The following is a 72,089-nucleotide window of genomic DNA, read 5'->3' on the forward strand; positions in this document are numbered from 1 at the left end:
GCAATACATGAACCGTGAACTTCCAGATGTTCAAGCTGGTTTTAGAAAAGGCAGAGGAACTAGAGACCAAATTGCCAACATCTGCTGGATCATGGAAAAAGCAAGAGAGTTCCAGAAAAACATCTATTTCTGCTTTATTGACTATGCCAAAGCCTTTGACTGTGTGGATCACAATAAACTGTGGAAAATTCTGAAAGAGACGGGAATACCAGACCACCTGACCTGCCTCTTGAGAAATTTGTATGCAGGTCAGGAAGCAACAGTTAGAACTGGACATGGAACAACAGACTGGGTCCAAATAGGAAAAGGAGTACGTCAAGGCTGTATATTGTCACCCTGCTTATTTAACTTCTATGCAGAGTACATCATGAGAAACGCTCGGCTGGAAGAAGCACAAGCTGGAATCAAGATTGCCGGGAGAAATATCAATAACCTCAGATATGCAGATGATACCACTCTTATGGCAGAAAGTGAAGAGGAACTAAAAAGCCTCTTGATGAAAGTGAAAGTGGAGAGTGGAAAAGTTGGCTTAAAACTCAACATTCAGAAAACGAAGATCATGGCATCTGGTCTCATCACCTCATGGGAAATAGATGGGGAAACAGTGGAAACAATGTCAGACTTTATTTTTTTGGGCTCCAAAATCACTGCAGATGGTGACTGCAGCCATGAAATTAAAAGACACTTACTCCTTGGAAGGAAAGTTATGACCAACCTAGATAGCATATTCAAAAGCAGAGACATTACTTTGCCAACAAAGGTTTGTCTAGTCAAGGCTATGGTTTTTCCAGTGGTCATGTATAGATGTGAGAGTTGGACTGTGAAGAAAGCTGAGTGCCAAAGAATTGATGCTTTTGAACTGTGGTGTTGGAGAACACTCTTGAGAGTCCCTTGGACTGCAACAAGATCCAACCAGTCCATTCTGAAGATCAGCCCTGGGATTTCTTTGGAAGGAATGATGCTAAAGCTGAAACTCCAGTACTTTGGCCACCTCATGCGAAGAGTTGACTCATTGGAAAAGACTCTGATGCTGGGAGGGATTGAGGGCAGGAGGAGAAGGGGACGACAGAGGATGAGATGGCTGGATGGCATCACTGACTTGATGGACATGAATCTGAATGAACTCCAGGAGTTGGTGATGGACAGGTATGCCTGGCGTGCTGCAATTCATGGGGTCGCAAAGAGTCGGACACAACTGAGCAACTGAACTGAACTGAACTGAACTGAGGGCTTCCCTGGTGGCTCAGATAGTAAAGAATCTGCCTGCAGTACAGAAGGCCTGGGTTAGATCGCTGGGTTGGGAAGATTTCCTGAAGAAGGGAATTGCTACCCACTCTAGTATTCTTGCCTGGAGAATTCCATGGACAGAGGATCCTGGTGGGCTACTGTCCATGGGGTCACAAAGAGTCGGACATGACTGAGAAACTAACATATTCCAAACTTATATTTGTTTATTAGCTCTGAGTTTGGCAACTTTGAATTATGAGTGAAAGTGTTGAAATATGAAGTAAGAGCCCTCCCCCGCCAAAAAAACAGGTAGATCTCAGAAATCTTCGTGAAAAGCAGGATTTTGAGTGTCATTCAATTATATTTGTTAGTGATGACAGTGGAGGTAGCCTTATTCCTGTTCTAAGCCAGGCCACGTGATACCATTAAGGGTTAACTTACTCAAGAAGGAGAAAAATGTTCTCTGAAATGACTTCTCAAGTTAGAGGTAACCCTATACGAATAATCCTATCATCTGTTTAGCAAGCTAAATCTGTATAGCAAAAATGACTCTTTAAAGTATAGCACTCTAAGCAACTTAAAATGAAGTAACTTAACAAAGAAAACTCATAAAACATGTTTCTCTAGAAGATAATGTGTTAACATGTTACCCCTGTGCTTTAAAGTCTTCATTGTTCCCTACTGTTTTTAGGATTTCAGCCAAAATTCTTAATGTGAACGTCAAGGTCCCGCGTTATTCTGCAACATCATCTCATCCCAGACTCTGTATACTTCCCCATGCTCAGCTACACGAGCCTCCATGCAAGTCTTTGAACATGCCAGAGGGCCTTTGCTCGTGTTTCACTCCATCTGGACTCCTTCCCCCTCCTGCTTTCTTTGCCTCTCCAGCTCTTACTCATCCACCAGATCTTAGCTCAGTAGTCCCAGCTTAAGGAAAGCATCCCAGACTCCTATCTCGATTAGATTCTTTTTCTTACATGAACTCATGTGTATGTGCCTTCTAAGTTGCTTCAGTTCAGTTCAGTTCAGTCTCTCAGTCGTGTCCGACTCTTTGTGACCCCATGAATCGCAGCATGCCAGGCCTCCCTGTCCATCGCCAACTCCTGGAGTTCACTCAGACTCACGTCCATCAAGTCAGTGATGCCATCCAGCCATCTCATCCTCTGTCGTCCCCTTCTCCTCCTGCCCTCAATCCCTCCCAGCATCAGAGTCTTTTCTAATGAGTCAACTCTTCGCATGAGGTGGCCAAAGTACTGGAGTTTCAGTCACGGCCAACTCTTCTGTGACCCCATGGACTGTAGCCTGCCAATTTCCTCTGTCCATGGGATTCTCCAGGCAACAATACTGGAGTGGGTTGCCATGTCTTCCTCCAGGGGATCTTCCCAACCCTGGGATCGAACCCAAGTCTCATGTCTCCTGCTTTGGCAGGCAGGTTCTTTACCACCATCTGTGAAGCCCATATGAACTCATAGACTATATATTTTTTTTCTGGTTGGCACTTACCTCATTTATTTGCTGTAGTTTTTTATCCATTGCTGCATAACATATCACCCTAAGACCCCATGGCTTAAAACAACATTATCATCTCCAAGATCCTGAGATTCAAGAAACAGGAGCAGCTTGGCGGCTGATTCTGGCTCAGAGTCTCTCATGAGGCTGCAGGCAAGAGGTCAGCCAGGCTGCTGCCATTTGCAGTCTCGCCGGGAACTGGAGGACCTACTTCCGTGTGGCCTGCTTTTTATCACGTGTGCCTCACCACGAGCTTCCCAAGTCTCTTCAGAACCAGGCAGCCAGCTTGCCTAGTGCTCCCGATCAAGACAGAGCAGATGAGAAGGAAGCCGTGTGTCTTCATGACCTCGAGTAGAGGACACATACTGCCACTTCTGCTTTATTCTCTTTGTTAGCAACAAGTCATTAAGTCCATCCCACACTCAGTTCAGTCGCTCAGTCATGTCCGACTCTTTGTGACCCCATGGACTGCAGCATGCCAGGCTCCCCTGTCCATCACCAACTCCCGGGGCTTACTCAACCTCATGTCCATTGCGTCGGTGATGCCATCCAACCATCTCATTCTCTGTTGTCCCCTTCTCCTCCTGCCTTCAATCTTTCCCAGCATCAGGGTCTTTTCAAATGAGTCGGTTCTTCGCATCAGGTGTCCGAAGTACTGGAGTTTCAGCTTCATCATCAGTCCTTCCAATGAACACCCAGGACTGATATCCTTTAGGATGGACTGGTTGGATCTCCTTGCAGTCCACATTCAAGGGGAGGACAATTAGGTTCTACCTAATGAGGGAATTTGGGGATAGATTTAAGACTACCCAGGGTAAGTATTTTGGGGGCTTCCTAGGTGGCAGTAGAGGTAAAGAACCCACCTGCCAATGCAGGAGACTCAGATTCAATCCCTGGGTTGGCAGCCCACTCCAGCATTCTTTCCTGGAGAATCCCATGGAATGGATAGAGGAGCCTTGTGGGTGCTACATTCCATGGAGTTACAAAGAGTTGGATGCAACAGAAGTGACTTAGGGCACACACACGCATGAGTAGGTATTTAAGTAAATGGTTACCTCTTTTACTAGACTAAGGGTTCCTTGAGTACTGGACCCACATTTCTGTAGTTCACTGTGTATCTCTGGCACTTTTCAGAATGCCTGGCAAAGTACAAGGATTCAATGAAAGAGAGAAGGAAAGGAGGAAAGAAAGGGAGAGAAAAAGAAACAAAGAAGGAAGGAAAAGGGAAGGGAAGGAGTGAAGGAACGAGTGGCGAGAGGGAGGGAAGAAGTCAGTTTTCATTTGAATCCCAGCCCTGGTGAACACTGAACACTGTACAAATTCTGGGTCCTTATTTCTGGCTTTGGAGAATGGGGATAATTATGGCTACCTCTCAGGCTGTTCTGAGAAATAATATAGCCAATGTGATGAACCTGGATTGTCTGGCATGGAAGGGGCTCATCAAATGTCACTTCTCTTCACCTTCAGCAACACAGGCCTTCCATCCCAAGGCACCTGGATTCCCCTTCTCACCATGTCTGTCCCAATGCTCCTAGTCTGTGCTGCATCCCTGCTGTTGCCGCCACACACCCTTCCTACTGACCTCCTAACAATTCCTTGTGTCTCTAGTTCCACGCAGTCTGTGCCCTGCAACCATATTCATTATCTTCAAATCCAGCCCTGATCATTCACTCCCTTTTGAAAGTGTTTGTTTTGTCGAAACCCTCCCACAAACAGGGCCCAGTGGAACTTCCCAATTTCATTTCTCACTAACGCCCTCGATATACCCTCTGGGAAGACAGCCGCTCCTCAAGGGGTGGAAGGCTGGCATTGAGTCATTCACTTTGGGGTTCCTATTGTGGCTACTCTGCCTTGCACTTGGTAAATAAATAGTAAACTTCTGTGGAACTGAATTTCAGATCCCTCTTAGTTCCTTGTTTGTACCGAGTTAATAACACATCCCAACTCAGGCACCAGAGTGACCGAGATACCAACACCGGTGACTAGAGATTGGACCTTCAGTCACCCGTAACCACATTCTTCTCATGTCTACACAAACTGGATGGCTCACAAACAGCAAAGTCTTTAGCAGAGCAATTACAGAGTATAATGTGGGTTACATTTTTCTTGCATTCAAGTACCTTCATTTTAATACTAACAGAACCTCTGTGCTCATTTTTAATGCGCTATAAACTTTTCATTACTGCTAATCACAAGAACATTGCAAATATATTTGAAGAGAGAAAACTCTTAAATGATTCTGTGTTATATAGATGATAAGCAATGTAAATAAGATTGGGGGGGCGGGAATTGTCAAATGAATGAAAAAACGAAAATGACAAAGAGAAATTTTGCCTTTAGATTTCCCTGGCAATGCTACAAAAATAGATGATGCTTGCATATTTTTTTCCTTAATTTTATCTATTTCCATTTACGGTTGTGCTGGGTCTTCGTTGCTGCATGTGGGCTTTCTCTAGTTGCGGTGAGCAGGGGCCACTCTCTGGTTGTGGTACATGGGCTTCTCACTGAGGTGGCTTCTCTTACTGCCGAGCACAGGGGCCAGAGCGTGTGGCTCGGTAGTGGTGGCTCACAGGCTCTAGGACTCACGCAGGCTCGGGAGTTACGACGCACTGGCCTAGTCGCCCTGTGGCATGTGGAATCTTCTCGGACCAGGGATCAGAGCTGTGTTCCCTGCACTGGCAGGCAGATTCTTAACCACTGGACCACCAGAGAAATCTTGTTTCCATATTTTTAAATAATAAAATCTGCTTAAAACTCATACTCCTATAACGACTCACTGTGTTGTATACCTGAAACTAACATGACACTGTTAAAAATCAACTATACTTCAATTTAAAAAATATTAAAACACATACACGCAAACCTAGAGAGATGCTGGCTTTTGAGTCATGAATAGATACCTTTTGGGAATATAGTAAAATTTCAGGCTGAGACTGATATGAAAACTATTTAGATATGCAGAGATATGAAAATTATTTACTTAGTATCTCCTTAACATAATAACAAGCGTGTTCAAGTACTTTGACCCTGTAAGATTATTTTCATTCTAGTAGAGTGGAGAGATTTTGGAACTTCATTTCCCTGCTCCCCCCCTGCCGTTTTCTATAAGGTGCTATGACTGCTTGAATTCTGTAAATACGTGTAACCTTCTTCAGGTGGGCAGTGAACAAAAACTAATCCTTGTATATAAAGATCAGTAACTTACCATTGATCCATTCCATTAACCTTAGAAACATATAAATTTAGTGAACAAATCCTCCTCTATATTAGTATTCATGTCTTGAGGTTACTGAAAAAAGAAGATTCTAACAGGATAATAGGGACTTTCACCTTTGGTTCAATGTTTGTTTTGTTGCTGGTTTTTTGTTTTGCTTTTGCTATCTTTGGCATTTTATTTTTGCTGTTGTTTTAATTGGGGTATAGCTCCCTTACAACGTGGGTTTCTGCTGTACAACGAAGCAGATCAGCCATATGTATACATACATCCCCTCCTTCTTGGACCTCCCTCCCACTCTGTCCCCATCCCACCCACCTAGGTCATCACAGAGCTCCAAGCTGAGTACTCTGCACTCTACAAAGCAGCCTAAGGGTGAATAGGCTCGCATAACATTTCAAATTTGAGATCCGTCAAAAAGCTTCATCTTACAAATGAGAAGGCTGGGGCTGAGGATGCTAAGGACCTTATGAAAACACAGCACAGGACAAGAAACCCATGGCCCTGCATCATGTTTCCCCTTGGCATTTGCCCGACCGTCCAGTGATTAGTCTAAGGTACATGGACCTCAGCACCATTGGCACATTGAAAGTGAAAGTCGCTCAGTCGTGTCTGACTCTTTGCAACCCCATGGACTATACAGTCCATGGAATTCTCCAGGCCAGAATACTGGAGTGGGTAGCCTTTCCCTTCTCCAGGGGATCTTCCCAACCCAGGGATTGAACCCAGGACTCCCACATTGCAGGCGGCTTCTTTACCAGCTGAGCCACAAGGAAGCCCAAGAATACTGGAGTGGGTAGCCTATCCCTTCTCCAGGAGATCTTCCCAACCCAGGAATTGAACCGGAGTTTCCTGCATTGCAGGCAGATTCTTTACCAACTGAGCTACGAGGGAAGCACAAGTGCAAGTGAAAGTCGCTCAGTCATGTCTGAGTCTTTGTGACTCCATGGAATACAGTCCATGGAATTCTCCAGGCCAGAATACTGGAGTGGGTAGCCTTTCCCTTCTCCAGGGGATCTTCCCAACCCAGGGATCAAACCCAGGTCTCCCACATTGCAGGTGGATTCTTTACCAGTTGAGCCATAAAGGAAGCCTGGGCCAAACAATTCTTCATTGTTGTGATGTCCTGTGCATGGCGGGATGTCCAGCAGCATCCCTGGCCTCTCCTCTCTAAATGCAAGTAGCACTCCCCATTCTAGTCATGACAATAACCAGAATTTGCCAAATGTCCCTTGAGGGCATCAACCCCAGTTAATAACAACTGGTCTACCCCAGGCCATCGTAGTGCTTTAATCAGTTATTCTGTTTTATGTTTTCTGAGCAAATACTTTAAGACATTAATGCATCATTCCAGGATAGAGCTCTAAATTATTTATATAAGAAACCACAATCTTATCAAGAAAAGAGACTTCACTGCTTTTTTGGCACTTGCAAATACAACTAAGAGCAAATTCTGACTAGGGTTAGCTTATGCCAACTTTTAGCATACATTAAGGTTAAAAAAAGGAACAAAATACAGACTGGAGAATTTTGATCCATGTTTAATGAAAAAGAAGTTACAAGAATAGAAATGGACATAAAAGAAAGAGATCAATTTGGGGAAACATTGTGATAGAACAAGGGAAGATCATATTAATCCTGAATTTACTCATGTATTCTTATTAGTCATCATTGACCCAAAACATCTCCTTAAACCCAAAACAGAGGGGTAGTTAGAATTTTACTGATGTTTACATGGGAACTCACCAAAGTAATGTCTGTTTCCCCCAGAACACACACAAGCAAAGGCAGAAATGTTTACCAGGAGGTAACGTGGCATGAAGAAAATGCACCTTTATCAGTTTTTCCTTACAACAGCAAGTTAGCACTGTGAATGTGCACTCACACAAACATGCTTGCTGCTAATATTTTCATGAGAAAGCTTTTATGATATGCAACAATATATTCTTAATGCAATCAATCATTGAGGGATTAAACCTAATGGTGAACATAAATATATGCAGTGAAGTTTCTGACAGTTCACACTGGAGCACAGTTGAAATATTAAAGACATGAAATTTAAAAATACTCCGATGTGAAACTACAGTGAGCATCGTACTAGTCTGTTTCATGGCTGAATTCTGCTCGTGATTCTTAGTAGAAACAGTCAATGTTCTTTATCATTTTCTACCCAGATATATACAGTATGATCATACCTTGCTAAATAAGGAAAAAAAATGTTTTGAAACGAATTATGATCTCTAAAAACATCTGGTAAAGATTTGCTTTCATTATCTTGTTTAAAAGAAAATAGCCCTTCTGTCCAACTAGACTGGCAAGCATGCAATTCATTAGTGTAGACCTTGGCCGTGTGTGTAATAAGGAGAAGCAACAGATTTTACTCGCTATCCCTTTAAAATAAAAAATCTTTTGGCCAGTGCACAGCAGTCACCAACCTCTTATGCTCACACTGAATCATGTCGAGTTAGGACGAGCCCTGTCTCTTCTGATACTGTATTCTCAGTTTCTCCAGTTGTTCTACACACTGGGACTGGGCCAGCTTCAGTGTCCGATTCTCCTCCGTCAGTGCCTCGAATTCCCGAGCCAGCTGAGCGGCATCCAGCTTCTCCTTTTCTGCCTGATCCAGCTTGGCAATGAGCTCCTTTCTGAAGATGCACGGGGCAGGTGAGGCAGAAGCACAAAACGTAATGAAACAAATTAAATTACACAGCAACAGCATACTGGAAGCCGAATATGTCATTCCGCTCTGCTAAATCGGACCCATCTCTGCTTCTCCAGTGACTTAGGGTCATTTTTCTAGGTTCACAAATGTTTGCTGCCTTTATTTTATCCCAGCACCTCTATTAGGTATATCCCAAATACTTAAAATACACTTTTGAAAAGCTCAATAAGTCCATCAACAGTCAGAAAGGTGATCCTTTAAAGAGTTCAACTAACTGTAAATGTTACCACTATTTTGGAGAAAAAAGCAGAAAAATTTGTTTACAACTTAAGATGCTACTGTCTTAAGGGTAGGGGGACTATAGTTTGTCCCTTATCTATTAACAAGTTTTGTCCTCCAAGTTCAGATATTACTTCTTTTGTTTTCTGAGTTTAACAAACCTTGACTAAGTTTTTTCGAACTAAGAAATCTCAGTTGCTTCCTGCAGGTTTTATTTTCCATGTCTTTCTCTAGTCCTTATGTATATCTTGTCACTTTAACTACAAAAACGATGTATCCACATTTGGTGGGAGTCTGACTTGAGAATTCAGGAAGTAGGCTAAGGTTATTGGAGGGAGCCTGTGGTGATAACGCCTTAAACAAAATCAGTTTTCAATAAATATTTGTAAGTAATTCATTGATATAAATACACATAATAAGGAGGAGAAGGCAATGGCACCCCACTCCAGTACTGTTGCCTGGAAAATCCCATGGGCAGTGGAGCCTGGTAGGCTGCAGTCCATGGGGTTGCTAAGAGTTGGACATGGCTGAGCGACTTCACTTTCACTTTTCACTTTGATGCATTGGAGAAGGAAATGGCAACCCACTCCAGTGATCTTGCCTGGAGAATCCCAAGGATGGGGGAGCCTGGTAGGCTTCCATCTATGGGATCGCACAGAGTCAGACACGACTGAAGTGACTTAGCAGCAGCAGCAGCAGCAGTCCATGTTTAGATTTAATAAATTGGGGTGGGGGGCACACGATCCCATGGACTGTAGCCTGCCAGGCTCCTCCCTCCATGGGATTTCCTAGGTAAGAATCCTGGAGTGGGTTGCCATTTTCTATTGCAGGGGATCTTCCCAATCCAGAGACTGAGCCCGAATCTCTTGCATCTCCAGCATTGGCAGGCGGATTCTTTACCACTAGCGCCACCTAGGAATCCATTAATAAACATGACAACCCAAAACAGGTCCACTCCCCTTATATGTGTCGGTTAATCCTAAACTAGATTTAACTGAATTCTCCTTTACCTCCATATAAGGGTATGTCACATTTCTTCCTCCTCTGTAGGAAAAAGTGCAGAGACCTGGAACATCACTTGAACCAAGTGATCAAACTTGACATTTCTAGTAAGGAGATCAGTAGATGTTGCATACATCACAAAAGACCCTACATCTTTTCTGTGGTGTGTGCATGCTGTGCTGAGTCGATTCAGCCGTGACTGACTCTTTGTGACTCTATGGACTGTGGCCGTGCATGCTCCTCTGTCCATGGGATTCTCCAAGCAAGAATACTGGAGTGGGTTATCATGCTCCTCCAGGGGATCTTCCCCACCCAGGGACTGAACCCACATCTCATCTCCTGCATTAGCAAGCAGATTCTTTACCACTAGCACCACCTGGGTATTCCTTCCAAAAAATGCAAATACCAGACAACCTCAAATTGAGGGAAATGCTAAAAAAAATAGCTAGCCTGTACCCTTCAAAATGTTAGAAACAACTCTTTCACATGTTAAAAAACTAAAGAGAGATCAATATGCAATTCTGGACTGGGAAAAAAAAGCTCTGAAGGACATTATAGGGAAAGCGATGCAATTTGTTGTTGCTGTTGCTTAGTCGCTAAGTCATGTACAACTTTTTGTGACCCAAGGACTGTAGCCCACCAGTCTTCTCTGTCCATGGGATTTCCCAGGCAAAAATACCAAAATGGGTAGCCATTTCCTTCTCCAGGGGATCTTCCAGACTCAAGAATCAAACCCATGTCTCCTGCATTTGCAGATGGGTTCTTTACAGTTGAGCCACTAGGGGATGCAATTTAAATACAGGCTATGAATTAGATAACAGTAGTGTGTCAATGCTAAATTTCTTAATTTTAATTATGGTACTGAGGTCAAGTGACAGGATGTCCTTGTCCTTAGAAAACATCACTGAAGTATTTAGGACAAAGGAGCATAATAGAGATACAGATACTGATTGACATACACATATATATCTGTATATATATGGGATTCCTTGGTGGTTCAGACGGTAAAGCGTCTGCTCGCACTGCGGGAGGCCCAGGTTTGATCCCCAGGTCAGGAAGATCCCCTGGAGAAGGAAATGGCAACCCACTCCAATACTCTTGCCTAGAAAATTCCATGGATGGAGGAGCCTGGTGGGCTACAGTCCATGGGGTCGCAAAGAGTCGGACACGACTGATCGACTTCACTTTCACTTTTCACTATTTATCTGTATATATACATGTGATATAGATAGATACATATCCTACCTCTCTAAGAGAGAAAGAACCCCAGCAGTGTGCAGCTTTTGGGAGAGGGAGAATAAAGCACAACTGGGGAAATTTTTAATAACTGCTGCTAAGTCACGTCAGTCGTGTCCGACTCTGTGCGACCCCATAGACTGCAGTTCACCAGGCTCCCCATCCCTGGGATTCTCCAGGCAAGAACACTGGAGTGGGTTGCCATTTCCTTCTCCAATGCATACAAGTGAAAAGTAAAAGTGAAGTTGCTCAGTCATGTCTGACTCCTAGCGACCCCAGGGACTGCAACCCACCAGGCTCCTCCGTCCATGGGATTTTCCAGGCAAGAGTACTGGAGTGGGGTGCCATTGCCTTCTCCTTTAATAACTAGTGAATGCAATAAAGGAAATATGGGGGTTCTTTATATCATTTTTGCAACTTTTCTATAAATTTGAAACTGTCAAAATACAGTTGCCTTAGAAAAAGGGCAAAAAAGCAAATAAGAATAGAAGTTCTAGTATTTTCTTCCTGCATTCAATGGACTACCTTGTGTACCCAATTTGGTGACCACTGAGCAAAACCAGGCATTGGAAAGAAACACCCCAACAGGGACAAAGGGAAGATAACCTGAACACTGATACGCATACACACAAAGTTCCTTTGGGCTCTAATTGGTCTTTGAATCTTTGAATCTTCCATGAACACAAAGGCTCCCAAAGACAAATTAGAAGTTTGGGATTAACATATACACACTACAATATATAAAATAGATAAATACCAAGGACCTACTGTAGAGCACAGGGAACCATACTCAAATCTTATAATAACCTATAATGGAAAAGAACTTGAAAAAGAATTTATATGTGTATATATACATAACTGAATAATTTTGCTGTACACCTGAAACTAACCTAGAATTGTAAATCAACTATACTTAAATGGTTTAAAATGGTTTTTAAAAATGGTTTGAAAAAAGAGTATAGGGAATTCCCCAGCAATCCAGTGATTAGGACTTCACATTTCCACTGCAGGAGGCATGGGTTTGATCCCTGATCAGATTCAGTGAGGCCAAAGAGGGGAAAAAAAATATAAAGTCTGCAAGAAAATACTTGTTGATTAAATATAATTGGAGAATAAGGTACCTCAGGGTCAACAAATGTTTTAAAGATAAATAGAAACTCAAAGTACTTAGTCTAATTGGGAAAAGTCACACACCTATTAAGAAACAGATGTGAATCGAACCTATTCTTCTGATTAAATGTTTGAGGTTCTTGCCTCTAAACTTAACTTAAGCAATAAACGTTAATAATTAAATGTTAGTTAAGTTTCTTATGGGCTTCCCATTGGCTCAGCAGTAAAGAATCCACCTGCAACGCAGGAGATGTGGGTTTGATCCCTGGGTTGGGAAGATATCCTGAAGGAGGGCATGGCAACCCACTCCAGTATTTTTGCCTGGAGAATCTCATGAACAGAGGAGCCTGGAGGGCTACAGTCCATAGCGTCACAGAGTCAGATACAACTGAAGCAACTGAGCATGCACACACAGTTTCTAATGTAACTATCTTAAAGAAAGTGAAGTGAAGTCGCTCAGTCGTGTCCGACTCTTTGCAACCCCATGGACTGCAGCTTACCAGGCTCCCCCGTCCATGGGATTTTCCAGGCAAGAATACTGGAGTGGGTTGCCATTTCCTTCTCCAGGAGATCTTCCCAACCCAGGGATTGAACCCGGGTCTCCTGCATTGTAGGTAGACGCTTTGCCATCTGAGCCACCAGGGAAGTCCTGAAGAAATTTCTTAAAGAAATTGATCGGTAAAACTTATGTAAGTAAAAAGAGACATGCCTTCAAATCCCTCACCCATCAGATCATCTATTCCTGTTCTTTTCATCTCTTCAAATTAACTGTGTCACACAAACAGTGGCTACTGTCCAGGTTCCATATCTGATCTTGTTTAAAACTCCTGAGGACATTCATTACCAGTTTTAACTGGTAGGGAAAATAAATCACAAAATCACAGATTTTACAACTAAAAGGAATGGTCGTGATTGTCTAATCCAATCTTCTTGAGTCGGAGAAAGTCAATAATAATTTATTCCTTACTGGAATCAAGAAGACTCGATTGATAGATTTCTAAATTAGTTTCATGTATTTGATAAGCAGTTATACATCTATTTAATGAATACTGTCAAAACATCTGTTACCTCCTGTCCAAGACCTAGTTATATAGACAAGTTGATGCTCATCCATTGTGCTGTGCTGTGCTTAGTCACTCAGTCATGTCTGACTCTTTGTGACCCCATAGACTGTAGCCCGCCAGGTTCCTCTGAACATGGGGATTCTGCCGGTAAGAATACTGAAGTGGGTTGCCATGCCTTCTGCCAGGGGATCTTCCCAACCCAGGGATCGAACCCAGGTCTCCCATTTATATAGACAAATTGATGTTCATCCATTAGCAATTCATAATTAAATCCTGGCACATCAAGCTACAAAGATAATCATAAATAGATGATCTGAAGAGCAAGTCAATATGTATAATTGACTAGATAGGGTCTTGCTTTGATTTCTTATTTATCATTTCTATCATTCCCTTCAAAAGAGTTTGATAAAGGTGCAGAAGACCATCATCACAGGAATCTTATTTCTGATGTCAAGAACCTGTAACACAGTTTTCCACATGAGGTACCTCAACAGTGAAAAGGTCATAACCTTGGCTGCACCAGAGATCATCTATTGTCTCCATCCTAAGCTGCATGCTTGGCAAAGGTTTTATTTGCTAAAACAAATAGGAAAAGGGGAAATCCTAGTGAGTTGGTAGAAAAAACTTGAAGACTTTCTGTAAAGTAATTCCAAAATGAAGGATATTCTTTATCTTATAGGAGGTTGGAAATAGATTCATCATTAGGACAAATATTTCTCTGCTTCTGTGAAGACCACTACTATGGCTCTTCAAACTTTCAAAGCTGACTAAACATTTTTATTTGGAAAAGAAAATCCTGGCAGGTTAGCCCCTAGGAGCTAAAGTATTAATTTTAGATAATAAAGTAATACAATACTATCTCTATCATGGGGAGACTTTTAGTTTAAATAAAGATTTAGACTGCACTGTTAGTGATTCTCGAAAGATATGTGCACTTTGCTGTTGAGTATCTAAGTCCAGTTGGATTCTTTTCAATCCCATGGACTGTAGCCTGCCAGGTGCCTCTGTCCATGGGATTTCCCAGGCAAGAGGACTGGAGTGGGTTGCCATTTCCTTCTCCAAGGGTGTCTTCCTGACCCAGGGATTGATCCCACATCTCCTGCATCTCCTGCGTTTGTAGGATGATTCTTTAAAGGCCCAAATCTTTATGACTGGGGCACCAGTGGAAAGTGTAACCTCGTAGTCTGATGAAATCTGGGATACTGGGATTTCACATAAAGCTCAGTCCTAAAATGAAAGAATCCCCTTGACCACATCTCTGCCTCTTGGAGCAAAGTGAAGAGTCAAGACACTTCTTTGGCCCTTCTACTCATTCACGCAACACATATTTGTTGAAATCCTATTGCAAACCAAGCCCTGTCCTCCATTCTCGATTGCTTAGTTAGTCTCAGAAGTGTATCTCCCCTGTTGGAAAACGAACACAAATCCTACAACTTACCAAAAACCATCTTATCTGTATTAGACATCTTAGGAAAGAGGGTCAGATTTCGTTCCCTCATTACTACATACCCTGCAAACACTTGTGGAGAAATATCCTCATTCACTGTTTCTTTATAACCCTGAAAACCTACTTTCTGAGGGCTGTGTAAATACTTCAGGAAAATATGCTGGGAATGAAAAAAAGTGAGGTTTGGTTTTCAACGTTTGCTAACTGTGGTACTGTGGGAAGAAAACTTCCCTGAAGGCAAGCAAGTGAAACACATAAAACTGAACTTCCACCATCTGGCCCTTCCCTGCCCCTCACCCTCTTTGTCCCGTCTTTGAGAGTTTCCCCAGAACACAGGTTAAAAACCTCTGAGTTCCAAAATGTAACACAGGAATATCACAAAGAAATGAATGTTTCTGGTGAGATAGAAAAACCTCTTGCTGCTGGAAATTTCAAAACAAATTAAATACCATAACTAAAAACAAATCAAAATAGGGCTGTTTCTAAACTGACTTTACAAATTGCTTACACTCCATTTTCCTCCATCCCAATATATTCTCCTCAAGTGAGATATTGCTCCCTCAAGCATCATTTTAAACACTTTAAAAAGATGTGAAGGGACTTCCTTGGTGATCCAGCAGTTAAGACACTGCACTTCCAATGCAAGGGGTGTGGGTTTGATCTCTGGTTGGGGAACTAAGATCCCACATGCCATGCAGAGCAGCAAAAAAAAAAAAAAGACAAGAACTGCTGATCAGATGTTAATTGTGGTATTCCCCCTATGAAAACCCTTTTCTAAAGTTTTGCCATTAAAATTATATATCCTTTTTTTTAACTCAATAATAAAAAGACAACTCAATTTAAAAGTGGGCAAAGGATCCAAATAGACATTTCTCCAAGACGTCATAGAAATGTCACAAAGCACATGAAAAGATGTTCAACATTTTTAGCTATCAGGGAAGTGTAAATCAAAACCACAAAGAAACATCATTTTATAGCCACTAGTATGACTATACGGAGAAGGCAATGGCACCCCACTCCAGTACTCTTGCCTGGAAAATCCCATGGATGGAGGAGCCTGGTAGGCTGCAGTCCATGGGGTCGCTAGGAGTCGGACACGGCTGAGCAACTTCACTTTCACTTTTCACTCTCATGCATTGGAGAAAGAAATGGCAACCCACTCCAGTGTTCTTGCCTTGAGAATCCCCGGGACAGGGGAGCCTGGTGGGCTGCCGTCTATGGGGTCGCACAGAGTCGGACACGACTGAAGCGACTTAGCAGCAGCAGTAGCACGACTATAACCAAAAAGACATAATAAGCATTGGCAAAGATGTGGAGAAATTGCATCGTTCATACGTTTCTAATGGGAATATAAAATGGTGTAGCCATTTCAGAAACAGTCTGGCAGCCCCTCAGAAGGTTATGGGGCTTCCCTTGTGGCTCAGCTGGTAAAGAATCCTCCTGCAATGCCGGAGACCTGGATTTAACCTCTGAGTTGGGAAGATCCCCTGGGGAAGGGAAAGGCTACCCACTCCAGTATTCTGGCCTGGAGAATTCCACAGACTGTATAGTCCATGGGGCCACGAAGAGTCGGACACGACTAAGTGACTTTCACTTCAGAAGGTTACACGTGGGACTATCACAGGACCCAGCAATTCTCCTCCTAGTAAAAGTGAACGGAAAAGATACATACCCACAAACACTTTTACATGAATGTTTGTAGCAGCATTATTCATAATAGCCAAAACTTCAAAGAATCCAAAGGTCCATCAACTGACCAATGGATAAATGAATGTGGTATAACCATACAGTGGAACATTATTTGACAATAAAAAGAAATAAAACACAGTTGTATCTCATTTTATTGCACTTTGCTTTATTGTGCTTCACAGATACTGTATTTTGCTTTTTTTTTCTAACATTTGCTCATTTTGTGTCTCTCTATTACATTTTGGAAATTCTCAAAATATTTCAAGCTTTTTCATTATTACTGTATTTGTAATGGTAATCTGTGATCCATGATCTTTGATGTTATTATGTAAAAAGACCACTATTTTATGAAGGTTAGCATTTATTAGCAATAAAGTGTTTTTATATTAAGATATGTACTTTTTTGGGTTTCCCTGGGGGCTCAGCAGTAAAGAATTCACCTGTGGTGCATAAGCTGCAAGAGATGCGAGTTCAGTGTCTGGGTCAGGAAGATCCCCTGGTGAAGGGAAAGGCAACCCACTCCAGTATTCTTGCCTGGAGAATCCCACAGACAGACTGGCAGGCTACAGTCCATAGGGTCACGAAGAGTCAGACACGACTGAAGCAACTTAGCGTGCACGCATGTACTTTTTTAGATATAATGCTGCTACACATTTAATAGATTACATAGTATACTTAATAGATTAATAGTATAAACATGAAAGTGAGGTGAAAGTGAAAGTTGCTCAGCCGAGTCGGACTCTTTGAGACCCCATGTACTCTACAGTCCATGGAATTCTCCAGGCAAGATCACTGGAGTAGGTAGCCTTTCCCTCTTCCAGGGGATCTTCCCAACCCAGGGATCTAACCCAGGTCTCCCGCATTGCAGGCAGGTTCTTTCATATTCACTGGGAAACCAAAGAATTTGTGTGACTCTCTGGTGCGATGTTCACTTTACTGCCCATGGTCTAGAACCAAACCTGCAATACCTCCAAGGTCTGCCTGCACTGACACATGCCTCAACACAGATGAACTTCGAAAATATTACACTAAGTGAGAGAAGCCCGTCACAAAAGACCACATACCAAGTCTCTGAATGAGAAATGCATGATTCCATTTCTCTGAAATATCCAGAATAGGCAAACACACAGAGTCAGAAAGTAGATGAGTGGTTGCCAGTGGCTGGCAGGAGGAAGAGGAATGGGGACTGACTACTCAGTGCATCAGATTTGTTTTTGGGGGTGATGAAAATATTCTAAAATTGTGATGATGGTCGCACAGCTCTGAGTCTACCAAAAACCCCTGAATTGTTTCTTTTGTTACATAACATTTTTCAACCCAAATTTTCTAAGAGTTTACCTCTTTTCCTGATATTCTAAGTCAATCTTCCCACCACCACCACCCTAGCCACACCCCACAACATGTGGGATATTAGTTCCCCAACCAGGGATCTAACCCTCACCATACCCTCCCCGCATTGAGTGGAGACTCAGAGTCTTAACCACTGCACCACCAGGGAAGCCCCTCTAAGCCAAACTTTTAAACACTACAGCACCTAACACAATTTTTCTTACATAGAGCAACAAGTGATTTCTCCTCTGAATGAGATAAAACACAAAGCAAACTTTACTATTATAAATTTAAGTTTATTATTTTTTAACATATTTAAAAAATACGTATTTAATAATAGTATTATTAGTATTTAATTGGAGAAGGCAATGGCACCCCACTCCAGTGCTCTTGCCTGGAAAATCCCATGGATGGAGGAGCCTGGAAGGCTGCAGTCTATGGGGTCGCTGAGGGTTGGACATGACTGAGCAACTTCACTTTCACTTTTCACTTTCATGCATTGGAGAAAGAAATGGCAACCCACTCCAGTGTTCTTGCCTGGAGAATCCCAGGGAAGGGGGAGCCTGGTGGGCTGCCGTCTATGGGGTCACACAGAGTCGGACACGAATGAAGTGACTTAGCATAGCATAGCATTAGTATTTAATAATACTAAGTTTACTACAAACTTTACTGTTATAAGTTTAAATTTTAGAACTAATTAGAGTTTAACTCTACCTTTTCTTTTTTTTTGCTGTGTCGAATGACTTGCAGAATCTTAATTTCTTGACAGGGATTGAACCCAGGCCCCCTGAAGTGGAAGTGCAGAGTCCTAACCACTGGACTGACAAGGAATTCCCAAAAACACATTTAAGACATGCAAACAATTCAGTGATAAATTTCAAATGTCATAAAATATCTATGGGAGATTTGGGTTGACATACACACATTACTATATGTAAAAATAGCTAATAAGGATCTACTGTATAGCACTGCTGCTGCTAAGTCGCTTCAGTCGTGTCTGACTCTGCGTGACCCCATAGACAGCAGCCCACCAGGCTCCCCCGTCCCTGGGATTCTCCAGGCAAGAACACTGGAGTGGGTTGCCATTTCCTTCTCCAATACTGTATAGTACAGTATACTACTATACAGACTTCTCAATAAGTCTGTAGTGACCTATATGGGAAAGAATCTAAAAAACAGTGAATATATGTATGTGTGTGTATATATATATATATATATGAATATATATATGTATATGTATAACTGACTTACTTTGCTATTGTAAATCAACTATACCACAATAAAAATTTTTTTTAAATACTAAAATAGATAAAAATGGAATCCTAAAATATGTTCAATTAACCCACAGGATGTCAAGGAAAAAAAGGAAATGGCAAGGAAAAAAAAAAACAGAGGAAACAAAAAGAAAACAATAACAAAATAACCAACTCAAGTTTATAGCCCAACAAAAAAAAAAAACTCATTTCTATGAGTTTCCATTACATACACAAAATTTATATGTGTTCTATAAAAATGCTCATAATATTTATTGAAAAAAGTATATATATATTTTATGTTACTATACTTGTACTTATATAAATATATTTATTCACATACAAAAGGGTTAGAAAAAAATAGGCAAAAATGATAGTAGAGTTTTGCAAAGCTGTCAGAATTATTGGTAAATTTTTAAAGCTTTCAGTAAAATTGTCTTTTTTTTTTCAACTGAGAAGAGAAAACTTCCCAATGAAAGTAAGAAGCAGCTGATGGTATATCACTGGTCAATAAACCAGAAACTATTCTTTAAATTAAATTCACCCTATTGTGAGTTTGTAATCTTAGAAAATGTTTGATTCTCTTTATCCACCCAACAGACAAGATTTAAAATAATATATAATCAACTCTTCTCTCCCCTCTGTGAAGTCTCTCAAACTAGATCCAGGGAGACCCCCTCTGGAGACGAGAGTGAAGTTCAGTTTAACCTGTACCCACATGGCTCCAACATGTAAAAACTCTCTCTTAAACACCTGGGTTAATATGGACGGTGCCCCTCCCAGTGTGGTATGGAACATTCACTGCACAGCTGAAAGCAGTGGCTGTTCTTTTTTTTAACGCTTTATTTTGTACTGGTGTTATAGCCAATTAACAATGTCGTAGAGTTTCAGTGGACAGCAAAAGAACTCAGTCATATATATCCATTTTCTGGATGTATATATATCCAGTCATAGATATAGATATAGATATATCCAGAAGCAACGTAATCAGTCACATTTTATTAAATATAAGGAAGAAATGCTCATCCAAATGATTGAAAAATGAAGAGCTGATTTATTTCAGTCAAATCCATTTGGTCCACTCTATTTTGACTAAGTATCAACAACCTCAGATATGCAGATGATACTACTCTAATGGCAGAGAGTAAAGAGGAACTAAAGAGACTTTTTTTTTTTTTCCCCTTTAAAGAGCCTCTTGATGAGGGTGAAATAGGAGAATGAAAAAGCTGGCTTAAAATTCAACAATCCAAAAACTAAGATCATGGCATCCGGCTCCATCACTTCATGGCAAAGAGAAGAGGGAAAAGTGGAAATAATGACAGATTTTATTTTCTCAGGCTCCAAAATCACTGCAGCGACAAAATTAAAAGACAATTGCTCCTTGGAAGAAAAGTTATGACAAACCTAGACAGTGTATTAAAAAGCAGAGATATCACTTTGCTAACAAAGGTCCATCCAGTCAAAACTATGGTTTTTCCAGTAGTCATGTATGAATGTGAGAGTTGAACTATAAAGAAGGCTGAGTGCCAAAGAATTGATGTTTTCAAATTGTGGTATTGGAGAAGACTCTTGAGAGTCTCTTGGACTGCAAGGAGATCAAGCCAGTCAATCCTAAAGGAAATTAGAGTATTCATTGGAAGAACTGATGCTGAAGCTGAAGCTCCAATTCTCTGGCCACCTGATGCGAAGAGCCAACTCACTGGAAAAGACCCTGAAGCTGGGGAAGATTGAGGTCAGGAGGAGAAGGGGACGACAGAGAATGGGATGGTTGAATAGCATCACCAAATCAATGGACATGAGTTTGACCAAACTCCAGGAGACAGTGAAGGACAAGGAAGCCTGGCATGCTGCCGTCCATGGGGTCACAAAGAGTCGGACACAACTTGGCAACTGAACAACAATCTTGCCTAAACACAAAGGCCATTTAGGAGAATATCTGTTGCAAAATGAATTTCTACTTCAGTAAAATGAAAGTGAAGTCACTCAGTCGTGTCCGCCTACCAGGCTCCTCAGTCCATGGAATTTTCGAGGCAAGAGTACTGGAGTGGTTTGCCATTTCCTTGTGGCAGACGCTTTACCATCTGAGCCACCAGGGAAGCCCACTTCAGTAAAGTGTTAAAAAAAAAACAACATGAACCGCACAAAGCCTTTGTAGGATCAAGCTCATTTTTTTACAAATATAAAACATAACCATACTTCCAGTTTTAACAATTTATCTTAGCAATTCTTTACTTCTGATACTGACTCCATATTTTAAATACAGACCATACAAATTACAAATAAAAAATGCTACATGGTGGATATAACGATCTCCTATAATCGGCCACTGTAAATCACCCCAACTCATATTTTATCCTATGCTCAACTCCCTATTCAGTGACTGGGATACAAAGAGAGGTTAAAGGGTATCGAGCTCTGCAGGGAGCTAGACAGAATCAGAAAGACAGGACATACAGTTCAGTGATAGTGATAGTCACTCAGTCGTGTCTGACTCTGTGACCCATGAACTGTAGCCGACTTGTAGGCTCCTCTGTCCGTGGGATTTCTCAGGCAAGAATACTGGAGTGGGTTGCCATTTCCTTCTCCAGGGGATCTTCACGATACAGGGATCAAACTCACGTCTCCTGCATTGCAGGCAGATTCTCTACCATCTGAGCCCAGTCAGTGAGTAACTACTGATAACACTAGCCTACAAAAAGTGCCCAAAGAATCATTCCAGTAAGTTTTTCTTCACCCAGGAAAAGCGCTGATCACGGTGGGATGGTTGGGGAGGGATACAGGCTAAGTTCTTTTCAAGGGTAGCATTTGGACAGATGAAGAGGAAGGAAGGAGACTCTAGACTGAGCCTGGTGTGAGCAAGGGCACTGAAGCAGGAAAAGTGAATAGGCGAGAATGAGCTAAAACATTCTGCAGAGGTACTAAGACCATACTGAGGCAGATCTCACAATCTAGGCGGAGAACTTCATGTCCTTTTCTCTAGCAACGTGAAACCACAGGCAGGGAAACCAGTTAGAATATTACACTGACCAAGATTTGAAGTAACAAGTCCCAATCCCAAATGGCAGAAACTGGAATGAATAAAAAGGACTTTGAGAGACTTTACCAAAAAGAAAGGAAAAAAATAATCAAAGAATCTGGTCTTTGTCTAAAATCTAGTGAATTACTTAGGGAGAAAAAAAAAGATAACATCATGATTTCAAGAAAACTCCAAACCCTTCCAAATAGGCTTGAGAGAGGAAATAAGATGAGTTTTGCAGAAACAGCGAGAATATGCTTCAATAAGAGAGCAATGAATCACTCTCATATGGTATTATGAGATCTCATAATGTTGTCCTATTGTATTTTTTGATGCAGCATATAAAAATATACACTTACAAAACATATAATTTAGTGGGAAAGTCTTGTATTGCCACCCCCCCCAAAAAAAGCTACACATGCGGCTAATTTAAATAACACTATAACTTCAGTCTAAAATATTTATTATTTACAAATAAATACATAATTTACCTGGGGCTTTTTTTCCTGTCACAACACCATAGTTAACACACACATACACACCAACTGGAAGATACGTTTATAAGCCACTGATAATACAAGTCCTCTCTTAACTTCATCACTGGTTACATTATTGATAGGCATCTTCAGTTCCTTTATGACACTTTTTGAAGGACTCAGATTGTATGCAAATGTACAATCGAAGCATTCCAACCAATTTGTGAAAACTCTTTAGACCAAAAAGTAAGTCTCAGACATACAAAGGAAAAGTTGTGTTTCTCATCTCCTCATGAGCATCTTTCAATGCCCTATAGCCAAAAGTCCAGGTATGACTTTATGTTTGAAGGAAAGTAAGGAAGTAAGAGGGCTTCCCTGGTGGCTCAGAGGTTAAAGCATCTGCCTGAAATGTGGGAGACCTGGGTTCGATCCCTGGGTTGGGAAGATCCCCTGGAGAAGGAAATGGCAACCCACTCCAGTATTCTTGCCTGGAGAATCCCATGGACAGAGGAGCCTGGTGGGATACAGTCCACGGGGTCGCAAAGAGTCGGACACAACTGAGCGACTTCACTTCACTTCAAGGAAGTAAGAAGATATTTGCAACATGCCAACTGGTCTTAGCATAAATGATGTCCGACCCTAAAACCAGTGCTGCTCCCCACCATATTATCCTGTCCAACTACCATTCTGGGGAGTCTTCAAAGGGTCCCGAGAGCTTCATAAATCTCTCAAAACAAAATATGTTTCCCTTAGAGTCATTTAAAAATTATGCTTTATATAAGTATAAATAGAAATATGTTGTGATACCATGTATCACTGCAGTAGGAAGAAGAAGAGCAGAAACTTAAAGACTCACAATATGTTTGGATTATGTGTCACTCATTCACCGAAACTTGATTCAGTATCTACACGCTATGTATTGTGCTTCAGGAAAATGATGGTGGGAAACACCTGACTATCCTCCGTTTTTAGGACACTTGCCATTTAGCAGGAGATGCAAATATCCATCAAAAGATCTCCCTAATAAATGTGTAAGTACACACTGACCAAAGCTATGAAAAAAAAGTGTCTGATGCTTTGAAAGGATGAAAGAACGGGGATCACCGAGTTGATATCGGCAGAATTTAGTGCAATCAAGAAAATGGATACATGTATGGCTGAGTCCCTTTCCTGTCCACCTGAAACTCTCACAACATTGTTAATCAGCTATACTCCAATACGAAGCAAAAAGTTTAATATAAAAAAAGGAGGAGAATTCAGAAGCATAAAGTTATGAGTAGGTAAAGTGAGAATGCTTTAATTAATAAACTGCCTAACTCCCTTCAGCAGAACTTTAATGATAATAGAAGCTGTGAAGATAAAAAAAGAAAAAGAAAACTTACTGGACTATTGAGCTATAAAATACAGTTAATCAACTAACACATTTACCTTATCCCAAGGAGCCATCCCAGTGGCTTCTCTACCTGAGGTGGGCATGCCAGCATTCAAGGATTAATTAAAATCCACCCTAAGACAAAGTGCCCTGGGCCTTTGAGCACATTCTCAGGGAACACCACGTGGCTCCAGGCGGTATTTTAGCATCTTTGATTTCCTGAATTAAAGAATGCTCGTTAAAAGTTAAGTTTTGAGTAGGACACACTGCCCTGGTTCCTCTGGCCGGTCTCTTTCATCCAGCACAGTTCCTCTTTATCACTCCTAGAATCACAGATGAAGGCACAGAACCCTGAACCACAGAAAGTTCTCCTGCCCACCTGTCTCCTTCCCTCTCGCCCCCATGCTCAGCCTCCTCCCCTACCGTCCACCGTCCATGAGCAGCAGTCAGCGGTCAAGGATGAGGGTACCCGGGGGCGGCACACTACTTACTTTCTTTCCTCCAGCAGGGCGATCTCCTTTTTCACCTCGCGGTATTCTTCTGCTATCTGGCAGTGCTGCTTGTACACCTGCATGGATTCCATGGAGTCATGACAAGGCGGCAGAGGCTTCACCAAAAAAAAAAGAAAGAAATCAGTCCATTTCCTTGTAGCAGAATAAATTGCCAACCACTGTGCTATCCTGGTGATCTTTAGAGGAAGAGGTTTTTCAGGAGAATGGCATTGTCAATCCACACTGGACAGGGACTGGCTGATTCTATTTGACTACAAATGGAGAAGTGGCCCAATAACCCCCCCACCCAACCCCCCCACCCCCTGCCGCAGGCATCGTCCAGTGTTATTCCAGGGCACCCTCAGGCCCAGGCCAGAGCCCTGAGACCCATGACAGGTCAGCTACCTGCCATGCACTGAAAAATAAGTCCCCTATAATTCTAAGAATCTTAAACTCTGCTTTAGAGAATATTTCGGTTGTCTGTTTCAATTACCCCTTGATTTCTATTCCTGATGCCCAGAGGCATAAATGCAACTCGTAGAGAGGAGGAGCCCTCCAAGAAAGGAATCCAATAAACTTACTTACAAAAAGAAATAAATATATAGAGTCACAGAAATAGAAAAGAAACCTATGGTTACCAGGGGAGAATAGGAGGAGGAATAAATTGTGAGACTGGGATGAACGTACATACATCACTATACATAAAATAGATAACTAATAAGTGCTTACTGTATAGCACAGGAAACACTATTCAATAGTCTGTAAGGACTTTTGTGAGAAAAGAATCTTAAAAAAAATAAGATGCGTGTGTATAACTGATTGACTTTGTTGTACACTTGAAACTAACACAACATTGTACATCAACTATACTCCAAGAGAAAAAAATAAAAACAAAGAAAGGAAGCCAAACTGAAGAAATGATGCTGGCCTGGAAATAATGCTTGCAACAATTAACCAACCATATGAAAGACCAAATCCCAAATAAAACGATGCTTACAACATGTGCAGGCAAAGAGAACAAGGATTCCTGTCTGTGCTTTTCTCCCATCCTTGAGGGGGACAACAGCCAGCACACAAGTTTTTCTAACCACAACATGCTGACTTCTTTCTAGAATTTATTTTTAAAGAATTGGCTTTCCCTCAGTTCGCAATTCTAAGTTCTAATTAGCAGCGTGTTATTAAACACATTACTTTGAGAAAAACTAGTTAATATTCTTTTAAAGAGGTTTGTAATCACCCTTTTCAATTATTTAATAGAAAAATGTTGCATAGTATCTGAGAAAGTGTTAGTCGCTCAGTTGTGTCTGACTCTTTTGCGACCCCAAGGACTCTAGCCCACCAGGCTCCTCTGTCCTTGAGATTCTCCAGGCAAGAATACTGGAGGGAGTTGCCATTCCCTTCTCCAGAGATCTTCCCAACCCAGGGATTGAACCCAGGTCTCCTGCATTCTTTACCATCTGAGCCACCAGGGAAGCCCAGTACCTGAGAAAGATCACTTAATCGTTATACAGGCTCTTCTGTCTAACCTTCTCTTCACAGTATTCTTAAATATGTATGCTATGTGTCTGACTAGGTTACAATCTCACTAATTTTATATTAGTAAATGAGAAATAATGAATTCCTTACTACTTGTGCCTCTCATTATATTCTTCAAGGAAACTGATTTCTTTGGGTGTCATATTTAGCAGTCTCACCCAAGATGCCAAAAAAATTCTAGAAAGTTCTACAAAATTCTATAAAATCTGACTGATAAATCAGATAACCCTTCCTATTTGTCATGAAGCCTTCTGAGTAGAGATCTTCTAAACGAAATAAAATTCAGAGTAAATGTGGATGAAATTAACCTTTATGTGGAACATCTGTTGTGTTCTAATCTATGGAAATTCATCCAATAATTCTATTATGTAGTATTTTTCCTCACCGCCCTATGGACACATTCACAGCATAAACTCAGCCTGTTGGAACAATTATGCCTTTTTATAGTGAAATAAATTGCAAAGTAGTGCCCAGGAGTATTACAGTACAACTCACCCCAGGAGATAAAGCCATCGCCAAAGGCGTTCAGAACTCCTGGCTCCTCTAGTCCTAGAAATCACCACCCCCTCCTCAATTTTCACCTGTTATACTGGCAAATGACCAGGTGTAAGAGTAAGAGTAATGAAAGCAATTTACTCTGGGTACCCTTGCCAAGCTGCTATTAAATCACCTGTGCCCTGTTAAAGGATTTGCCTACTGGAAAGCCCTAAGACTCAACACATCCTATTTCCTGCCCTTTTGAACACTCATAAACTATATTCAGCTCAGCCCATAAGCTGCCACATGGAGGTACCCGCACGATGAATTCAGCATAGCCACCTATGTGACAGCCAGAAAATTCTAGGACTCCATGCTTGCATGCCAAAGAGGATACAGATGAGAGAAGTCACGGAAAGGGAGAAAAATGCCCTTTGCTGCTATGGTTTAAAAGGAACACTGAAAATTACAAATAATAATTTTCTTAAGAGGCGAGAGGCCTGTTTTCCCCCTTGGCTTGCCAACATGAAATGCTTTTTATTAAAGAGGCAAGGTTTTCATGACTTCTTTTTTTATTGGCATTGTTTTTCTAAAAGCTTTTTTTAAACTAATTTATTTAACTTTGTGGCTGCAATGCCTGGCATGTAGAATCTTAGTTCCCTGACCAGGGATCGAAATTGTGCCCCCTGCATTGGAAGTGAGGAGTCTTAACTATTGGGCCACCAGAAAAGTCCCTAGATTCATTTTTAAATTGTTCAAATATATGTGTCTTCTTGGTTTATCATGACTTTAAGAAAAAAAGACCCAGCTAAGCAGAACCAGGTAATCCATTGTATATTCTAAATGATTTTCTTTTATGTGAACCATTTAAAAAGCCTTTATTGAGTTTGTTGCAAGATTGCTTCTGTTTTATGTTTTGGTTTTTTGGCCACGAGGCATATGGGATCTAGTTCCCTGACCAGGGACTGAATTTGCACCCCCTCGCACTGAAAGGCGAAGTATTAACCACCGGACCACCAGGGAAGTCCCTGTTGGCAGTTTTTAACTGTGGGAAATTTGAAGATGTTTTTATGTACTGGTAGCATGATCAATCATGCTAAAGGGACATGAGGAAAGGGAGCATTTCAAGATATATTTGATATCCTCACATGCTCTCAGCAGGCTGACCATGCTATATATCACAATATTTTCAAGTCTGCCCACAATTAAGATGTTTTTCTTAACTTTTTAAAAAGCCAAAAATACTTAGTGTTCAGGGTTTTTAGGGAGTAAAATGATGCCAGGGTTCATGTCAATCTCCTGCCCCTAAGAGCTCTGTCTTCACCCAGCCTGACTTGTAACTCAGCACCAATACACATTCTTCCAATTTGCATAAAAGCACTGAAGAGCAAAATAGATTTTTTTTAAGCAAGGTGAGAAGTGATATTGCACAACCACCACAATATTGTAAAATTATCTTTTTAAGTTGCCAGGGGCTGGTGCGTATAAATGAGGAATTATTGGTTAATGAGAATAGAGTTTCAGTTTTGCAAGATGCAAATGTTCTGATGATTGGTTACACAACAATACAAATATACTTAACACTATGTTATGTGTTTTTACCACAATTTTTTTAAAAGTTAATGGAAAAAAAAAAAAGTGTCATTAGATCCTTCTGCTGCCCCCAACCCATCTTCCAAGCATCGCTTGCAGGATTCCCCATCTGAGACTCACTTTGTTCACACCCTATCTTTCTCTCCTTCCCAAATTTCTCCCCAGGGAATTAAAATTCCCTACCCCTTTATAACTTGAAACTGTGTACCACTAACCCAAATGTTGCTGGACAAACCAAAGTGCCCTCTGGTCAGCAGGACCCACTGTCTCTGGAATGGCATTTAACATCATTGGTCATTTACCCCATTTCAGGAAACTAATCCAAGAGTTTTCTAAGCACATATTGTTCTCATCCCAACAGGAATTTACCTGATATTAAACAGAACTACAGAGTAATGGGATGTGTGGCCCAGCATGACACAGCCCACTCTCACTGTTTCATGGCATAATGTGGGTGTGTGTGTGCGCATCATACCATACGGCCTTCACCAAACATGAGTCTCTCTTCCCTTCTAATAAGCCCTCAAAATAGGAGACAATATTTACCCAACAGAGTTCACTGAATAAAGTGTTCGCCTGAGGAAATAGGTTCCTAAAATTCAAGCACAGGAATCAGGTTTCCAATTTTAAAATGGAGCTACTAGTAGGCTTACATCAGGTGACAGTTTACTGGCACTCATGAATCAATCAGTCACACGTTGGTTTAAGATACTATTTAGCATGTGCTCACACTAAAAGAAATAAAAACCTAAAAAATAATGTAAAAGAATGCCTGTAGTAACCAGATGAAAAACAGCTATTAACTTCTTGGAATAATAATTAACACTTTTTTTTAAATTTTAAGTATAGTTGATTTATAATTTTGTGTTAGTTTCAGATGTATACAGCAAAGTGATTTGGTTATATAAGTGTACATATACATATATATACATTCTTTTTCAGATTCTTTTCCATTATAGGTTATTACAATATATTGAATACGTTTCTCTGTGCTATACAGTAAATTCTCATGTATCTATAACACTTTTATTTTTTATTTCAATTCTCTTTGATTTTGACTATTCTCCGTCAAGAGATTTTCATACTTATATTCCCATGCTAGGAATGGACAAGCAATAAGTAAACTCCATGTTGACACTGAATTTCTTTTCGCTTCATGAAGAGCAATTTTCCTTGTTACTTTCTCCACAGTTGCCCTAAATTCTCCCTTCGTTTGGATGCATGTATTGCACATTCTTATTTAAAGAACGAAATATTGAATTTCAAAGAAATGGAAGCCAAAGATACCCTATTTGAGTTAGGGACTTTGGGAAGGTCACGTACACACTGCTATATTCAAAATGGATAACCAACAAGAACTTATTGTATAGCACAGGGAACTCTGCTCAATGTTATGTGCTGGCCTGGATGAGAGGGGAGTTTGGGGGAGAACGGATACATGTATATGTACGGCTGAGTCCCTTCACTGTTCACCTGAAACAATCACAACACTATCAACCAGTTGTACCCCAATATAAAATCAAAGATTTAAGTTTGAAAAAAATCCCAAGTATACCATCATTTGCAAAAAAGAAAAGAAAATGAAAACATAAAAATATTCTTTGGGCACTAGAGCACAAACTCTGCAAAACTGCAGAAACAACTTTTCCGATACACTGAATATGTGGTCTCTGGTCTTCTCACAACACAGCCAGTTCTAAGAAGGCTAAATTAAGACCTTCCCTTGACAGTGTCTCAAGCGAACGTTGAAACACACTTTCCCAAGACACAGATTGGGGTTTGGATGAAGTCAGAGCCCAGGAGAAGGCAGTTCCTCCTCACCCCCATCCCCTCCCTCATCCTGCCGCTGCCTAAGGATAGAGTTTGCAAGGGCTTTAAATTACACGGCAGCGTGAGTGAACCACTACGATCTCTGGTATCCACCCCAATCATCAGGACCAATTTAACAAGATGAAGTAAGAGAGAAACCACAGGCTTCTGTTCCAAGAATGCTGGCTTGAGCCACACCATCCTATCCATCGTTTTATAGCTAGCTCCTCCCGAAATGGACTCTGTCCTCTGGAAAGAGCCCCGTGGGAACAGACCAAGCCAAGCATCTCTCCGCAAGGGGCAAAGCCAGCTAAAGCATTTCCGTTTTCTACTTGGCTTCTTCAAATACTACTGGCCCCATCCACTTAAAAAACGTAAGAATTTAATTTTCCTCTCCCAGCTTCCCATACAGAAGATATATTTAGAGAAATAAATATTCTACAGTTGCTGAGCAGACTTCTTATTTATTCCTTGATTCTTGGTGTTATCTTTATTTTGGGGGTAGCACAGAAGGTGTCTGGTTTAAATTTTGTCTCATTTCAATGTCCCCAAATGAGCAAGTGTAATCTGTTATAACTAAGTGGAAAACCACAGTCAGGACTAACTGCCATATTTGAAAACTCTTTTATCTCGGAATTGTAAATATTTTTTTTACCATTTTAAGAATTGACATTTCCATAGTATCTACATCATGGTCAAAGTCATCACTAAGTAATAATTATAGCATATCTTATACATTACATAACACATTATATCATTATATATTACATATATACAATATATTAAACACATAAAATTTTATATATTGTTATACATATATAATTTTACATTACACATAAAATTTTATATAATATAACATTATATTATATAATATTGGAATGAAGGATATTTAGGTCAATTCTATCAACATAAGCAGTATTAAAGGGACAGATAAGTCGAGTATCCCAAATGTTTCTGAGAATGCATAGCCTAAAAACTGGGCTGCTCAAAAAATAATAATAATAAAGGTATCATTGTAAAGCTCCAAGTAATCTATATATGTTTTCTGTGTAGTCACAGCAGCCAAAAAAAAAAAGCTGTAATATACTTTTTAATACGTGTGTGAGAGAGAAAATGGCAGGACTTTTTTTAGTGCTTTATCTGGATGTTCAAGAGCACTGTAGTAGAATCCTGGAATGCTCATCCTCCATTTTATACCATCTTTGTTTCCCAGACAGCAAGTGATACACTGATGCAAGACCTAAAAGAAGTTTCAGGAGAGACTGCTAGGATAACAAGATACTATAGTACACAACCAAAGCTAAGAAATTGGTTATTTGTGGAGGTGACATCAGTTTCTGGACTTACCAAACTCTGTCTGAGAAAAAAGCAAGTTCAATGTGTACTGCAGAGACACCTGTTACTGTCTTCTCATATTAGATGGGAGGACCTTAGAAGGGACTGAAGCTATTGCTCAATTTGATTTAAAAAAAAAAAAAGTCTTTGTTTTCCAAATATCTTAAAGAAGAGGGCATCTCTATTCCTAACTCAAAAAATCCAAAGAGATGCTTCTCTCATTTCATTTTACACATATGAAGATACTGGTACTTCAATAGCTCATTCAATAAACAATTTCACTAAAGCAGGAAATTAATATTAATTGAGCAATTATTTTGCCAAGTACTGTGCTATATCTATTCATCATCTCATTTAATTTGCACAATGATATGAGATATTTTCTCTACTTTGCAGGTCAAAAAAGTGAGGTTTGGGACTTCCCTGGAAGTTGAGTGTTTAACACCTCGGGGCTTCCAATGCAAGGGACGTGGGTTCGATCCCTGGTTAGGGAACTAAGATCCCACATGTCCCACGGCATGGCCAAAAAAAAAGAGAAAGAAATTGAAAAAAAAAAAAAGTGAGGTTTACAAAAAGGAAATAACATGTTCCAAATTACAAAACTAGTAGATGGGGAGCGATGGTCCAAATTCAGGTCAGCCTGATGCCACTGTGCATACCCCGGTGGTTGTCACTCTCCTTAACAAGTTTATTGCAATCTAGGTGTTGGCATGCCCTCCACCTGATTATAAAAGCATAATCTTCCCAGGGTAAAAAAGATCACAAAGCTTAGCTTTGGATCTTCCATAGGTCAAACTACAATCTCCAAAACATAGCAACATGGTTAAATTTTACTAATAAGACAAATTTGGTTCTGAGCAGACCCTGGGACTGTTAAAGGATTGTGCCATCCTTCAGAAAAGAGAGGGAGGTCAGTCATGGCCTCTTCTTCAAATAAAAGGAAACAGAGGCCTAAAGAAAAGTCATGTTTTTCATTCATTCTTACAAGTGGACATAGAGTTGAACCTCCTTTCTTTCGACAGTACGGTCTAAACTAGCTCTGCCCAAACACTGCCCCTAATGGACATGAAGAATTTAGAAACCAAGTTCCAGGAAAGGAATCCACACAAAATAGAATCAACCTACCATCTGCCACTGGGCTGAGGCCTATATAGAGTTGCTCATTTTAACACCTACCTTACCCCCAAGGTCTCTTGCCCAACATTTCGCATTAATAGAGACATCAAGAGAAATGTTTGTCACTGCTATTCTTGCCCAAGGCTTTTTTTGGCTTCTGTGAAAATAGAAGCACCATGAATTACATGCTCAAACATGTCCAGATTCTTGGCAAAGCAACTGAAAAATCTTGGGGGTCAAAATGTAGGTAGAGTAACTACCAAATACTTGATAGCTGCATTTTATAAACTATGAAAGAGTGTGTAATGGACATCCGAAAGTCAGAACAGATTTTACAAGTCTGTTCTACAACCACAGTATAGCAACCTCACAAATCAGACATTCTCCACCTATCCATGTAATTTAAGCAGCCCATAGGTTCTGCCACAGTTGAAAAGAAAAAAATGTTACCTAGATTCAGAATCAGAGATCTAGTCAGGCAAATTTATGTAGACCAAAATTTGACTCACATGTTTCATCCTTAAAGCAGAGACATAATAGTTTACACAAGTGTTGCAAGGATCAAATGAGATCATTTGTGGCAAAACACCCCTTGTCCAAGTAACACTCAATGTGCATGGGTGGGATTTAAATGTGAGGGTATGCAGAGAGCAGGGCTTAGCAATCATCACCTAGCATCAATTACTTTTCATATTTATAAGGTTCTAGAGAGTCCCTTGGACTGCAAGGAGATCCAACCAGTCCATTCTGAAGGAGATCAGCCCTGGGATTTCTTTGGAGGGAATGATGCTGAAGCTGAAACTCCAGTACTTTGGCCACCTCATGCAAAGAGCTGACTCATTGGAAAAGACTCTGATGCTGCAAGGGATTGGGGGCAGGAGGAGAAGGGGACGACGGAGGATGAGATGGCTGGATGGCATCACTGACTCGATGGACGTGAGTCTGAGTGAACTCCGGGAGTTGGTGATGGACAGGGAGGCCTGGCGTGCTGCGATTCATGGAGTCGCAAAGAGTCGGACACCACTGAGCAACTGAACTGAACTGAACTGAGGGCTTCCCTGATGGCTCAGATAGTAAAGAATCTGCCTGCAGTACAGAAGGCCTGGGTTAGATCGCTGGGTTGGGAAGACTTCCTGAAGAAGGGAATTGCTACCCACTCCAGTATTCTTGCCTGGAGAATTCCACAGATGGAGGAGCCCAGCAGTTTATAGTCCACAGGGTCACAAAGAGTCAGAAACTTTCACTTACACTTTTTCAGAGACAAGTAAGAATCAGTTCATCCTCAAGCAAACAGTTACAACCACAAAGCACTCATATACCTCTGTAACCTAACTTTTATTCTTCCGTAGAGGATTATGATGGTCGGTAAAATTCCAAGAGCCATTATTATGTGATGAAAGCACAAGGAACTGACTGTAAAGACAGCCTGCTCCACGGAATCGATGGTTCCTTTCATACATAAAGCATTTTCATTGCTTTCAATATAGAGACTTTCTGCTGCAGAGTGGCTTAAATTTATATGCTTATGCTAAGCATGGAAATAAGAATCTGCTTTTAGATATAGCTTTGTGTTATCTTTCCCCTCTCAATCCTTATCTTCATATATTTTAGTCACTCATACCCTAGAATGTATAATAAAGGTAACAGACAACAGTCTTAGACAGAGGCAACGCTAACCAAATGGCTTGACTAATGGTAAATGTTTATAACAAACTCAATCAGATCCTTCACCCAAAAAACAAGCCCTCACTTAAGTGCTTTTAGTTGTACTGCTGGGAACGTTCTCTCTAGTCATGAAGTGGTAAAACAATACTATAGGGACTTCCCTGATGGTGCAGTGGTTAATTAAGACTTTGCCTTCCAATTCAGGGCATGTGGTCAGGGAGCTAAGATCTTGTGTGCCTCGTGGCCAAAGAAACAAAATATAAAACAGAAGCAATATTGTAATAAATCCAGTAAAGACTTTAAAAATGTTCCACATCAAAAACTCTTTAAAAAAAAATGAAAAAGCAATGCCATATTTTAGGGTGAGAAAGTTGAGGGTGTGAAAGCTGAGGGTTTGGAAAGTTGGGGGTATCATAACCCCTGAAGCAGAAGACAGCCTCTCAACTGACTAATTCATTAAAGCTCAATAAAGATGAAATAGTCTCACTGGATTAAATAATTAAATAGACTTAATTTCTAGTATATGTCAAATGGGATTAAAGCTGTAAAATTCAAATGGATCTTGCAATACTTTAACAGAAGAATTATCTGGATAACTTCCAGGGGTGCTATGAATCCTGTGAAGAATGATCCACGAGTCAGAGAAGACCATTAATGTTCCCAAAGGAAAAAAAATTGTCAATACAAAAAAGTAGAATTCATGATCCACACTATTGATGGGGGAATAAGAATCTGAACACACATTCACTCTTTTATTTTCAAAACATGTTAACTCCTTAATTTCAGCTGACTCCTATGATAATAAAATAGCTTTGAGGTAACAGTAAAATAAAGGAGAAAAGCTGTGACTGGGGAAAAAAATAGAGTTATTATTTTGCAATCCCAACTACACCACGAGTAGCACATACACAGGCCTCTGGAAGGACAGAACCTAAGCAAGGGAGGCTGTATGTCATGTAAATGTGCCAGACTGGAAAGCAGAGGAACGGCTGAGTTGTCCTCCATGATGAGAAGAGAGGTTGGGGGGTGGGGTTATACCTCAGGAATCAGGAGAGTTGGTGGAAGACCCCACATGGGGACGGGAGAAGAAGGAGGTACTGTAGATAATAGCTGCAGAAGACATTTTAGAGGAGAATGGAGCTGTCTTTTGACAGCTGTGTGGTCATAACCTCCCACCTCCTGGACCACCTTCAGTAATCTCTATATTATTGATATGGCTCTGTTGGCAGGCTTTCTATTGGAGGGCTGGGACGACACCCAGGACCGTGCAGAGATGAGGTAAGGGCTTCTCCAGGAGGTCTGATCACGCCTGATGTTGACCTATGTTGGGTCAGCACCACGTCTAGTCAACATGTACCCATGTTGGGTACGTTTTCAGGGGACCACCCCAGCAGTGGAGCACCACTCTTCAGACCCAACCTGGGTGCTTCCAGATTACAAAAAAAGGACCCTATCTCGGGTTGCACAGGGCTCATTCTTGGTTCTTTCCACCTCTGTCAAGGGCCGTTCCAGTCTGGGGGTCCCAAATTCAAATGGCATTAGGATACCAGGCACATCCACAAATGTGAAAACTGCCAAGTATAAGTCAAGGAGAAACATCAGCTGGGAACTAACTGGAGGTGGTAACCCCCTGCCCCCGTCAAAGATTTTCAGAATTGGTATTCAGAGGGAAAAAAGTGGTGACTAAACAAATATCTGTAATGGGATTCCAGACCGCTACTAGACTGGTCTAAATGTGACTGCAAAGTGAAGTACTCAAGAGAACATCTGACCCAAGGCCAGTATCCAGTGTTTTCAGCAGAACCTCTTCCTAAAGTCATCTTTCTGAAATCATCATATATCATCTGAAGAAAATTAATGTGTCATAAATTAGCTCCTTCCAAATAATTCTGGTGTATTAAAAGAGGATATCTTTGATAGATCATCCATAAATTATGCATACAAAATATCAGGTTGGCCAAAAAGTTCATTAGGGTTTTCCATAAGTACATAAAGTATTCAGAAGATTTAGCTTAAAATAATTACATTCTATTTTTAAGAATTCTCAGAGAACTTGGGAGGAGATAGGGTGGAGTTGAGAAATGAAAATTATTCTGAATCTTGCCACACATGCCAAGTCTCCCTTGTAGTTTATCACTAGATCACCAACCCACCATGGGCCAAAACTGCAATGGCCCAGAAACATCCACAGGTAAGGAGAGCAGGCACCAGACCACCCCCACGTCCAAAACGCCTTCAAAGGAGGAGCTTGCTATAACAACTTAGAGGGCTGGGAAAGGGTGGGAGGTGGGAGGGGGGTTCACGAGGGAGGGGACATATGTACATCTATAGCTAACTCATGCTGATATATGGCAGAAATGAAACCAACGTTGTAAAGCAATTATCCTTCAGTTAAAATAATTTTTATATGATATTATACATATTTCAATGCCATTCTTGCCATTCAATGCCATTCAATGCCTTGAAATATGTATAATATCATGTATGAAACGAGTCGCCAGTCCAGATTCGATGCACGATACTGGATGCTTGGGGCTGGTGCACTGGAGGACCCAGAGGGATGGTACGGGGAGGGAAGAGGGAGGAGGGTTCAGGATGGGGAACGCATGTATGCCTGTGGTGGATTCATTTCGATATATGGCAGAACCAATACAATATTGTAAAGTTTAAAAATAAAATAAAATTTAAAAAATAGATTTACAGTATTTTGAGCAGATAGTGAAACATATGCAATATATCTGATAAAGTATGTATTTTAATGTGAACAATGAGTAATAAATATGATAATCTTATATTAAAAAAATAAATTTTTTTTAAATATAGGAACTTGTTTATACCCTGAGTTCTTAATATGCTTGTGCTATAGCCAGATAAACAGACAGAGACATTACCTGAGAGTTCATGACCTGGAGTCCTAGAAATACAGACCTCGATGATGTGAAATCTCCACTCTGTCTACAAATCAGTCTTTCCCAATTAGATGACTTTTCCATTCACTGTATTTTATGAAACTAAGGAGGAAAAGTGAAAGACTCTATAGAAAAATGCTTACCTGTAGTTGCTGCTCTAATTCTGGAAAGACCAGAGGAATGGCATCTTCAGGTGGTGTATCATCTAAAACATGAAAATAAAAATTCCTCACTACCAGAGCCCTTTCTCCAGGGAGAGTGGTCCTGCCGTTACCATCTTTGGACCTGTAAACATCAGTTAGGGACAGAAAGAACGCAGAAGGCAGTTTTGCTCATTTTTGATACACTGTGCTCTCTCTGTCCCAAAATTTTGCAAGCAGAATCCTCAAATGCTCAGTCTGGTAGTTCCCCAATGAAGCACTGCTTGTCTTTCAATACTCTGACGTTAGCCAAAACCAAAACATATGATATGCAGGAAAGTACTTTATTTAATAAGGTGATAATGAGGTGGCCAGGACAACCGCAATAGAACAGAAGAACGTGTGAGTGAAAAAGAGAAGTGTTACTTCTGCCCTGAAAGACTCCAAGGGCGGCCAGCTTTGATGGGTTTGCCCTCTGCCCTTACCACAACCCACTCCGCTGATGCAGGAGAGTCCACAACTCTCTACTGACTACCCTCCACTGGCTGGCGGCAATAGGCAGGTGTTGGGACCTCCCCAGTGGCCCCATGCTGAGAATCCACCTTCCAATGCAGGGGACGTGGGTTCAATCCCTGGTCAAGACATTAAGACCCCACATGCCAAAGGGGCCAACTAAGCCCATGACATAACGAGAAAGCCCACGCAGTGCAACTAGAGAAAGCCCAAGCACCACGAGGAAGACTCAGTACAGCCAAAAACATTAAAAAGAGGCAGGTGCTGCTGGATCAAAAGGCGGTTCACAGAAGCATCAGAGGAAACCTGATAAGCTTACCCAAATCTCTTCAAGAATCTGCTGCTGCTATCTTTGCAATAAGGCTAATCTCCTTAGACGAAAAGACTATGGGAATTGTACCAGGCAATCACTGGGCAGGAGGAAAGGTTTTCTACAGCAGAATTTCTGAACGAATTCATGCCAGTTGGATTCACATGGTAAGAAAAGCTGTGCATAGAGCCAGAAAAAAGTGCTTCTTGAGAATAATATGACCTTGAAGCAAAGCGTTTTGACCCTTACTAGAAAGTTTAAAAGAGTTATGGGATCTAGAGTAGTGAGTAGCTATTGGTGTCCATTCTATTATTCTGTACAGATAAAGACAGAACTATAGGGGACTTCCCGGGCAGTCCAGTGGTTAAGACTCCAAGCTTCCAACGCAGGGGGTACAGGTTCAATCCCTGGTCGGAGAACTAAGATCCCACGAGTCTTGAGGTGTGGACAAAAATAATTAATACATAAAATATAAACGAACAAAAAATGAGAAAATTCTGAACAGAAAAAATATTAAAAATATATATATATAAGTGTAGTGGTTCTGGTTGAGGCTTAACTAAGCATTTTAGCATTAATAAAGACTGTCTTAAAGGTTTTCTAAAACAAAAAACATACTTCTGACCTTTAGCCATGGTTCAAAAGGACAGCTCTCTTGTCAGCAGAACCTCTGTATCTCTGGCCCTGTGGGTCCACTCACCATTCATTCCCAGTCCTCTCCTTGCTGACAACACCTAACCCAGGTATGACTATGAGAATAAGATGAAATACAGGCTAAACGAATAATTGAAAAGCCAAGTCTATTTTAAATTATAAAAAAAGAAAGATCCTGGGTTTTTTTTTATGTTTTCACTTCCATAACTAATTCATTTATAAAAACCATTGAAGTTCTGTTTGAAACTCAAGAAGGGATATGGGCCATACACAATGCAAAAGGCCAGCATCCTCTAACCACTCCTTGACAACATAATCCAAATAAAATGCAGTAGACAAAGAGTAGACAAAGGCTTCCCATGTAGCTCAGCTGGTAAAGAATCTGCCTGCAATGCGGGAGACCTGGGTTTGATCCCTGGGTTGGGAGGATCCCCTGGAGAAGGGAAAGGCTAGTATTCTGGCCTGGAGTATTCCATGGACTGTATAGTCCATGGCGTCGCAAGAGTCAGACAAAACTAAGTGACTTTCACTTTCATCCAGAAGAAGAGTCCAGGTTTCTGAGGGATTACATTTCCTCCAAGGCACCAAAGACAATCACCAGAAAGATGATTCAAACAAAGACAGGATTCATCCCTGCCAAATGCCTCAAGAGCATCTGGTACATTTTATCCAAGAGTAGTATAAACAACAACGAAGTGTAACATACCCCCACTTAAGAGTGGCTTCAGACAATAACAATGCGGTAACAACTGTGAATTCATCTGCGCCTGTCCCTACCAGACAATGCCCCCATGTCCATTGACACTATGCAGCTTCAGAGAGCAAGTAGAAATGGGGGGACCTTCTTCCCAAGACCCTCGCTGCAGGCTGGAGGGCCATCTCACCTTGAAATGAGGACGTCAATCCCCTGATCCTTCAAATGGACTCTTCCTATTCAGAAGTGACAACTTCTGCTCAATATTTTGTGACTTTTTCAATCCATCTCATCATTCGCAAAGAATTGGACAATAAACAGGGTTTTTAAAAAAAGAAATAGTCCTTGTTTCTATTGACTCTTTGGAGGTAGCCTTTATTATAAAACCTATCATTTGTAAAACAGATTTTGGTTTAAGGTGCATTTAAATTGACTTCAGTAAAATATCAGTAACTCAAAGAGGAAAGTGTTAGTCGCTCAGTCATGTGCAACTGTGATCGCATGAACTGTAGCCTACCAGACTCTTCTGTCCATGGAATTCTCCAGGCAAGAATACTGAAGTGGGTAGCCATTCCCTTCTCCAGGGGATCTTCCCAACCCAGGGTGCAAACCCAGGCCTCCTGACTGCAGGCAGATTCTTTACTGTCTGAGCTACCAGGGAAGCCCCGCACAGAGATAAAACATCAACAATAACCCAAATAATGATTATTTCAGCTCATTGAGCTCAAGGCCAGCAACACTGTTTGGCATGGGTAAAGGGGAACCTATTCTACTTTGGCACCCCAACCCTAATAGTCATAGATGAGCAGGCACTTGTTAGGAGGAGAAACCACTCTTATGAAGTACCAGAGTAGACAGTGCATTCTAGAATTCTAGAAGACAAGCCAGGAATGGAACTCAAGGCTTCCTGGGACTTAATCCCCCTTGTTCCCTGTGAAATCACGCTCCTTCCTGCTTAACTATAAAAAGGGGAGAGGGGAATTATTCATCTTTATTACTATAGTAAACAGCAAATATCTGGTATGACTCAGAATTAATAAAGCCCATTATAAAAATCTGTCCTTATTGATACTCACACCATATATAATAGAAGCACATACATGGAACCAAGTTGACAATTTTGCAGATAAGTAAAGGCTTAAGACTGAATTCCTAGAGTTGAAAAAAAAAAAGTCTGATTGATTGACATAGAAATAAACACATAAAAAATATTTTAGAAAATAAAGGCAAGATTTTTGTTAAGGAATGGATCAGGTTGGATTAATCCAAGCAGGAAATGGCAGCGGAAACAAGAAAACCAAAGACAGATGTAAGGAATTGGCTGTGTTTGAAAGCCAGTCCTGTATTTCACTGCCTGATGCCATCTGGTTTAGCTGGCATCCCTGCCAGCCAGGAATTTCAGGGCTTGCAAAGCTGCTTACAAAGCTGCTCCAAGTTGATGTGTGGTGTGTTTACTTTTAAACAGTGGCTGCCTTCTCTGACTGGTTTTAAAAATAGGCAAATATTCTAAAAGCAGAATAATGAATCACTGGATCGGGCCAAAATGAAAGAAGAAAAATGACTCAGGCAGACTAGAAGCACAGCTGTTCCACAAACATTTGGCCAAATCATTGTAAAACATTTTGACAGTGATATCAGATCAGAGTTCGTAAGTTCAGTTAGGTTTGTTTTGACAATTCCAGAAGCACAAAGTAGAGTGTACAGTAGCTATGTAAGACACCACCTTGGCAAATTTGGCTTTTGTTTAAAAAAAAAAAGAGAGTAGCTGCTAGATATGTGTATAATGTGATAAAAATCAGAATGCAAGTACATCTTTTAAAATGTATTTGTTTACCAAATATTTATTGAATACCTGTTATATTCAAGGCAGGGACTGAGGTTCTGTGCTCAACTGGCACACTACTTTATCACATTTTTAATGCACTAAGAAAATAATTCATAGGCTTCCTTTTCAAAATGGCACTGTGGGCTTGATGGATCAAGCAAAATGTAGCCCCAGGAATTTATAAAAGGATGAAAGATAAAGGAAAGAATGAAAGAGACTTTTTTTTAATAAACAGATGTTCACTGCCTGTTTTGCCAGCACAATGTGACTAAGTCAATGGTACTTAAGATAGAACTTTCTGATTGGTATCCCAACCATTATGACATACCATAGTACATTTTATGATGGGCTTGTCTAAGCATCTATTTAGCAGCTGTTGGATTGCTTTGGTGGTTATTCTGTTTCAGATTTCCTTAAATTGTCTGCTCTGTGATTCTCCATGAATGGGATAAGCAAGACCCATTGGGTCTGTAACCCAAATCCTCGATGATATTTAGTAATTAGAGCTATGCGGCCAGAGCTCTCAGAGAATGCTGCAGCTGGAAGGGACTGGGCAATCATCTGGTCCCAGATTCTCAGAGCAGAGCTGAAGACAAAGGGCCCCAAGAAGGGCAAGGAGTCTCATAAGCGGTGTCACCCCACCCAGGGCTCTTCTCATGCTGCCCTGCACTGCTTCACCTTCTGCTCCACAGTTTCCCATACTTTTGTACTTCATGAGCCAGGAACACATTCCCCCAAACACTGGGAGTCATGCCCTTGTGTGTGGTGTGTGTGTGTGTCTGTCATTCAGTTGTATCTGACTCTGCGACCCCATGGACTGTAGCCCACCAGGCTCCTCTGGGGACCTTCCCAATGCAGGGATGGAACCCAGGCCTCCTCACTGTAAGCAGATTCTTTGCCATCTGAGCCACCATGGAAGCCCCACGACAACAATAACATTGGATAAATTTAGCTTTATAGACACACATAATCACACACACACACTACCATGTTCTTACTTCTCTTAACATCAGAGAGGAAAACTTCATCAAAACCAAAGCATGTCTATGAACCAGTGTTTGAGAACAACTGCTCTAGACAACATCTTGACTGGACTCTGGAGTCAACCATCTCCCCCTACCCCTCAACCCCTGTGCCCCCAATCCTACATACAACTAAGTCTATCTAGCCTTCCAAACTCTAAATCCTTGGTAAAACAAGTGTAGCTCTCCACCCAGAGAAGATGACCTCAGGAGAGGAAGAAGTCACGATCAGAGAAAATTCCCAAGCCTCACTCCACTCCCCAACCAAGAAGCTGAGAGACAGCTGGCATAGAATCCATTCAATGCGTCTACACGTCCGGCAGCCAGAGCCGGCTTCCTGGGAATGCACCCACACGATTGCAATTGCCCTTCACAGGCGGTCCACACTTGGCTTAATGATCTGAGTACGCTGTCTTGAAATTCTTAGTAACTTTTGAACCAAGAGCCCCAGAATTTTTGCACCATGCCTCCACAAATTGTTGTCCTACCTACAGGACAACCCCTGGTGCTGGTGCCCAGGAGACTGTCTTTCAAGATACATCAGGGGCAAGCTGACACTAGAGAGGCAAGAGTTTGGGTGGTGCCCACAGTGCAGAGGCTCGTCCAAAACCTTTCCTGTTTACTGTTTGCTTGTGTAGACTCCTAACCACTAATTACATGGGCCAGTGCCACTCGGTAGGATAGACAGACCTGCATTTGAATCTCAAGTTGGCCACTCTTTAAGTGGTGAGAGTGGAAGATCAACATCTCTTGGAGACTCAGTTTTCTCCTCTGCAAAATGGGTGTGACATTCTCTGTCTCAGATTTATTATTAGTAAAGGAATTCATATGTCAATCATTTAGCCTAAAGCCTAGCACCTAGGAAATAATCAGTAGTAATAATGAATGCTTAAGATAATCACGTTTACTTTCCATCTTTTCACCATAAACTCAGCCAAAGTTGTAACGGCGAGAGAAGGGGTATGTGTGTGTGTGTGTGAGCGCGCATGCAGGCATGCGTGAGTATATGTATAATGGTGTGGATTAAGGGTATTATCTTCATCATCTGAATAATCCAATGAGAACAGGTAAGATCAAGATCACCGACTCTAATTACTGAATTAGAGTAATTCAGTACTCTATGTAATTTAACTCACCTGGAATCAAGATTGCCGGGAGAAATATCAATAACCTCAGATATGCAGATGACAACACCCTTATGGCAGAAAGTGAAGAGGAACTAAAAAGCCTCTTGATGAAAGTGAAAGTGGAGAGTGAAAAAGTTGGCTTAAAGCTCAACATTCAGAAAACAAAGATCATCACATCCGGTCCCATCACTTCATGGGAAATGGATGGGGAAACAGTGGAAACAGTGTCAGACTTCATTTTTCTGGGCTCCAAAATCACTACAGATGGTGACTGCAGCCATGAAATTGAAAGATGCTTACTCCTTGGAAGGAAAGTTATGACCAACCTAGATAGCATATTCAAAAGCAGAGACATTACTTTGCCAACAAAGTTTCGTCTAGTCAAGGCTATGGTTTTTCCTGTGGTCATGTATGGATGTGAGAGTTGAACTGTGAAGAAAGCTGAGCACTGAAGAATTGATGCTTTTGAACTGTGGTGTTGGAGAAGACTCCTGAGAGTCCCTTGGACTGCAAGGAGATCCAACCAGTCCATTCTGAAAGAGATCAGCCCTGGGATTTCTTTGGAGGGGATGATGCTGAAGCCGAAACTCCAGTACTTTGGCCACCTCATGCGAAGAGTTGACTCATTGGAAAAGACTCTGATGCTGGGAGGGATTGGGGGCAAGAGGAGAAGGGGACGACAGAGGATGAGATGGCTGGATGGCATCACTGACTAGATGGACGTGAGTCTGAGTGAACTCCGGGAGTTGGTCATGGACAGGGAGGCCTGGCATGCTGCGATTCATGGGGTCGCAAAGAGTCCGACACGACTGAGCGACTGATCTGATCTGATGCCAAGTTAAAGATTTCCCTGGTGTGGCCATAACTTCAGGTCTTTAAGGTTTAATCTCTTCATTCAAATCTGAATTTTAAAAGGGTTTGTCTTTACTTCCCTATCAAAGCAAACATTATATAAAATAATGTTTAAAAAAAATTTTAAGTTACACATGAAAAGTCTTTTGAGTACTTTCGTTTGAAATCTAAATAAAGATTCACATTATTTTTAGAAATAAATAAATGACATAGGGCGGCCAACTCACATTACTAATACATCAAAAAGCTATTTTAAGATTTATAGATAGCTTGGTTCTTGTTAGAGCATTATATCGTTTTGAAACACTTCATCCTTTTTTTAAACTTTGTTTTCTGCTTGTTAAACATTCGAGAGGAGACTGCTTTAATACACATTGAATTTTCAGGGCCCATATAATTAGGACTAGAGATACAGATATGGATAAAGGTACAGCTTTGGTATGATACCTAGTAGGTTGTCAATTAGTAAAAATCACCATATTACTGTAACCAGTACCTAAAACTATCAGGCAAACAGATCATATATCAAATAGACTGAGTGATATTTCTCTGCATGGAGAGACCTTTTTAAGTTTAAACATAGATTTTATATATCTATGAAACACTCTTCTAGTCACTATCATTGTAGCTATCATTTTGTGAATCTTATTGATTTATTCTTTTGTAAGAATTTTTGGACTTATTTAGCTTAGAAACGGGCTTCCCTGGTGGCTCAGACAGTAAAGCTTCTGTCTGCAATGCTGGAGACCCAGGTTCGATCCCTGGGTTGGGAAAATCCCTTGGAGAAGGAAATGGCAACCCACTCCAGCACTCTTGCCTGAAAAATCCCATGGACAGAGGAGCTTGGTGTCACAAAGAGTCAGACACGACTGAGCGATTTGACTTTCACTTTCAGCTTAGAAACATAGTCACTCACTCAGAAACCTGTGTTCCAAGAACCCTTTGGAAATACATTTATTTCTCAGCACACCACTAAATAGAATTTACCTCTCCCTTTCTTCTTTCCTACTCTGTGAAAACGTATCCGAACGAACTTTCCCTCATCGTCTCCCAGGACCACCAGGGAAGCCATTTGCTGACAGGAACACTCATTTGTTTATTACTTGGATTCCTTCTTGCCTTGCTTGCACTCAGGCATGTCTGATTCTTTGTGACCCCGTGGACTATAGCCTGCCAGGCTCCTCTGTCCATGGAATTTCCTAGGCAAGTATACAGGAGCGGCTTGCCATTTCCTCCTCCAGGGGATCTTCCCGACCCAGGGATCAAACCCTCGTCTCTTGTGTCTCCTGCATTGGCAGGCAAATTCTTTACCACTGTGCTACCTGGACCCTACCTCTAAATGGGTAATAAAGTAAAATTAACCCCAAGGGCCTGGCTTTGAATCTTTTCCCATTATTTATCAGAGGCTTGATTAGAGTGCCTGCGTGCTAAGTCGCTTCAGTCGTGTCCAACTTTTTGCAACCCCATGAACTGTAGCCCACCAGTCTCCCCTGTTCATGGGATTCTCCAGGCAAGAATACTGGAGTGGGTTGCCATGTTCTCCTCCATGGGATCTTCCCAACCCAGGGATCAAACACGTGCCTCTTCTGTCTGCTGCATTCGCAGGTGAGTTCTTTACCACTAGTGCCTCCACAAGTTATTTAACCTTCCTTAGCCAACATTTCCACTTCTGTAAAATGGGTATAATAACATCTTTTCAGCAGAGTTGTCACTTGGACTAAATTGATGAGATAGTACAAGCAAAAGCACCCAGGAACTCCATAAGCATTCATTTCCACTCTGATCGTTTCTTTACAGCCTTAAGCAACAGATTCCAACCAATAAATGCAGCTGTATCTCAAAAAATCTTCACCTGGTATCAGAAGCACGAACTCAGAGGGGTTATCGATATTGTATTATAGATTTTATAGTATTTATTAAGTTCTAACTAGGGTTCTCTATTCTGTGCTCTACAAATCAGGGATCCCCAACACCTGGGATCCAAAGCCTCATGATCTGAGATGGAACTAATATAATAATAATAGAAATAAAGTGCACAATAAGTGTGATGTGCTTGAATCATCCTAAAACCTACCCCTCCTTCTGTGGAAATATCGTCTTCCACGAAACTGGTCCCTGGTGCCAAAAAGCTTGGGGACTGCTGCTGAAAAGAATATAAATATAGGAGATCACACCCCCACTTCTAAGAGCTTGAGTGGTTTTCAGCTGATTGTTGTCAGCTCATGAGAGATGAACTCAAAGTAGGGTCAGAATTGGGACAGAATGTGACTCAGGAAAATGCAAAGAGACTCACCCAGCCCATGTCCTCAAATGCCACCCTTACCAAGTTGGCTGGTAGAATTCCCGCAGGAACTTGATCCCTAGGCTTCCTACTGATTCCCCCATGGATACGCACAAACACACCGAGAGAGAGAAAAGGGTCAGTCTTGACATTTACTTATTGCTTAGCATGAATCAGGTTTTCCAGGCTCTTTCCTGAAAACAAGGATTGAAATGTGAAGAGAAGGGAGTATGGAAACTTTGGGACCCTGAGAAGGAAAAGAGAAATAACACCAAAAGATACCAAAGGTAGAAGAAGTCAAAGGAAGGAAACAATGACAAGGGACACTTCACCTGTATCACAGTTTTGCTGAGAGCTAGTTTTGCAAGTGTAAATCTTGCTTCCAAAGAGACATTCATATAATATCCAGTTAAATTAGATTCAAGGATAGCTGTTTCAGCTACTCCACATAATTCCCACTGCCACACAAAACACCTGGTTTGTGGGGACAAAACAGTTTACATAAACAGAGTGAGTCTTGATTTTTTTAACTAAATGTCTTCTAATGAAATCAGACCTGGATTTAAAAAAAAAAAATGTTGAAAGCTATGAGCTTGGGCTTATATTTCTGACTCTAAATAATAAGTATCTCTGACTACAATAATAAGAAAATTTTTTAACACCAAGGTCTAGATTTTCTTCAAAAGTGTGCCAGATTTTGGCTCCACTGAAGATAAGGAAAATTCTCAAGTAATTAACATCAAATCCGCATGTCCATCAGACTCTAAATTCTAATTGGAGAAGGGCCAGGTTATTCTTCCTAATAACCCAAGAGATGTGATCCATATTTCTCTTCTGCACATTTTCTGTTGAGGAAAACTGACTCCATGAAAGTCCCTATTTAGAAAGTCAACTCTTGGAATTTGAAGTTTGGAGGCAATACAAGTTATATCATTGGTTTATTAAAGACAAGCATTGCTGGGAATTTCCTTGCAGTCCAGTGGTTAGGACTCCAAGCTTTCACTGTACAAGGCCAAGGTTTGATCCCTGGTCTGGGAACTGAGATTCCCAGATCCTACAAAGCCACAGGGTACAGCCAAATAAATTTAAAATTAAATTTTTTTAAGATTCTTTTTTTTTTTTTTTTTTTTTGATGTGGACCATTTTTAAAGTCTTTATTGAATTTGTTGCAATATAGCTTCTGTTTTATGATTTAGGTTTTTTGGCCCAGACCCATGTTAGATCTTAGCTCCCTGACCAGGGATCAAACCCGAACCTCCTGCATCGGAAGACAAAGTCTTAATCACTGTACTGTCAGGGACGTTCCAATAAAATTTATTCTTTAAAAAAAAAAGAAAGACAAGCATTGCTGCCTCTGGCAGTTACGGTTAGCTAAATGTTACTTAATAAAGCATTCTAGTCTTAGGCTAGAAATGGTGATTGTATTTTAAAAGGTACTTTTTTCCCCGCTAAAAACGGACTACCTTTATTTAACCCCTTGGAGTCCATAGTCTTTTTGGAGACTTGTGGCTCATTTTGCTATCAATGATCAATTCCCCATCTCCCAGGCCAGTCTGTCACCAAGTCTTTCCAACTCTTCTTTCAAAATGTAGTCTGAATTCAGTCATCCCATCCCATTCTCTAATCCAGGCTTTTACCACTTTATCTGTGTGCCATGATAAGAAGCCTCTTCCATTCTCTCATATCCTCACATTCCAGGCTATATCAATTGAACACTTACCATTTTCATCATATTACTCCCTTGCTCAAGAATTCTTGACACTCTGCTGCTTCTGATCAAAACAAACTCTTTCATTGCACTCTCTTGATTGACTTGGTAATGCTGCTGCTGCTGCTGCTAAGTCGCTTCAGTCGTGTCCGACTCTGTGCGACCCCACAGACCGCAGCCCACCAGGCTTCCCCGTCCCTGGGATTCTCCAGGCAAGAACACTGGAGTAGGTTGCCATTTCCTTCTCCAATGCATGAAAGTGAAAAGTGAAAGTGAGCAACCCCATGGACTGCAGCCTACCAGGCTCCTCTGTCCATGGGATTTTCCAGGCAAGAGTACCGGAGTGGGGTGCCATTGCCTTCTCTGTGGTAATGCTAGTTTGCTACTGCTAAGTTGCTTCAGTCGTGTCCAACTCTGTGTGACCCCATAGATGGCAGCCCACCAGGCTCCCTCATCCCTGGGACTCTCCAGGCAAGAACACTGGAGTGGGTTGCCATTTCCTTCTCCAATGCATGAAAGTGAAAAGTGAAAGTGAAGTTGCTCAGTCGTGTCCAACTCTAGCAACCCCATGGACTGCAGCCTTCCAGGCTCCTCCGTCCATGGGATTTTCCAGGCAAGTTTACTGCTATCTAAAACAAAGCGAGCAACTGAACTGAATTGCAAACAAACTTTGAGCAAAATGCCCAGCTCAGAGAGGGGCTTAGTAAATGTCCGGTTACTCTTCCACAGTTCAGACCTCTGCTCCAGTTGTAGAGAGTTTAAGCATTTCCTGAACAAATTGTGCTCTTCCTGACTTAGGTTTTGCTAATGATTTCTGTCTGAAGGAGAAAAGAAGAATTGTTAAAAGATGTGTTGTTGTTATTGTTGTTGTTTAGTCACTAAGTCATGTCCGACTCTTTTCGACCCCCTGGACTATAGCCTACTAGACTCCTCTGCCCCTGGGATTTCCTAGGGAAGAATACTGGAGTGGGTTGCCATTTCCTTCTCCAGGGGATCTTCCCAGCTCAGGGATCAAATCCGCATCGTCTGCATTGCAGGCGCATTCTTTACTGCTGAGCCACCAGGGAAACCCCAGAAGATGTGTAGCTTCCTTTTTTTACACCTGATTTCCAGAAATGCTATCTTTCCTACACTCTCTTTCTATACCCTACCTGCCTTCAAGCCCAGGATGACTATCACATCTTCCAAGAAGCTGTACCCATCTGCTCTGGGTGACAGATTTTTCCCCAAATCTCTCTGCCTTTTAAAACCCATAGGAGATCTCATTGTACTTCTCTGTTGCACAGCCCACCCGACTTTGACAGAGCACTAGAAATACAGAAACTAAGTAAAGCTCAGCTAATTAATAAGAGCAGAAGCAGAGACACCCACAATCTTGCGTGAAAGTAAAAAGTGAAAGTGAAGTCGTTCAGTCATGACCGACTCGTGGCGACCCCATGGACTGTAGCCCACCAGGCTCCTCCATCCATGGGATTTTCTAGGCAAGAGTACTGGAGTGGCTTGCCATTGCCTTCTCCAACCAAGTGAATAAGGAGTCGCTAAATAGTTGCAGCTCATTTATCCTGTAAACCCTATCTTGACATGAGATAGAAGTGTGAGATGTAGGTGAAACATACAGCTGCTTCGTGGTTTATACTTTGCTTAATTCTCCAGAATCAGTCACCATTAACACAGGGGCTAGTTTAGTCCTTAATTTGTATCAAACATGATGCTAAATGCTTTATCGACATTGCTATTATTGTTTTAGTCACTAAATCATGTCTGACTCTTTGCAACCCCATGGACTGTAGCCCACCAGGCTCCTCTGTCCAGGGGGACTCCCAGGCTAGAATACAGGAGTAGGTTGTCATTTCCTTCACCAGGGGGTCTTCCCCACCCAGGATCGAACCCACATCTCCTGCATTGCAGGTGGATTCTTTACCACTGAGCCACCTGGGAAGCCCCCTTTATCTATATAGTGTTATTAATTCTTCCAACAACTCTATGAGTTATTACTAAACACATATGGGAAACTGAAGTTCAGAAAAGTTGAGTGATTTATGCAAGATCATACAAACAGTGATGGAAATGAATCTGGAAACCACCCCTCACTAGTTCCAAAGTCCTAGGCCCTTAACTTTTACACTAAATTGTCTCAGAAGAATATGAAGAAAAATAAAAGATGACTAGAGGAATAAGCACTGCATTAGGCTTATGAGAAATGAACAACTCAACATTCACAGACAAAGATGTCTCCTTTTCTCGTGGACTCTCCTTACTCCCCACAATAAATTCAATAATATGGAATTACTTTTTAAAAGTTTACTTGGTTTTCTCACTTATTATAAATGAGATGTTTTCCTTTGTTTCGCCCCTACATGTGTGGTCTATAGACCACATGCACTGGAATGCAAAAGGCATGCACAGTGCGTGTGATGGCAAGTGCTGCGTGGTGTGACACACTCCTCACTCAAGAATTCAGAGGGAGTGTCCCCAAGTGTCTGCAAAGCATCTTTCTGTACACTTGTAACTTCAGGTGCATTAGGAAATACAGATTGTTGGGCTTCGGTCAGAACTCACTGCAGTAGGAGTAGGGCCATGGAACATACATTTTTGATGAGTGCTCTCCGATGATTATTTTAAGAAAGATTGAGAAACAGGGAACTCTAACTCCTGTCTTGGATTCTCTAGTTAGGTGCTTTATCTAGATCTATGGGAATGCATTGATCCTTTTTAAAATTTAATTTTAGAAGGTTGTTCATAAAACTTCATAAGCGTCCTTCTGTAGGGGTAAAAGGCAGGAATTACTTGAAATAAATGACAACTCTTATTGGAAGCCAGCATATCAAAAAAACCCATGAACTTCAGAAGTGGACATTCTTGGGACATTTGAAAGAGACTGGAACAAACCAATCAAAATTGACTGATGAAAAATATGCAGGAATTCTCAGTGCTCAAAAGATGATGGTAAATTAATTACAAGTTGTACATCTTGTATTTCAAGGAAGAATCTATTCATGCAACCCAGAGAGCAAGAGCCTCCTCTCTCCATGGCTCTTTTCTGTGCATTAATTTTGTTAAAATGAAAATGAGGGCACATTTATTTGTGTCATCCCAAATTATGACATAATCATACTATTTAGAACAAACAAGCTTTATATACTACATTTTCTCTGGAACTCTGTTGATTATAACAGAACTTGTCTTGCTCATGTGGAACACAAGCACAAGGAAGAAAATTGTACATTTGCTTTCTCCCTGGAGTTTGGGTTTACATGTGTCTGTCTTGAGAGCCAGCCAATCAAGCACTTGTTACTCCTCAAAATCTTGCATTTATAAAGTGCATAAAAACAGAAGGAGCTTTTCTTTTTTTGTTGTTTGGTTTTTCTTTTTGTTTTAACAAGAGACTTCATTCTTCAGAGCAGTTTTAGGTTTATAGATAAATTGAGTAGAAAGTATAGAGAGTTCTTACAGACTCTTTCTCCCTACACATGTAGTTTTCTTTTTCTTCTTAGAGACACAGCTTGGAATAATGGAGAGGGTTTAAACAGTCCAGTCCAGGGATGAGAGTTTAAATCATAACTCTGTTATTTACTAACAGCGTGGTCTCTGGACTTCAGTCTTTGTCTCTGCAAATTAAGAATACTAATAGGTACATAGCATGGTTATTCCAAAGATCAGAAATAGTATAAATGAAAGTCTAGTGAAAAGACAAATGCAACTGATAGTCATTGTCATTTCTAAGTTGGGATGTGTTGATTCGCCAGTTGGGAGGATTTCCCTTCACCATTGTCTTTCAGGGCAACATTGAGTGGGAATACAGCATAACAGCAGCCATGGAAAAAGTGTCAGAAAAGTAGGTGATAAAGAATCAAGGCTTCACCTCTTTCACCTCTAGAACGAATCCACCACTGGGGGCTGCACAGTCTAGGAACCCCAGGGTAATTGTCACCATCATAACCATGCAGTCTAATAAAGTCTGATGGAGGAGGAAATGGCAACCCACTCCAGTATCCTTGCCTAGAAAACTCCATGGACAAGGGAGCCTGGTGGGCTGCAGTCAGCGTCGCAAAGACTGAGCGACTGCGCACATGTGGTCAAGTCTGAATGGGCTGTGTAATGTCAGACATCACAGAGCCCAGATCCTTACCCGGTATTACTTCGTCCCCTTTCAATCATTACTTTTTAAACTGTTCCTTCCTCCAGGAGCACCGTAAGAAAGAAGGAAGGAAGGAAGAAAGAGGGAAGCAAAGAATCAATTCTCAGAAGATCTAAGGTTTCAATGATGATGTGGTTTAAAGTGTATGATTATGTGACTTTAACGGATGACATTAGACTGCAGGCAAAAGCTGATGCCAGTGGAAGAAACCCAAGCCTTCCCTTCCTCGAGGCTGTGACCTCACACCACCTGGGGTCCCCTGTCAAAGGGGGTGCAACTGAATATGCATGTTAAGAGGTCACTGAAGGAAGCCATGACACAGGGCTCTAAGTATGGCAGCCTCACCTCAGACGGGACTATTTCAAGAGGGTTCGCCTCACCTGTCCCATTCATCACTCCCGTTGGAGTCTATTTAGCCGGAAGTGTGGGAGCACCAGCAAGAAACCAGCATTTAGGACTGGGCTTCAGGAAATGCTGCTGGAACCAGGACAGTGATATTTTTATCTTACCTAGCCAACTGCCAGCTCTTAGTACACGTTTCCTCATGCAGTTTGAACAATGACATAATTTGCTCTCCTTTGAAATTGTTATAGCTCCATGAATTTTATAATAAAAGAAAGCGAAAACGGAGAAAGTGAAAAAGAAATGTGCTCCAACCACCCAAAGTTTGGAGATGGAAATATCACCAGAGGGATTTCTGGAAGCCACACTTCAACAATGCGTGATTAAAAAAAAAAAAACCATACTCCCCATCACTGGATCATACCAGGCATGCTCTTTTTTAGGTCATGCAGCATGCAAGATCTTAGTTCCCTGACCAAGGATCGAACCTGTAGCCCCTGCAGAGGAAGTGCAGAGTCCTAACCACCGGACTGCCAGGGAAGTCCCCAGGCATGCATTTTTAAATACCCTTCATGAAAAAGATGATGGTAAGAAGGCAGGAGGCAGGGTGGTGGTAGGGGGGCTCTTTTCCTCAGAGCAGAGCATACCTGCAGCATTATCGAGGCTGAAGGCAATGCGTACTGGCTTATCTGCAGGTACCCTGGCTGTGCTGATCATGTGGGCACCTGAGCCTTGGCCTTCCTCTGGGTCTTCCAGCTGCAAGGACAAGACAGAGCCATGGTCACTTTATCCAACATCGTCCCAAGAGCCCTTTGGAAATTAGAAAAGAAAATTAGTAAGCAATGTTTTCTTATTTTAAAGCTGTTTCTAGCTCCTAGCTTCCTTTCCCTACACCTGCTCCATTTAAAATTCTTTTTCTGGCTTATAAAAAAAATTTGCTTTGGAAATACATCTAGAGTGAGATTTACAGGATGGAGCAAAATCTCCACCCACCTCACTTTTTAAAATATCTCCTATACTGACCCATCCAGCCCTGGCCCTTTGAGGTCTTACATAGTGCTTTATTTTTAATTGAGGGGGATAAAGAATCTTAATAAGGCATCAGACAGTTCTTCACACTCAGAAGCCTAAACTGGATCTGAATTATTGATCTGGGAGTGGTAACAAACGAGTATCATATCATGGAATTATTTCAATGACTACTTAATTATTTCAATACCAAAGACTACTTAAAGACATTCCCCCATTATATTATGAATAGTATGTGCTTTAAATATCTGATTACCTATAAGTCTATCAAACATTTCTAAAGTATATATGATAAAAGCAAAAGACAACATATAATATAAACAAAAGACAAATCCTAAAACATCCTACGCATACGCCACCCCACAAACTAAATTATCATTGAATTAATAAACTAAGATAGAAATGAATGGAAAAACATACTACAGATAAAATGGATTGGGGTAGGTGAAAATATATGAATATTTCTTTGTTAAAATAAGAGAATTTAGCCCAAATACATTTTAACAAAGATATTTGTTTTTATTCAATGGAACTAGGAAAAGATATTATAAATACACGATATCTCTGCCATTTAAACTCATGTATTTAACGTCTCTATTTTTAATCAAGCATCCCCCTAAGCCTTCTATTTTCCTTCTCATGGAGACAGTAAACCAAAAACTCTGAATGATATTTTAAGGAAAATGTTTCTAAAAATGGCAATATATAAATCATCTATTTACCCATCCTTAGTGAGATTCTGGGAACTGCTGTAGCAGGGCATTTTCTCACAGCAAGGTTTCTGATTCTTTCCCATAACTTTTCTCTATCTAAAAATAGTGTTCTAGAAAACTGAATTTTGTTTTTACAATTATTTATAGAGTCAAAGCAAATGCATATATATATACATACGTATATTTAGACATACATACATATGGAATCATCTTACCCAGTACATGAAAAGAGAACAGGCTTATATTAAACACCTAGCATAGCTTTGGAGAAAAACCAGCGACTGTTTATCACCCAGTTAGAATCATAGTTGGCCCATTCATTTAACACTACAAGTAGCAATGAACCATTAAGCACTCCAAGTCATGTCATTCTAAGTTAGAAAAAAGGATTAACATGAAACATTCGACTCAAGAAAAGGGTAATATAAAATCACTGTTACTTGACTCAAAATTTGCTTTATCTTAGCTCTGACATACATTTGTGTGTAGTCTCGTCTGGTTAGAATCAACCATCTCGTTAGCCACCTGTTCCTAGGGAATAGAACAGACTGTCTCAAATTAAACAAAACAAACAATAAAAATCCCCTTAAAGTTGCAGCCAAAAGAAAAAGTCTTATCATCACACCCTGTACCATCACCAAACCATATTATCGGAACATCTGAGGGTGAAAAGCTTCACTCCTCCTTTGGCTAAGTCTCCCAGTGCTTTCTTGCACCAAGACAGAAACCACAAGGGGTGGAAATTTGCCTCCAGGGGTTTTGTAGATAGATCCCTGGCAGGGTTTCCAGCCAAGGGGTGGGGGAGAATGAAATTGATCAACACAGCCAATTAGAGCCCCTCCCCTCCACACAACGGAGAACATCTGTCTGCCTCCCAAAGGATGGCGGGCGGCAAAGTTGGGTGGATCTGGAGTTCCACACGGTGTCAGCCCCTGCACCCACTTGCCTTTTCATCACACCGCCTGGGGGAAATGGGCTGATTCCTCCTCGGGGCGGTAGCAGAGCTTTGGTGAAGTTGCTGGTGCTCTGAGCGTTTCGTTGGCCTTTCACACCTGTCGCCTTACCTCACTTAGTCGAGTGTCTGGACTCGTGTAATCCAGGGCCAGCCACTGCCTTGGCCGGTTGCTGCCTTTGTGGAGTAGAGACCTAGTGGCAGACCAGGCTGCACCTGCCACATAGCAGCGTGACAATCTGAGCAGCAGTGACAGCTGGGAGGGCGGCTCGCTGCTACCTGCTGTCCCCCAGACCCCAGCGTCCCACGGGGCCTCTCCCTGTTCCGCTTCCCTCCACGACCCCTCTCTCCTTTCCTTGCCTCTCCCGCAGCCAGGATGTTGTCATGCTTCTAGAAAAAGCAAGCGCAAAAGAAAAACCCTCCTCCTGTCAAGAGGCATTGATAAACAGCAAGTTGCGGAGCGTCCAAATGTTTTAATTCATTAGTCCTGGCAAACCTAAAATACAAACAGACTTGCTTCACAAGACAGGAATGTCTTCAGCGTGACCCAATCGGTGTCTGTGTCTATTCCAGCAAACGGGCCGGGAGAGCATGACTGCAGTCAGCAAAAATGTTTCGGCCGCTCCAATCGGCTCCCCGGGACCCGGCCAACTTGGATGGGCCACCGGCCGACTCGGAGGAGATGATAGAGTGATGATTCCGCGGAAGAACGTGAGGGCTGCGGTTGAGCTGCTGTTGGGCTTGATGACTTGATCCCATCTACGATGCAACTGACCGCGCAACGGAGAGTCGATGGTAAACAGGCCGGGAGAGTTCAAACTGTCCAAGCTTTTTAACAGCCATCAACCTGGAGGTCAGAAGTACTTCAGAAGAGGCAGATGTTGGAGTTTAAATGATGAAAGATAAACAAGTATTAGGATGCACCAAAACAAATATCCTATAGTAACACGTATATATGGACTCTAGAAAGATGTTACTGATGAACCTATTTGCAGGGCAGCAGTAGAGATGAAGACATGCAGAACACACTTGTGGACACAGTGGAGGAAGGAGAGGATGGGACAAATTGAGAGAGGAGCACGGAAACAGCCATTACCATATGTAAAACAGATAGCCAGTGGGAATTTATTAACACAAAAAGCTCAGCCTGGTCTCTGTGACAACCCAGAGGGGTGGAATGGGTGGGAGGTGGGAGGAAGGTTCAAGAGGGAGGGGACATATGTATACCTGTGGCTGATTCTTGTTGCTGTATGGCAGAAACCAACATAACATTGTAAAGCAATTATCCTCCAATTAAAAATAAATAAAAAAGAGAGAATGTAAAGACTGGGAGAAAAATCTTTGCAAAATACATACTAGGTAAAGGACAGATATCCAAAACATAAAAAGAACTCTAACAACTCAGCAACAGGAAAACAATCCAGTGGGTAAAATCTCTGAATAGACATCTCACAAACAAAAATATACAGACAGCAAATAATCATGAAAAGATGCTGAATACCATATGTCGTTGCTGCTGCTGCTGCTAAGTCGCTTCAGTCATGTCCGACTCTGTGCGACCCCATAGACGGCAGCCCACCAGGCTCCCCCGTCCCTGGGATTCTCTAGGCAAAAACACTGGAGTGGGTTGCCATTTCCTCCAATGCATGAAAGTGAAAAGTGAGAGTGAAGTTGCTCAGTCGTGTCCGGCTCCTAGCGACCCCTAGGAAATTGCAAATTAAAGCAAAATGAGATACCCTAATAGATACGCTATTAGAATGGCCAGAACCAAAACAAACAAACAAACAAAACACTGACAATGCCAAATACTGATAAGGGTGAAAAATGGTGTGGCCACTTGGGAGACAGTTTGGTAGTTTTCTACAAAACTGAACATAGTCTTAGCATATGATCCAGCAGTCACACTGCCTGGTATTTACCCAAAGGAACTGAAAACTCATGTCCACACAAACACTTATACACAGGTAGGTGTTCACAGCAGCTTCATTCACGATTGCCAAAACTTGGAGGCAAACAACACATCCTTTCATAGGTGAATGGCTAAACAAACTGTTGTATATCCACACAATGAAATATTAGTCAGTGGTAAACAGAAATAAGTGTATCAAGCCACAAAAAGACATGGAGGAAGCTTAAGTGTGTATAATTAAGTGAGAGAGGCCAGTCTGAAAAGACTACATACTGTATGATTCCAACCACAAGGCATTCTGGAAAAGGCACAGTTATGGAGACAGTACAAAGACCAGCAGTTGACCGTGTTTGGGGAGAGGGGAGAGGGGTGGAGAGGGAGAGGGGGATAAATAGATGGCGCGTGGGGTTTTAGGGTAGTGAGACTATTCTGCATGACACTCGAATGATGGATTTATGTCATTATACATTTGTCACAACCCATAAAATGTACAACACCAACAGTTACAAACTACAGGCTTTGGTTAATAATAATGTGTCTATATGGACTCATCAATTGTAACAAATGTACCATACTAATGCAAGATGTTAAGAATTGGGGAAATTAGGGCAGGAGAAGTAGAGGGAGGAGATAGATGGGAGCTGCATGATTTCCACTCATTTTTCCCTGTAAACTTTAAATTGCTCAAAAAATGTTAAATAAATAAGTAAAAGGATATAGCAAGTTTCCTTGCTCTAATGAACAAAAGGCTAATTTGTTATGCTATACACAGTGTGTGTATGTGTGTGTGTGTGTGTGTGTATGCTCAGTTGTGTCTGACTTTTTGCAACCCCCATGGATTTTTGCTCACCGGGCTCCTCTGTCCATAGGAGTTCCCAGGTAAGAATACTGGAGTGGGTTGTCATTTCCTTCTCCAGGGGATCTTCCTGACCCATAGATTGAACCCACGTCTCCTGCAATGGCAGGCAGCTTCTTTACCACTGCGCCACCTGGGAAGCCCATAAACAGTAATAAGGGGTATAGATGCAAATGATTAAAAGCATTCACATATAAGCCTATTTGCATTTCTAACGGCAAATCTTTCCAGAAATTTTTATTACTGTTTGATGTTATTTTATGGAAACATCATTTATCTATTGCATTAAAATTTATCAAAGAGTCTTATCCAAAAGAGGTTCATCTTCATCTTCCCAATAATCCTGTGAAATAAACATGGTCAATACTGTCATCTCTATTTAATGGATGAGAAAACTGAGACTCAGACGATTTAAGTAACAGGTTCAAGGAGAAATGATCATTATGGAATAACGACCCAGGAAAGATTCAGGTTCTCTCATTTCGGGGCTTCCCTGGTAAAGAATCTGCCTGCAATGCAGGAGACCTGGATTCGATCCCTGGGTTCACACTATTTCCACCGTACCAGGAGGCACTCTACATGAAAGATCAGATTGGGTTGTTTTGTTAACAGTGTCTGACTCTCGAACTTCCTTGGTGGTCCAGTGGTTAAGATACCACTTGCCAATGCAGGGGACACATATTCGATCCCTGGTCCTGGAAGATTCCACAGGTTGCAAGTGCATCACAACTGCTGAGCCAGTGGTCAAGGCCTATGGGCCACAACTACTGAGCCCATGCACCTCGAGGCTGTGCTCTGGAATAAAAGAAGCCACCTCAACGAGAAGCCCACACACCCAAACAAAGATAGCCCCCCTCACCTCAACTAGAGGAAGCCCATGAGCAGCAACGGAGGCCCAGGATGGCCAAAAATAAGCAAGCAAATAACAGTGCCTGACTCTCAACTTTGGGTCTGAAGGAGACTAAGGTATACTTTTCTTTATGGTCTAGCATCTAGGTTCCCCCAACATCATCTTTACCATGACACCTAAGTTCAACCTCAAGGAAACGGAAGTTTGTGGATCCTGTGTGCACTGATCAGGAAGTGGATACCAATTCTGCCACCGCCGCCGCCGCTAAGTCGCTTCAGTCGTGTCTGACTCTGTGCGACCCCATAGAGTGCGACAGCCCACCAGGCTCCCCCATCCCTGGGATTCTCCAGGCAAGAATACTGGAGTGGGTTGCCATTTCCTTCTCCAGTGCATGAAAGTGGAAAGTGAAAGTGAAGTCGCTCAGTCGTGTTTGACTCTTAGCGACCCCATGGACTGCAGCCCACCAGGCCCCTCCGTCCATGGGATTTTCCAGGCAAGAGTACTGGAGTGGGGTGCCATTGCCTTCTCCGATTCTGCACTGGCTCCCAAATCCGGGTGCGCCTTCAGGGAAAACTAGTGGTGACAAGGACGTTGCCAAGGGAATCAGTAACTGAAGGCATCTGGAGTCCAGTGAAACTAACCCTTCATAATGGAAGGACTCAGAAGGAGGTAGCATCTTTTTCCTCTGCCCTGATCATCAAAGCCCTTGGCAAGCCAACCAGAGAAAGAAAAAGGCAGTTATACACTAGACACAACAGAAATATCAACTCTTATGATGTTGTCAAAAGCACCTGACAGATGTAACATAGGTTTTTATGCAGAGAAATCTCCAGCATCTTTATAGCAGTCCTGGGGACCACCTATTGTGTGGTCTGCTATGTCCAGCTACATTCTCATGACATTAGCAGTGGTGTGATGATGCCCAGTTGGTAAAGAAATACAAAGGAAAAGACGTCATTAAAGGACAATGACAATCACAACAAAGGAACAAAAAGACTACATCTAAATACTCTAAACGTGCTCTGTCCAAGCCCAATCACACAAATTCAAGGCTTTAAATAATAATAGTCACCAGTTCTTCTGTTCCCATGGGAGCAGTGATGTATTTCTTGGCTCTTTATCTAAACACTTCCAAGAGGGTAACAAATCTGAAACCCAAGTGAAATCCCTTCCCACAATTGTAACCCAAAATAACCACATGGTATTTTAAGAATTCAATAGAATTATACTAATTCAATCCAGAAAGAATAGGGTTTGTACCTCAAAATATTAACAGATTAGCAGTATGTCTCTGGCTAGGAGCAACATGTAAAATTTTTGTTTTCTCCTTTTCAGCAGTAAATGGGTTTTTATTGTTACATGGAAAGTTATTTTTTTTTTTTGTAAGGTTTTTTGTTTATTTACTTTTTGGTTGTGCTGGGTCTTTGTTGCTGCTTGAGGGCTTTCTCTAGTTACAGCGAGTGGGTGTTACTCTGTGTGTGGTGCACAGGCTTCTCATCGCAGTGACTTCTCTTGTTACAGAGCACAGGCTCTAGGCACATGGGCTCAGTAGTTGTAGCACAAGAACTTAGTTGCTCCAAGGCTTGTGGGATCCTCCCAGACCAGGGATAGAGGACCAGGGATCAAAACTGTATCCCCTGCGTTGGCAGGCGGATTCTTATCCACTGTACCACCAAGAAAGTCCTAGAAAGTTATTTTTAACAGAAATCAAGGAGATTTTCAAATAATGAACCCTTGACTTGCTTCTAAATTGTGGTCTATAATACACACAGCAGCTCAGCATACAGACTGTTGTCACAATTAATGCGATCTCAATTTCTTGATACAATTCAACAGGCGTCTTGGGAAGACTTGGTATGTACCAGGCTAGTATTTCCCAAACTTCCTCATTCTGGGTTCATGCCTTTTAAAAATACCCATTCCCATGGTTCTGCAATGGCTAGGATTGGGTCCAGGGCTTTATAAATTTAAACATTAAACATTTTTAAAAATTTAAAATTTAAACAGAAATTTTAAAAATTTCTGTTCATCATTTAGAGAATGGCTTAAAAGACATTTTCATCAATAATTTAAAGTTAGCTTCCCCCTGCTATCTGACATATGCAACCTATAATCTCCAAAAAAGAAATGGTTCATGATAGTGAAGTAATTAGTCTTCCCTTAAAACCATCAGTCAGTAATTTTTTCTGTAAAGGATCAAATAAGAAATGTCTCACACTGAATGAACTACTGTGATCACACCTGCCACAACAACTCAGCTCTGCTGCTGTAGCACAAAAGCAGCCACAGACAAGATGTACTTGGGACTTCCCTGTGGTGCAGTGGATGGGAGTCCAGCTGCCAACGCAGGGAACACGGGTTCAATCCTTTGTCCAGGAAGAATCCATATGCCAAGTAGCCGTTAGGCCAGCGCCCCACAACTACGGAACCTGTGCTCTGACATGGGAGAAGCCACTGCAGTGAGAAGCCTGCACATCACAATTAGAGAAAGCGTGCATGCAGCATCGAAGCCCCAGCACAGCCAAAAATAAATAATTCTATTTTTTAAAAAGAAGGTCTATTTGAATGGAGGACCTCCAACTTGATTTACAAGAGCAGGAAACAAATGGACGTATCTGGGTTCCAATAAAACTTTATTTACAAAAACAGATAGCAGCCTAGATTTGCCCCACAGCCACAGTTTACTTCCTGGTTGGCACTACTGGAGAAGAACCCGCCTACCAACGCAGGAGACATAAAGACGCAGGCTCAAGTCTTGGGTCCAGAAGATCCCTAGGAGGAAGGCATGGCACCCCATTCCAGTATTCTCGTCTGGAGAATCCCCATGGACAGAGGAGCCTGGGAGGCTACAGTTCCTGGGGTCGCAAAGAATCGGACACATTGAGCACGCAGGGTATAGTTTACCAGCTCCTGCCTCACCTCACGGCAATCTGAAGCTCCAGGCATAGCTCCCCCAGAGTGGCAGGAGCAGTCTCCTTGGAGAAAATTACCTTTTCTTTTTCTGCCACTCTCAGTTGCCTCTCTTCATCCCTCCCAACTCCATCCCCACAAAAAATTCTTGTATGTCAGACTATTCTTCCATCAATCACACAAAAGCCCCCAAGCTCCTTCTGAACCCTACTGTTCTATAATATAAAGGACTGGTACATCTGCTTGAAACGAACACGAGGGAATAAATACTTAAGCAAGAAAGTACAAGGATTTTAGCAGGCTGCTTTGAGCTAGTGAATGCAAATCTGTTACGAGATGCACCACAATAAAGCTGTAAAGGGACTTCCTGATGGTCCTGTGGCTAAGACTCCACACTCCCAACGCAGGGGGCCCAGAGTTTGATCACTAGCCAGGGAACTAGATTCTGCATTCCACAACTAAGCCCCAGCAGAAGCAAATAAAGAAATAAATATTTAAATTAAAAAAAAAAAAAAAAAACCTGTGTAAGACTCCCCTAGTGGTACAATGGATAAGAATCTGCCTACCAATGCAGGTTCAATCCCTGGTCCAGGAAGATTCCGAATGCCACAGGGCCACTAAGCCCGAGCTCTAGAGCCCACATGCCACAACTGCTGGGCCCACCTCCTGCAACTACTGAAACCCATATGCTCCTAGAGCCTGTGCCCCTCCACGAGAGAAGGTGCCACGGTGAGAAGCCCTTGCATCGCAACAAAGAGCAGTCCCCATTTGCCACAGCTAGAGAAAGCCTGCCAAGCAACAAAGACCCAGCACAACCATTAATTAATTTTTTTTTTTAAGCTGTATAGATTTGTTACCAAGTCCAAGCTCTTCACCCCATGACAGGCCAATGAATTGGAGATGAGGCATTGGGGCAAGGAATAGAAGAGGGCAGATAAATGTCTCAAACTAACCCTCTTACTGGAGTCTGGAGGCCAGTTTCTTTTACAGATCAGAGATGGGGGGAGGTGAAGAAACACAGTAAAAAGGCCATTCATCTTGCAAATATCTCCTACAATGGCAAGACTCAGGCAAAGGATGTGTTCATTTCCTTCTTCCTGCCATCCACAGGCATACAGGATTATGAACAAAAACATTTTAGTTTAACAGTTGGGTAGTGGGAGAGGACTCTCTGAGGCAGGCCATTATTTATGATTATAATGACAAAGGTTCTGGAAGTTCAGTTCAGTTCAGTTGCTCAGTCATGTCCAACTCTTTGCGACCCCATGGACTGCAGCATGCCAGGCTTCCCTGTCCTTCACCAATTCCTGGAGCTTGCTCAAACTCATGTCTATCCAGTTGGTGATACCATCCAACCATCTCATCCACTATCATCCCCTTCTCCTCCTGCCTTCAATCTTTCCCAGCATCAGGGTCTTTGCCAATGAGTCAGTTCTTGACATCAGGTGGCCAAAGTATTGGAGCTTCAGCTTCAGTCCTTCCAATAAATATTCAGGACTGATCTCCTTGAGGATGGACCAGTTGGATCTCCTTGCAGTCCAAGGGACTCTCAAGATCTTCTCCAATACCACAGTTCAAAAGCATCAATTCTTTGGTGCTCAGCTTTCTTTATAGTCCAACTCTCACATCCTACATGACTACTGGAAAAACCATAGCTTTGACTAGACGGACCTTTGTTGGCAAAAGCTACGGAAAGCAAGCCAAAAAAAAAACAAAAAACAGTTCTGACAAAGAGTCAGAATTGGCTTTTCCCTGCAACAGATTCAGGAGGTTAGATTCTTCCCTTGGTTCACAGGACTGAGAGTGGACGGGTGAGCAAGCATCCTGAGGTCCTGTGTGTGCGGTGAGAGGGTCTCACACAGTTGCTCTTTTGCATGGTCTTTTCCTCTGCTCCTGACCCTGGTCAAACCTCAGCTAGAATTTCCCTCGGTCCCAAAGAAGCCTGTTTGTGATCCTTACTTGCAGTGATGTTGCCATTCCTTCCCAAACCTGCTTGTCTGGGTAATATAGCAAAAGATCATAGAGTGAAGATGGGTGCCCCAAAGCAAGAACAAGTTGGCCCTCCTCCAAGAACTTCTGATCTTACACTGTCACAGTCTTTTATTTTAAAGGTGACTGGGAGCCACTTGCCTAGTCCAAGTTCACTGCATGGTTGAGATAGCAGAATGACCAGCTCTCTATCATTTTTATATCATAAAACTCAAGAGAGGCATTAGAATTAGAAGCACTAAACCACTCAAAAGTGTTCCGTTTCCTGGGCTTGGTGTTTTTCTCATGGAAAAGGACAGGATACTATGCAGTGTTTTTTTCTTTTTATTTTTTTGATTGGAGGATAACTGTTTTACAATGTTGTATTGGTTTCTGCTGTACAGCAAAGTGAATCATCTATAAGTATACATATATCCCTTCCCTCTTGAGCCTCCTTCCCACTACTCAGTGTTTAAGAGCCAGGCTTCCTGGGTCCCCAACCTGGCTCTGTCTCTTGCTGATGTGGGACTTTCATGAAACTAGTTAACAAATCAAGTATGGGGAATAACTATAGTGCCTATCTTATCAGCGATTTTGATGATTAAAAGACAATATAAGAAAGTAATTATAACAATGCTGGAAAAATAATAAGCACTATATGAGTAGAAATTATTATTTCAAGGGGGCAAAATATAGGGAAAACCAACAGCACTGGAAGACTTAGAAGATCTAAGTTTGAGTTATTATTCTGCCTTCAGAAAGCTGTGCAAGTTGGGACCAAACACTTCTGAGACCTCAGTCTTTTCACCTATGCCAGTGGTCTGCAAAGTCTTGCTGTAAAGGACCAGAGGGTAAATATTTTAGGCTTAGAAAGCCCTACGGTCTCTGTGGCATTTACTGTGGACCCTCTGTATCCATGCATGGATTCAATCCCTGTGGCTCCTTGAATCCATGGATGTATAATCTGGAGATACAGAACGCTGTACTACACTATTTCATAGAAGGGACTAAAGCATCCATGGATTTGGCCACGGGGCTTGCTGGAACCAATCCACCACTGAGTAATGACTATGCTCGTCTCTGTCATTTCTATCATGGAAAGCAGCAATAGACAAGATATAAATGGATATATGGATGCCAATAAAACTTTATTTACAAAAAGAGTAAAAACAGGTTCATCTGTGTTCCCATAAAGCTGTATTTATAGACACTGAAATTAGAATTTCATACAATTTCCAAATGTCACCAAATATTATTCTCTTATTAATGTTTGTCAATTATTTAAACATTTAAAAAATATTCTTAGTTCATTCTGCTGCTAAGTCGCTTCAGTCATGTCCGATTCTGTGTGACCGCATAGACGGCAGCCCACCAGGCTCCGCCGTCCCTGGGATTCTCCAGGCAAGAACACTGGAGTGGCTTGCCATTTCCTTCTCCAATGCATAAAAGTGAAAAGTGAAAGTGAAGTTGCTCAGTCGTGTCTGACTCTGTGCGACCCCATGGACTGCAGCCCACCAGGCTCCTCTGCTCATGGGATTCTCCAGGCAAGAGTACTGGAGTGGGGTGCCAATGCCTTCTATATGGACCACACCAAAACAGGTAGTGGGACAGATTTGAACCAAGGTCCATAGTTTTCACACTATTAACCTATAGAACTGGCCAACAAGCAAGCAAAGGAAAAGTTAAGTTTTCCCAAACTGGGATAATATAGTGTATGTGTTGGGGCAGGGGGGCATTGTTTTGCCTTCCAACCTCATATAGAATTTGAATGGTTTTATATAAGCTTATAATATAAAACCATTCAAATTACAATATATAAGCTTATATATTATAAGTTTACAACAAAAACTATTCAAATTCTATATGAGCTGGCTCAGACAGTAAAGAATCTGCCTGCAACTCAGGAGATCCAGGTTCAATCCCTGAGTCAGGAAGATCCCCTGGAGAAGGGAATGCCTACCCACTGCAGTATTCTTGCAGGCATTGAGGAGCCTGACAGGCTACAGTCGTGAAGAGTCAGACACAACTGAATGACTAACACTTCACAGTTCACACATATTATTTATAGTTGGCTAGGTTTGATTTGGGCTTCCCTGATGGCTCAGTGGTAAAGAATCCACCTGCCAATGCAGAATACACGGGTTCTATCCCTGGGTTGGGAAGATCCTCTGGAGAAGGAAACGGCAATCCACTCTAGTATTCTTGACTGGGAAATCCCATGGACGGAGGAGCTTGGTGGGCTACCGTCCATGGAGTTGCAAGAGAGTCGGCATGACTTAGCAATTAAACAACAACAGATTTGATTTACATGTTCCCATTTCTGAAATAACTAAAATAACATCAAGCTCTTGGAGAGAGAATGAAATTTCCTTTAATATTCTTGACTATGAGAAGTCATATTGATCTTGCATTTCAACATTTGCATCTTTTCTAAGAACACAATCTGGAAGGATTGCTGAGACAAAATTTTAAAACTTGTTACTATAGTGCAGGTAAATTTAGTTTATCATTTTCATGTTATCTTAAAGAAAACAAAAAGTTATTGTCTGTAAAATTCCCCAACAGGCGAGACCACGCCTCTCAAACAACAACCAAAGAGTACTCTCATGTCAAACAACACAACGGCAATAACAACACCATCAAACATCCAGACAACATTCAAAACTTCTGGCTTTCTCACAAATGTCATATATTATTTTTTAGCTTATTGTTTATTTTTAATCAAGACCCAAACAAGTGTCAAATATAGAACTGATTGCTACTTTTATTGCATTTTAAAAAATCTGTAATTACAACGGCCAACTAATTTGGGGCAGTTTATTTGTTTTCAAAACCATAGTTTCCCACAACTGTACCCCCATCATGTCATTTATCACACTTCTCTGTCTTCTAGATTACTTGTAAATCAACAATGAGCTCAAGAAACTTGATCAGGTTCAAACCTGATTTTGTTTTTTGCAGAACTACTTCATAGGCAGTGAATATATGTGTGTTTTCTATTCCTAAAAGAAAACATTCTCCAATATTAACTTAGATGATTTTGATAACAATGTTACTTAAAGACAGCCTAAAACTGTGTGTAAGCTTCTTAAGGAACTCTTTATATAAAGAGTTTTAGAGTTATAAAAGTTTATGACGCTCTTATAAAACTAGGTTTACAAATTGAATACAAGTAAAGTACCAAAGTTAAACTACTGTTTGACCACATTAATTTAACATGGCAGATTGCTTTCCTGAGAATAAACAAGTCCACACAGCTTGAACGTAGGACTCCTCATTCTCTGGTACCGGTCCATTAGGGTTCTTCCTGTCCACATTGCCACATGCAGGACACTTGATGCATTGTGGGACTTTCCCCTCTGTGACCTGCTTTGAAACTCATGCTTGAGTGGTGTCCATGACATCCTTGGCCTTCGTGCAGGATTTGAGAAAAATGCTGAACATCTGGCGTCTGTAAATGTTGACCTCCTTTTTTTTGTTCTAACCACAACTGCTTCTTTTGTACTCTATTAACCCATGAACACAAGCCTGTTAAAATTTAAAGGCCTAAAGAAATGTATCCTGAGTGGCTTTCACACATTTCTCAAATGAACTTCAATTTTAAGGTCACAATTTAACTAAAATTATTAAGGAAACTCATTGAACTGTTTCTAAAAATCCCAAACACTGAGCTTCATGATGCATTAAGTACAGCGCCTTTCTGCCCTTTGAGTATATGTCTTCCCTTTGAGAGCCTTCTAGGCAGGAGAAGAACAAAGGCCAGGCAAATCGCCCATGTGAATGAGAGGAAGGGGAAAAGAAGTTTTAGATCTAAATTAGTCTTCTTTTCATTGCAAGAGTCAAAAACTAATGCAATGTTGGCTTGGATAACAAAGAGTATTTATGGGCTCATATCACTAGGAAAGCCAGAAGGCTTTTTGCTTCAAAATGGATTTATCCAAAAGCACAAAGACATCAGGTTATTTTCAATGTATTTGTTAAGACTTCTGTCCTTTACCATCCAACTTCCCCTCTGTCACATTTCCACACTTGAGTGGAAATGGAGCAGTTGTGAGAATTTGGCTAAATGGAAGTTGCATTGGGACTACCTTTACCATCCATATATTTATGTGGTTCTCTGTCTCAGTATAAAGTGTGTTGCTGGTCAAACTAGTGTAGAAATCACTTCCAAGATAACCCCACTGTCCACTGTGCCGACTCATATAGTTCACAGATGTAGGGCCATCAATCAGCTTATGGTATGAATGTGTTCTAGAGGGCATTTGTGATTTTGTAGCCTTTATTTCCAACAGTACTTTATGAACTTCAAAAGCTACTAATTAAGATCCATTCATCTATATGCATGGAGAAGGCAACGGCACCCCACTCCAGTACTTTTGCCTAGAAAATCCCATGGACGGAGGAGCCTGGTGGGCTGCAATCTACGGGGTCACACAGAGTCGGACACAACTGAAGCGACTTAGCAGCAGCAGCAGCAGCAGCAGCAGCATGTATACGCATGGCTGAATCCCTTCAGTGTTCATCTGAAACCATCACAACATTGTTAATCGGCTACATGCTGCGTTATGCTTAGTCACTCAGTCGCGTCTGACTCTGTGACCCCATAGACTGTAGCCCACCAGGCTCCTCTGTCCATGGGGATTCTCCAGGCAAGGATACCGGAGTGGGTTGCCATTCCCTTATCCAGGGGATCTTCCCATCCAGGGAAGATCCCAACCAGGGATCAAACCCAGGTCTCCCACATTATAGGTGGATTATTTACTGTCTGAGCCACCATTGGCCATACCTCAATACAAATTTTTTTTTTAATTGTTAAAAAGATCCATAGCTCTGTTTCTAAAGAAACTTCCAGGTAAATATGGTAGCTTCAACATTTTTCTGTTTTCAAAATCCTTCTACTAAAATAAAAAACTTTGGCTGTTGTATTTTTTGTTTGGGGTTTTGTTGTGCTTTTAGGTATAAATTCACAAGGAAGTGGAGAATGGGAAAGAAGACAATAGAAACAAAATTATCTGAGCTGGAAAGCAGGTAGGAGAGTGGTAGGAGAGGATTATTAGTAGTAGCCCTGAGATGGCTGAATCAAACTACAAGCAGGGAAGGCTGAGTATCAAAGCAGATTACACTTCTCAGAAAATGAGAAAAAAAATGAATCAGTAGTCAGAAATTTGTAGTTCTCACAAATATCACTGGAGACTGCAAGGAAATGGAGCTAGTCTTCAATATGGCAAGGAGGAAGCTTGAGCCCTGCAGGGTTGTTTTGTTTGTTTGGGTTTTGATTCTTTAATGTAAGTCAAAGTCCATGTAAAAGTGAGATAGCAATTAGAATGTTGAAAGATTCCCATGTTGACTCACTTTCGCCTAGAGGATAACTTTCAGTGTTCAGTCTCGGTGTCAATTTTGTACTTCTACAGATCAAGGCTATCTCTGCTGTCACCTCCTCTGCATAATCATTCTACCCTTGGTATTCCCAAAGCTCTTTGATCGTTTGCATGTAAAGCTCTTAGCTGTGTGTAGTGCTGCTCTCAACTCTTTCCCGGTTGATCCACTTCCCCTCTTTGAGTAACTCCCTTTGGTTACAGGGAGACAATAGAGTTTACCCAAAGGGCACAGTCACTTTGGGTTTACACTATTCCTGAATAATGTCACAAAGACGGATAGCTTAAGAAGTTACAGCAATCACCTAAATGAGAAGCTGTTGGTAGGCAAACATTGTATTGTTGAGGTGGTGGTGTTTAATTCATCAGATCACCAACTCAGACTTTGCCATTGGATTATCAGTTTAGACATACTCCATGTTTTCCTAGGCAGGGTCAAAAGTAAAGTGACTCCAAAATGTAGGAGAGGGGAGCATGATGTGGCTTAGCAATTCACCTCTTTGTGGAAAAAGTCACTAACACAAAGATAGAAGAAAGAGGAATCTAGTTGCATAAATTTTATCAAACTGTTTTAGTAACCTTTTCATCTCCATTTTGTCTTTATTTCATTTAGCCACATTGAGATTGCCACTTCACATTTCTGAACAACAGGTTTCTCATCTGTAAGGGAGAGATTTAAAATTGATGCTCAAAAGTTCCTTACAATTCTAAATTTTTTTCATTTTAGGAAATGGAACAACCCCTAATTGAAAAAAGAATTATCCTCAGAATTCATTCCCTAGTTTTGATTCAGTAAAGAGTCAACTGGGGTGTAATGAACCAAAAATATATTTACAGCAATTGTCAAGAAAAGAACAGAAGGGAGATAATCCCTCTTCTTTTCCTGTTGAAGCCAGTTACCAACACCACCCCCAATTTTACTGCCAAACTCCCTGAGTCATCAGATATTTCATACCCGAACAAAATCCATTCAGTCCTTGATTATACTGTGAACCCTGAGGACGTCCAGAAAAGTGACAAGGAAGAGATCATGTTTGGTTCACCAAAACATTTTACAAATTAAGCCATGACATCCTAAAATAGTGTATTAGAATCACCCAGCAGGACTTCTTCCTGAAAGCATGCAAATGCACCCTCCTTGTTTAGAAGTGGAGTGTCAATTACTTGTACAGATACAAAAATGACTAATAGCTAAGGCCTAATAAGACACCTGTCAATTTCCCTTTTTTTAGCTTAGCTACTTTCAATTCATGAGAGTTGCTCAACACAGACAGCATTTTGCTGACAGTTCTGAATGTGCCTGAGCAGTGATAGCATTCAGACTAAAATGGAGCTTTCAGCTATTTCCATCCCCTTCTTAAAAATACATTTTAAGAATTACAGTATTAACCACAAATGAATGGCTGCTCAGCCTCTCAAATGAGGCACAGAAATAGCATTGTCAAGCCCATCAGAGAAGGAGCAGCTTCCCATCACTGCTCCAGCTATAGGAGAATGAAGATTTCCTAGAAGAGTCTACAAATAGAAATTGACATTTCCCTGGAACAGACAAATCCCAGTGAAGGACAGGAGATTATCTCCTTTTGAGATTGTAGAATATGTTAAATATAAGAAATCTATCAATAATTAGGACAGAGTTCACAAGTGCTTTTGTTTATGAAAGGAGAGCTTGCTTTATTAACCAACGAAAAACCTGTTCCAAGGTTACCATGACCGAGATAAGAATCAAAGGGATACTTCATGGGTTGTCAAATTAATCCAAACAATTCAAATTAGACAAGTCTGTACTACAGGGCCCTTTCTGGTCTGAGTTCCGGGAAAATGGCAGAAAAGCACTGCTGAACAGGAAAAAAAGTGAATTGCTTTAAAAAGTCCTCTGGACTAACTATAGCTAATTCATACTTTGAGTGGTAAAATTATTTATATATTCAAAATCTTAAAGAATTATCTTCAGAGCCTAATTAGCATGCTTTTAGAATTCCCTTTCCACATTTAGATTCTGAAACTCACAATGAAGAATGACATTCCCTTTTTACCAAGAAAAAGTAAATGAAGATGAATCAGAATATCAACTGAATAGTATTTTGTACTCCATTTAGGTTTTTTTTAACTAAGATTTTAAGAAAATTTTATCTGCCACTGATCTGAGATGTTTTAATAATTTTCTTTAAGGGCACATTAAGAATAAAAAATAGAATAATTTTAACTAGGACTTTCAAGTTGTGTCCACATGGGCAGTGAGAAAGAAGAATTGGGATACACGTAATTATATTACTAATGTTAGAACTAGAAGATTTCTTTTGGCTCACCTAAATTATCCCCTGGTTTACCCCATTAGAAAACTCATGTGTAATTTATGTTTATATCTACATTTATCTTTTTCTTAATTGGGGTATAGTTGCTTTACAATGTTGCCTGAGTTTCTGTTGTGCAGCAGAGGGAACCAGCTATACATACACATGATTCTCCTCTTTTTTAGATTTCCTTCCCATTTAAGGTACCACAAAGCATTGAACAGAGTGCCCTGCTGTGTACAGTGGGTTCTCATTAATTATCCATTTTATACATAGTAGTGTGTATATGTCAATCCCAATATCCCAATATCTTCTTAAAATAATTTATACTCACAAGTTTCATTCATATTTTTATAGCAAGATTGCAACATCATTTTCTTAACTCTTCTAAATTCTCATGGCTTAATAAGGTAAGAATGACAAATACCAATGACAAAGTTGGTATATCTTGAGGTCTATTCTAGAGTTTTACAGCACTTTAAATAAAGAGAACAAGTAAATGAAATAAAACTCATGAGCTATGTATTATCACTGCCTATCACTGTGCAGGGAACATAAAAATCGTTAAAAAAATACTGATTGAATGAACCTCACTGGAGAAAGCATAGAGTATATTATTAATAAATAAACTAGTCAGAGAACCATAGGACCTGGTGGTGAAGAAAATGGCAACCCACTCCAGGATTCTTGCCTGGGAAATCCCATGGACAGAGGAGCTTGTCAGGCTACAGTCCATGGGATTGTAAAGAATCAGACACCAATGAGCACAACTGCCCTACATAGAACAGAGCCAGACTAAGCCTCACTTTAC

The 72,089-nt window shown here is 41.2% G+C and overlaps 1 protein-coding gene across 4 annotated transcripts; it reads right to left on the reverse strand.

Annotated features, from left to right (window-relative positions):
- Nucleotides 1-7,475: 7,475 nt before the first annotated feature.
- On the reverse strand, nucleotides 7,476-55,761 carry MAP3K7CL (MAP3K7 C-terminal like). 4 transcript variants are annotated; one of them, XM_027540614.1, is made up of 6 exons: nucleotides 55,229-55,722; nucleotides 54,642-54,695; nucleotides 53,070-53,178; nucleotides 36,960-37,021; nucleotides 24,377-24,492; nucleotides 7,476-8,595 (listed from the first exon to the last, which is right to left on the reverse strand). In XM_027540614.1, the coding sequence occupies exons 2-6, from the start codon at nucleotides 54,675-54,677 to the stop codon at nucleotides 8,415-8,417; spliced, it is 504 nt and encodes a 167-aa protein (XP_027396415.1). In that variant the 5' UTR covers nucleotides 54,678-54,695; nucleotides 55,229-55,722; the 3' UTR covers nucleotides 7,476-8,414. The 4 variants fall into 4 exon arrangements, with proteins under 4 accessions (XP_027396415.1, XP_027396502.1, XP_027396678.1 ...); XM_027540701.1 differs by lacking the exon at nucleotides 55,229-55,722 and adding an exon at nucleotides 54,790-54,879; XM_027540877.1 differs by lacking the exon at nucleotides 54,642-54,695 and having other exon boundaries at nucleotides 55,111-55,761.
- Between the last annotated feature and the right edge of the window lie 16,328 nt (nucleotides 55,762-72,089).

Source organism: Bos indicus x Bos taurus, chromosome 1 (assembly GCF_003369695.1).
Source record: "Bos indicus x Bos taurus breed Angus x Brahman F1 hybrid chromosome 1, Bos_hybrid_MaternalHap_v2.0, whole genome shotgun sequence".
NCBI classification, from domain to species: domain Eukaryota; kingdom Metazoa; phylum Chordata; class Mammalia; order Artiodactyla; family Bovidae; genus Bos; species Bos indicus x Bos taurus.

Bases quoted from the DNA above. Each gene is read 5' to 3' on its own strand.
- MAP3K7CL (XM_027540614.1), bottom strand. From the start codon at position 54,677: ATGGTTGATTCTAACCAGACGAGACTACACACAAAT. The intron at 37,022-53,069 runs GTATGCTCTGCT...TTCATGTTTTAG, and splicing joins CAGCCTCGATAATGCTGCAG to ATGATACACCACCTGAAGAT. The intron at 8,596-24,376 runs GTAAGTAGTGTG...GTGCATCTTCAG, and splicing joins GCCCTGCTGGAGGAAAGAAA to AAAGGAGCTCATTGCCAAGC.